Genomic DNA, 72,089 nt, shown 5'->3' with positions numbered 1-72,089 from the left:
CCCGTTACGGTTTCTGTCATGTCTGTATATGTCATAGTCAGGGATGGAGGTACGGGATGCCTCGCTGAGGTAGGTCTCCTGGACAGCCATAACGTCTATGTTTAGACGGTTCAAGATGTCCACGAGTTCCGTTTTTTTGGCCCGGAACCCGTCAAGGTTCCAGGACGAAATTCTCAGCGAGGAGGGTTGGGAGGGCCGACGAGCCATTAGAAGTCGAATAATTTTTGCATATTCGACACCATGGTCGTCAGCTGGACGCAGAAGTCCTGAAGACGCTTTGTTGCGTCAATCAGGGCCGCCGCGCCCGGTTGGGAGGGTGTCGTGTCTGTGTGTGCGTGTGGTGAGGTGTTGTGTTTTTGTTTTTGTGTGTTTTGTGTTTTTCTGGTCATGTCAGCGTATGTGCGTCCTGGGGTTGTGTTTGGGGTGGGTAGGAGGGGCTGTCTGTGTGTTTGTGTAGTGTTTTGTGTCGTGTGTGTGTTTTGTGTTTTTGTGTTTTTAGCTTTGGGGTACTGAGGGCACCCCATATAGCTGGCGGGGTGTGGCCCGGCGCAATTTGCACACCTGGCGGGCGTGTCTTTGGCCTTTTTGCATACGTGCGTGCTGTGGTTTTCGCCACATTTTACGCACTTTGGCTCAGCTGTGCACCGGGTCTGGCCGTGGCCGAACCGCTGGCACCGGTGGCACTGTGTGGCAACCCGCTGCTTTCGCTGCAGCTCTACTCGAACCACGAGCGAGCAGCAGCGGGTTACCTTCAGGATGTCCTCCTGGTCCTGTGGGGCCTGAACTAGGACCAGGGGCATTTCCTGTTTATTTTGACGGCTCGCCATGCGGTGCACTATTGCGCCGGGGAACCCTTGTCTTGCGAGGTCGAGTTGGACCTCACTTGGCGAAACACCCGCAGGTATTCCGCGTATCACCACCCTCAGCGTTTTTTCTTCGCTGAGGGTGAAGGTGTGGTACTCCTCGCCTTTGTCTGTCAGTGTCTTTGTCAATAGTCTGTGGTCATTAGGTGTGTTTGGGTATATGGCTATACCGTCTTTAGTCAATTTGGCTTTTGTGTAGTTAATGTTAAGTGTCGTGAGTATTTTTTGTACTTGCGTCCACCGTTCTTGCTTTCGCAAGATTACCGGGGGGACTTGTTTGGTTTTGTCTGTCTGTTTTTGTGTGTTTTGTGGGGTATTTTGTAGGGCGCTTGTGGAGGGTTTAGGTGTCGGGGGGCGCGTGTTTGGTGTTTGTGGTCGTGTTTTGTTTGTTTTGTCTGATTTTTTATGTCTTGGGGCTTCGTCCTCGCTAGAGGATTCCGCCGTGTGTTTTTTGCGTTTCTCTGTGCGTGTGTGTGCGGGTGTGTGTGTGTGGGGGGTGTGTGTGTGTGCCTGTCTGGGGTATATTGTCTGTCATTTGTTTGTTAATGAGTAAATGTATTCTAAAGTAATGCAAATAACTGATAAATAAGTAAAAGTTGGACTTACCTGGGCATAACCCCGGCACAGGTACCTGTAACAAAGATGCCGACGGCCTCTCCGGGGATTAGGTCGGTAGGATATGATAGGTGATAAGATAGAGGAAATAATTCAAACGTTAAATGAGGAAATTAAGAATTTATTGGAATGGTTAAATAACAACTCTCTTAAACTCAATATAAGTAAAACAAAAATGATGATTATAAAGAACAAAAATAGTAAATTACCTGTTACAACAAATAATGTTAAAATTAATAATGAAATTATTGTAAAGGTAGTTCATTTTAAATACTTGGGATGTGTAATTGATGAAAATTTGTCCTTTTCAGAACATTACAAATTTATTACAAGTAAATTTGCCAATAAAGGTAATATATTAGGGCGTATGTCACGAGACCTAAGTTGCTGGGCTAAGTTCACTATTTACAAAACAATCATTGCTCCACACTTATATTTCTGTTCCACGATATTGTTTTTAATGAATAATACCCAATTAGACACTCTACAGAAAAAACAGAATAAAATACTACGTATGATTTTAGGATGTAATAATTATACCAGGATAAGTGATATGCTGAATGCAACCAATATTTTAAGTGTGAGGCAAACTATAACATTTATAAAATGCTGCATAAATTGGTACCTGAACATCTTCTTCAAAACTGTAAATTTGTCAGAGATGTACATGAGTATAATACGCGTACACGGAACAACTTTTATTTAAATAGGGTTTCTACTAATTTTAGTCAGAATAGCTTATTTTATAGAGGATTAAAACAATATAACGAACTACCCGAAAGTATTAGGGCTGCAAATAAGCTATCACAATTTAAAGAAGCATGCAGAATATATATATAAGGCAAAAAATTGATGTATAGTTTATAGGTGTATAGATATGTGTGCTAGTTGAAGAAGTAAATGTATTAAAGTTTGTGTTCTTTTGTGTATATTTGTATATGTGCTAGCCAATGGCTAATAATAAAGATTATTATTATTATTATTAAGAGGAAAGAAAGAGATTCTTTCCAGGTAGCCTTAATAAAGGCAGGTAGATTTTGCTCCTTTCACTACACTTTCACAAAACACGTGTGCTCTGCTCGGCTGCCCGCTCGGAACTGAGTAGGCAATCAGGAATACTTTTTTGTAGACTTATCTCATTGAATAATTAATATTGAGTAATCTTTGTTGCAGATCTATGAAGAGAGCTAGGGATGTTAGAGAACAATTGGTTGGTTTAATGCAAAGAGTTGAAATTGAAATGGTTTCCAATGTTACAGAAACAATTGACGTTAGAAAGGCAATAACTGCTGGTTATTTTTATCACGTGGCAAGACTTTCAAAAGGTGGTAATTACAAAACAGTGAAACATAACCAAACAGTTACGATTCATCCTAATAGTGCACTATTTGAGGAACTTCCACGATGGATTTTGTACCATGAACTAGTATTTACTACAAAAGAATTTATGAGACAAGTTGTTGAAATAGAAAGTAAATGGCTTTTAGAAGTTGCTCCACATTACTATAAACAAAGAGAACTAGAAGATTCTACAAATAAAAAGATGCCTAAAACTATTGGTAGAAGTACAAGAACTGAGTAAATTAGATTAATTTATATATATATATATATAAATTGCTTTATTTATTACTGTGTACCATAAAAATCAACACTATTATAAAATAAACCAATTTTAAATTTGTAAAAAGTCCATTTTCATTCTTAAATTATTTGATACTTACCGCAACCTGCTTTTGTTTCTCCATATTTTTCATTTCCTGCAACTTGAGGCAAATGAGGAAAATGTTGCTGTTTGTTCTTGAAGCATTAGCAACAAGAGTAATTTTCTACTTTTGACAAGTTTCCCGAAAAATTAAATTTAATATATCAAAGAAAGACAAACCAATTTTTTTATAAATGTTACGTGTATCCTTATACTTTTTTATCACTGTAGATTTACAGAACTGTAAGAAAATTACAAAATGGCACTATTGGTACGTTCGTGGTTGAATACCCTGTGTCCCGAAATTAATGCAACAAAATTTGGTCAGGAATCTTAAGAATTTAAGACAAATTTAGGGGACCCATATTTTTTATTTTTGCCCAGTGGCCCCCTCTTTCGGAATTACAGCTCCCTGCAAAAATGGCAAAATGTGATTGAATGCATATTCGCTATTTTTCTTGAAAACCTTGCATTTTACGAAAAAAATATCAAGTGACAAATAAGTTTCTAAATTCAATGGCTTTCCCCATCAAAAAGTGTAGCACTATTAGATTCCACATGTCATAATAAAACACTTGTACCAAATTTAGTGATTCTCGTACAACAGGTTTCTGAGATATAAAAAAAGACTATTCTTATAGGCAGATTGCAGGGGGCTGTAATTGCGAAAGAGGGGACCGCAAAAAACCTGCGATTTTCGCCTGTTTTTTCACAATTCGCAGAGAATTTAAAAATATACATAAAAATATGTTTTTGTAGTAAAAAATTGAAATCATAGCTTTTATTATTTTGAAAATTTTAAAAATCACCCCTACTTAGGGGTTGAAAAAATGTCAAAAATGAAGAATTTGAATATTACCATTCGATATAAAAACTATTAGCATGTGAATTATCTTAATATATTTTTTTTGGAATTTTTACAATTATTTCTGATATTCTCTATTTTTGGGGATGATTCCACCCCCTGAACGAGCTTAAGGGTGGATTTTCTACTTCAACATGCTTATTTCAGTCATGAGAATCAATCTTTCTTTGTATCAAGAATCATTCGATAGAAAAATTCATGCTAATAGTTTTTATATTTATTGGTAATATTAAATTCTTCATTTTGGGCGTCTTTTCAACCCCCAAATATGGGTGCTTTTTGAAAATTTTCTAAAAACTAAAAGCAGAAGATGAGCATCATCTTAATTTTTTACGACGAGTAATTTGAGACCAAAAACATTTTTATCTATTTTCTGTCTGTGACCAAATTTTGTTGCATTAATTTCGGGACACCATGTATAATACAGTGTGCCTACGCACGTATGCGAATAAGACTGACAAAACAATATGGCATATATTAATATATAATACTAATGCATGGAAATGCAACTTCCTGTCGGTTTTCTAATAATTCAGAGCTGTTGGAGTCTAAATAACTCCGAATCATTCATTTTATTATGCAAAACGGATGTTTCATGAAAATTGATCAAATATTTAAGTTTACGTTCACGTTAAAACTTTACAAACCTAAACTGACTTTAAATATGATTCATACCTACCATATGTAAATGTGGATTAGACATTTTACGTCTTATGTATCACTATTAATTTAAATTGTCTGTTTATATACAGGGTGATTCAGGTTTAATCTGGAAAACTTCAGGAATCGATAGAATAGGTTAAAATAATGTTCATTCATGATATAAATTTATTTCCTAAATCGCACTGTTTCAGAGATAGAGGGCGTTGAAGTAGGAATTTTTTTCCCGTTTTTCCCTCATAACATTGAACCACTCATCCTATTGAAGTGAAATTCGGAACACAAACACTCATGATCTTACATAAGTTCCTTAAGTTTGAACCATCTACCCCTCTTAGTAGTGTATTTTGTGTGTTACCCCCCTCTTACATTTCAAAACTTAAAAAAAAATTCAATAAAACAGCTGCACATAACCTTTAACTGCGTAAATTTCATTTAACGTTATAGCAACCCCTTGAAAAACAAAACTCAGTGATTTATATAAACTGATATTGTGAAAATCATCGTTAAAAGTATTAAGTTCAAAAGTTATAAGGAAAAAAAAAACAGAAAAAAATTTCTATTTTAACTTTATTATATCATGAATGAACATTATTTTAACCTATTCTATCGATTCCTGAAGTTATCCAGATTAAACCGGAATCACCCTGTATAATATAAAGCTATTATGTATGTCGCAATGAAAGTCTGTAGTTCCTTGCCGAAGTCATATGCAAACAAGACCAAATTGAGCCAGCCGACTAACAGCCATATTATATTCACACCAGAAGTATGTTCATCTATATCATCATTATTTGATTTAGGAAATAAAATGTATGGATTGTGCCACTTTTGCACCTGATTGCGGGAGGTAAACACTATTCCATTTATTATTATTTATTGTTTTGATTAGGTAAGTGGATAAAAATCGGAAACCATTTCCATTATGGCGCTAGTAGTCTGAATGTTTGATTGTTCGTTTTCAAGTCGTAATCGTTTTCTGGGATTTTGGCGACTGCTTTGGATGGCTGCTTATACTGTTCTAAAATATATAAGATTTGTTTGATATGTTTTCCACAAATTTCTGGTAATAGTAAATGTGACAGGTTCTGACATATCTACTTGTCCTAAAGTAGTGTTTTCTCCATCTTTTTTCCGTGTAAATGTCTCGTTTTGATTAACAACAAATTACAATCAATTTGGCACTGTTGGCAGACATCTGAGATCTGTGTGGTACACATTGTTGCGAACTTAGTGGAATTTCCACTAGATTTAACAGATTCAAGCTTAGCGGACACAACTAGTAATTACGGCCAGTAGAATTTTTAACGGATTATCCGATTTTTAAAGTGGATTTTCATATATTAATAAATTTAATATTTACAATAAATGAAAATGTTGGTTCTATAAATTAGTAAAGGAAGATGTAATTATTTTTTAATTTAATTTCTTTTAAAAGTATACTCAGTTGCAAATAAAGCAAGAGAAACTATCAAGTGTATTAGAAAATTTACACATCCTTGAAAACACAATAGCAGTTATCAAGCAACAATTTGGATAAGTGAGAAAATACTACCGATACAATTAAACTTCCGTCGGAAGTGTGACATAATTTCTTTACGCGGGGCATACAGGCTCCTAGGCCAGTCAAAGTACTATAGAAATCACCGGTCTAGCCTTCGGCCCAGCTCATTTTTTTTTGGGGCGTGTAATCAATAATAATTGCTGATAGTATCGATCTAGAGATGTCAGATTTTGTTTGTTTCTAAACAACTGCACATTTAAAATTCAGCGCATTAGCGTGCTCTACTATTGTAAATTCATAGAGCATTCAAAAAGATCACAAAGAGTAGTTGGTATTCACAGAGTATAATATGCATAATTAAGATTTGAGGCACAAATTTCATTCAATACGATAGAACATATAATTTTTAATTTGTTTATAGTTTATAGACTGATTACAAGACAGTATTGTGTTTGCGAATAATATTGACATTCTGAGAACTTTTTGAAGGACCTGTAAATAACACTTTGAGTTGATCTAGCACTGTAAGATTTGAAATTTCAGCTCGGTCAACTGTACAATATTCGTGGTTATAGATTCCATTTGTAAAGTAATCACTGCCTGGGACACCCGGTATACACCACTCAGGTGGTCTACGTGCGTCTCCGGCCAACCATTCAGCCCATCCCGTCGATATGACAGATTTGGGGTTGATGCGTTTGTTTATGTTAGTACCTACTAATTGTAAGATACATTAGAAACGGGGAGAGAGAATTCATTCTTCCTCGAGCTGTAGACTGGAATCTGGAATTGTCGGGAGGGTAGCAAAGCTACAGCACTTAGGCCCCATTGGGCCCCTTGTACATCCTCCCATTAAAGAGATCAATCCACCTGAGCCGCCAACCAGCTTATTACAGTGAAAAAGGTGGTGACGTTGCTTAGGGGGGTCTCTCTAATATAGGCCATTGAAGGCCAGCGTTCTCCCAACATGGANACCTCCCTGCGGACAGCCCCTTGCAACAATTCCTCTCGCGGAGGCATCCCCCACACTGATTTGTATAGCTCTTTTTGTGAGCATATTCGATATCCATCTGCAGATGGTGGAAGAAACCCCTCTCTCCATGAGAGCCGAGTTGATTGTGGGAAAGGACGTTTTGTCAAACGCCCCTTCTATGTCAATGAATACCCCCAGGGTGGACTCCTTGTTGTCCAAAGATTTCTCGATCCTGCCCACCACCTGATGGAGAGCAGTATCGGTAGATCGCCCTGAAGTGTATGCATGTTGATTAGGGTGTGGCTGTCTGTCCATCAGCTTTAGACTATAACAGTTTGTAATGTTTCCATCTAATAAAGCCAAATACCGAGTGTTCAGTTGTTTACTAGTCTCTCTTGGGTGTTTACAGTAAAGCAGCGGTGGGATTCGCCTATGTGCTTTTGAGGTGCTTCCGGCAAATTGTGTTTTGTGCGGCCTGAGAAAAACAACAGACTTGTGTGCGGTATTAGTGTAAAGTGGCATAAAAACAAATGGATCGTTTCCCAACGAGAAGAGCTTCGACATTTAGTTCTTGCTCAACTTCCGACGAAAGTCTAGAGAAAAGAAGACGAAAAACTTATAGAGAGTCAGGTGCACAAATCAGACAAACCTAGATTTGTTGCAAAGTCAGAATGTATTCCCGAGTTCTATCCCGGAAATCCTAATCTCTCTGTTAACAAGTGGATAGAGTAAATCGAACAACTCCAATCTATTAATGTTTGGGATGAACAAACTATGATTTTCCACATGCAGAATCAATTAACGGGACTTGCACGGAAATGGTATGATAATTTGCCTTCTTACAAATACAGCTGGATAGAATGGAAGACAATGTTATTAAAGTCATTTCCCGACATCAGGATTTTGCAGCAACGTTGTGGAAAATGTTGACCTGATCAAAGTTAACTAATGAGTCATGGGAGCAGTACTATTTTGACAAAACGGAACTTATGAGTGCCTGTGACATAAGAAATAGAAGAGCCGTCTCCTGTTTAATTGATGGGATACCAGATCCAACCATACAGGCTGGCGCCAGAGCTGGCAGATATGACACTCCTGATTCTCTGTACGCAGAGTATTTATCTACCTTAAAATTCGAAAGACAATTTGGAAGACCCAGGCAACGGAATACTGAAAGGGAAGCCCTGACTGAATGTTATAGTGCTGTAACACTAGTATTCCAAAGAAAGGAAAACTAAAGCAAGGAAAAGTTTCGAGGTGTTACAATTGCAGAAAACAAGGACATTTTTCCAACCAGTGTCCAAAGCCTAGGATCGAATGTACAAAATGCATGCGTCTGGGTCATTTAGAAAAAGACTGCCTACGACGACCTGTCCAAAATAACATTGGTCAAGGTGCATCGTTGCGATGTATACATCCAAGGGAAATTCCGGCCTATCCCTGGTAAGGATCATTATGTTCAGGACTGCGTAACAAACGCACAAGATGGGCACCTAACCATAACAAATATATCTCATAATCAAATCAAGGTAAGTGAGCAAGATATTTTGGCTAGATGCATTCCATGTCTGGAGGACATAACGCCGATTATGTCTGTATCTGTATTCGCTTCAAGTTGTATAGAATGAAAACATTTTACTGAAAATGATGTAAATGTCAATAAGAACCTAAAGTCGGAACAAATTCTAAACTTACTGACTTTAATAAATGAGTTTAGTAATTGTTTTGCTCAATCCACTAATCAATTAGGTAAAACTGATGTCCTAAAAATGCCCATTCGTCTTACGGATGATCAGCCTGTCGTTTATAGACCATATCGACTTTCTTTCGATGAGCGGAAAGTCGTCAGGAATATAGTAGATGATTTACTAAACAATGATATTATACGTAAATCTGACTCACCGTATGCGAGTCCAATCTTGTTAGTTAAAAAGAAAAATGGTGAGCAGCGTTTGTGCATAGATTATCGTGCTTTAAATAAGAAAACTGTAAAAGACAGATTCCCTCTTCCGCATGTAGAAGACATTTTAGAGAAATTGAAAAATTGCCACTACTTCACTAGCCTCGATCTCGCTAGTGGATATCACCAAATTCCCATGGAGGAATCGTCCATTCAAAAAACTACATTTATCATTCCTGATGAACATTACGAGTATTTACGATGTCCTTTCGGTCTTTCAAATGCTCCAGCAGTTTTCCAGAGAACAATAAACAAGGTATTGGGAAAACTGCGATATGGAAAAGCCCTGGCATATATGGATGATGTATTGATGCCAACTATAGATGTTGAAAGTGGCCTGAATACCCTACGAAAAGTATTACAATCATTCGATAGGGCGGGGCTTATGCTCCGACTACACAAGTGTCAGTTTTTTTATGGAAAAAGTAGAGTACCTGGGGCATGAGATTAGTCAGGCTGGTATACAACCAGGGAAAAGAAAAACCGATGCTGTGGAAAAGTTCCCGATACCAAGCGATATACGAGGTGTTCGCCAGTTCCTGGGATTAGCGAGTTACTTTCGAAAGTACGTAAAGAATTTTGTTACAGTAGCAAAACCGCTAACGTCTTTGGCGAAAAAAGATGTTAGTTTTGTATGCGGCGGAGAACAACAAAAAGCTTTCCAAACCCTAAAAAATCTGGTAACTCGTCCTTTACTGGCAAATTATGATCCGGAGTTAAGAACTGAGGTACATACTGACGCGCCCAAATTAGGAATAGGAGGTATATTGCTGCAAGAACAACGCGATGGCTCCATACGACCTGTCATGTACTATTCCAGACAAACCAACAAGGAAGAACAACGATATCATTCCTATGAATTAGAAACACTCGCTGTAGTTTACAGCTTAAAATCTTTTCAAATATATCTCATAGGAATCAGTTTTAAAGTTATCACTGATTGCAATGCAATTTGAACTACATTATCTAAACGAGACTTATTCTCACGGATCGGAAGATGGTGGTTAACTATTCAAGAATATACTTTCGAAGTTGAATATCGTCCTGGTCAGAAAATGGCACATGTAGACACATTGAGCCGTAATTCCATCGAGTGCCAAAATTCAGTCGACTTGATAGTAAATGTAGTCAACCTTGACCACGAAGACTGGGTTTTAAGTGCACAAATGGCTGATAATAGGTGCAAATACTTAAAAGAAGTATTGCAGAAAATAGCTGCTGATAAAGAGGAAAAATAAATCCACAGAATGTACTGTTTAGTCAAATATGTCTGATGGTAAGAAATAGGTGGTGCCGAAAGCAACAAGAAGACAAGTTGTTATGCACTTTCATGTTGGAAATGGTCATCTATCTTTTGATAAAACTGTCAGCAATATCCAAAAACTACTGGTTCTCAGGAATGCGACGCAATATAAAGAAATACATAGCAAGTTGCCTACCATGTCTTTACAATAAAGAACCCGGAGGAAAACGACCTGGATTCTTACACCCAATCGAAAAAGTTGCAGAACCATTTGACACAATCCATGTGGATCATTTGGGACCTTTCATAAAGTCCAAACAGAAAAACATGTATTTAATAGTCGTAGTCGCCGCCTTTACCAAGTATGTATCTATGAAGACTGTGCCATCGACAAAAGTGAAACCTCTCACGGTGTTTTTAACTAGTATTATAGAAAATTTTGGTGTACCACGAAGGATAATATCAGATAGGAGAAGTTGCTATACAAGTAAACAGTTTCAGCAATACGTTAGCAGTATGAATATTAAACATGTGTTAAACGCAACAGCTTCGCCAAGGGCAAATGGACAGGTTGAACAATACAACCGCACGATTCTCGGTCAACTTACCGCATCTACGGACGATGAGGAAAGGTGGGACGAGCAAATAGCAAAAATACGATGGGGTCTGAATTCTATGATGAATTCTACTGCAAGGAAATCCCCTTACGAGGTACTTTTTCGATGTGTTCCAAGAGGTATCGCGAACTCAGTTCTAGACAACGAAGTAGTTCTAGAGACAGACAAACGACGCAATCTCTATATGATTAGAGAAAATGCAAAAGTCCTGATTGACGCTAATCAGGCTAAGCGAAAGAAAACCTTTGACACCCACAGGTGCACCGCTCGAAAGTTTAAGGTGGGCGACCAAGTTCTAGTCCGAACGCAAGTGACTAGTAATTACGGGCAGAGCAAGAAGCTGCTGCCAAAATATAAGGGTCCATACGTAATCAAGCAAATCTTAGATCACGATTGTTATGTGATCGAAGATGTTCACGGATCCTTACGATCTCGAATAAAGTACAAGAGTATCGTATCTCTTGACAAATTAAAATCTCTAGAGTATCATGTCAATTCAGATTCTGACGAGGAATCTGACCACGAAATATAAACAGGATCCTGTATAGATGCGATTGAAACAAAAATTCGAAATTGACTGGAGAAAATAAAAGATCAGCGATGTCGGTCGATTGAGGATTTCTGTTTAGAACCTTCTTGTATCCTAACGTTTGATTCTGTTTAGGTGATGCCTCCAAAGGGACTTGGAAAACAGTAGCATGGCCAAATGTAAAGTAATCACTGCCTGGGACACCCGTTATACATCACTCAGGTGGTCTACGTGCGTCTCCGGCCAACCATTCAGCCCATCCCGTCAAGATGACAGATTTGGGGTCGATGCGTTTGTTTATGTTAGTACCTACTAATTGTAAGATATATTAGAAACGGGGAGAGAGAATTCATTCTTCCTTGAGCTGTAGACTATAACAGTTTGTAACGTTTCCATCTAATAAAGCCAAATACCGAGTGTTCAGTTGTTTACTAGTCTCTCTTGGGTGTTTACACATTTGTTAATTTTGTCTCTAGTAGTATCTGATATATACATTTAAACTATGTATCTAGTTGCAATAAGAGAAATAATAAAAATTGTATTAATATAATTCTTTTATTTCTGATATCTTTATTTTAGAGAAATATAAATTTAATAATTCCCCTAATATATTACTTTATGGTACAGCATTGTATTACGTAAGTATAAGCAAGGATTATTTAATAAAATTATTTTAAAAAATACATGAATGTATTTGGAAAAAAATATTGTAAAGTGTATATTTCTATAAAACAAGGTATATAGAAAATAATGGATTCAATTAAAAGATAATTTGTCTAATAAAATTGTATATTGAGATGTTAATGACAATCAAATTTGACTAAAAACTATGTATTCTGTTACAATTGACAGTACAAACCTACCTGGAAAATATTTTTTTAAAAGTTTTGATTTACACTGTTAGCCTTAAATATCACTATTTGTATATTATCTCTTTCTTTAAAAATGACTTCAGAATATCTTAAACTTAAATTAAAATACCAATTATTATGTATATGAATTTATTAGTACTTATTACATACACTTTTAATTATCAGTAAAAAAGTGATATTATTGTAAAAACAAACATTTTTAAATTGTTTTGTCTATTTAATGAAATTTATGCATTTGAAAAGTTTACAAATGGCCTCGATGGTAGGGATCATAATTTGCTAAATATTTATCCGCTAACAACCTAGAACTTTCGATAACTGCTAAATGTCGCGCATTTTCATTTGTTAACATCCTGGAATTATCCGTTAATAGTCTGTTGTTTTCATTCATATTTACATTGGTAATTAACCTATTGTCCTGTGTTAAAATACGATTATCGTTTGTAAGTAACCTTGTATTATCATTTACTAACAAACGGGGTGGCTCGCTAACATTTACTAATAATCTAGTTCCATCGTTTGCTAGTAACCTCGTATTATCAATAATACCTCTATTATCGGAAAGTAAATGCTGTGACGAATCTGTTAATATTCGGGACCCATCACTAGATAGCATTCGAGAATTGTCAGACTGGATCATTCTTTGAATAGGTTCGGTCTGAAGCATTCGATTATCATTCTGCATAAGACGATTCGAATGGTCTGCTGTCTGTTGTGGCTGCTGAGATGGATACTTTTGATCATTATCATTGTGAAATTTAGGCATACGTTGCTGCTCTTGAGAATTATATTTTAGAGATGGTGCATGAACTTTCATATGTGTATTCAATGTGCTAGACTGTGAAAATGCTTTTCCACACGTTACACAAACATAAGGCCTTTCTCCTGAATGCACTCGCATATGTCTGAGCAAAATTGTATTAACTGTAAAACCTCTTCCACAAACTGTACATACATATGGACGTTCACCTGTGTGATTTCGCATGTGGTATTTAAGTTTCATTACTGTTGTAAATCTAAAAATTAAATTTAAATTGCTCATTCTTCTTTTCTTAATGTAAAACTTAATGTAAAGTTCCATTTAGTTAGCAAATTTATCTTTATCATTTAAGTTTTTGTTTTATTTTTTAATTTAACAAGATAAAGTTATCATACATACACAGCCTTGAAAATATTATTTATGCAGAAAGTTAAAAATTATTTAGGGAATTGGAGCATTTAAAAATAGTCAGTGAACAATATAAATATCATAATCATGAGCATGCACATTTCTGGCTATTTTAAACAAATAAAAGATAAATTAAATTTTAACAAACACTTATAAAAATAAAAAAGCATAGGGTGAAAGGTTCGCTATTTTTACATACTTTTTTAATATAAAGCAAACGCTTAAAGATAAAGATACATTTGTTCACTGAACACACCTTAACAAACTACATAACTCTATATCTAGGTACAATAAAAAAGTTTATATGAACGAAAGTCCACAAACATTTATGTTTTGAAACGTGAAATACGAAAAATATGGTAAAATTTTATTTTACTTTTTTTAATTATTGTACTTATTTTAAGCATTTTATAAGATAATCCACTTACATTCAAGACACTAAAAACTTTTTTTTGAAGGACAATGAAATATATGATTGGACTACCTAAATTATCTTTGAAAACACAATTTGTGTGGATTATATTAATCAAAATGTGACAAAGCATGGTCACATTGTTTATGCAGTCTGTTCACCAGTTTTAAATAAGGTTATAATAATAGAGTTTCAAGTCTGTTAATATTGTAAAACGCATTAAGATTGTATATTAATATATTTTTTTCATTTTTAGTTAGAGAATATTTATGTTATACCAATTCAAATTAAAAAATTTTATTAAAAAAAAATCTTATCAAAAGAAGTCAAACAATTCTATTCTCCTATACCAGATTTCTGATATCGAAGAAGATTATTTGATTCCATTTGATACGATTTAAAAAAAAATACCTTTAAATTAAAATAAAAAAAAATGCGAGCTCATAATAAAATTATGTTTTTTTCAATAGAATCGCTTCTATAACTGTTTTGGTGGAATATCGCAATACCCTATATACCTATTTATTTATTTATTTAAACTTAAATATTAACAATTTTTTTCTTTTCAATAATATAATTTTAACAGGAGAAAGAAAAGAACAGTACCAAAAATTATATAAAAAGAGAAATCAATTCTTAGTAACAACAAATATATAGTTGTAATAAATTAATTATTAATAATAATAATAGAGGACAAATTGATAAATTATATGTACAAGCCTGATTTTTTTTTAATTATCCTATATCTCGTTTTTCTTTTTATATAATTTTTTTTTGTTTAATAACATATTCATCAAAATTCATATGGGATGTTTTAGAAAGAGGTACTACAGATTAAAAAATAAAAAAAAAATCATGGACCATGAGCCTATTACTTTTGTGTTTGAGATGTAGAGGATGTCAAAGATTATTTTTTTAAATCAATTTTTAGCTAATCTTTTCATAAAAAAAAACAATGTGGATTTGATACAGATATGAAGGTGCTACATATGCAGTTTTGTTAGTTTTTTACCAAATACTAAAGGTCACTAGCCTTTCCCAATTACATTTGATACTAAAAATTTTTAGAGTTTTCACAGTGTATGTCATATACCTACCTAAAATGTAAAATATCATTTTTTTTAAAAATAAGGCAACTGGCTGCCCGATATATATTTTAGACCAAGATACCTTTGTACAATTATGTTTTCTTCAAAAGTTATTGGCCTGTTTTCTGATGTATGTTGCCATTGTTTTGACTTTTAGCCTACATACTTGAACAACAATATGATAATATTATGATAGATGGTAATTTTTCTATTTCCAAGTCACCTATGAGGTAAATTTTAATTAAAAATATCGAATAATTGTTTGCGAGCATATATGAAATAAATGAAATTCTTTTTGCGCCTTTGATCTACTTATCCATTTTATGTAATGGTGAAAAAACTGAAATTTTTGTGAATATTTTGATTAATAGTGGAAGGATAAACAGCCATAATCTAACGAAAATGTATGTCGCAAAAAAATCCTTCAAATTTTACTACATACGACCTCAGACTAATAAATAAAGGGGACGCCTTTATTTACATTCGATAGTGAAGTGTTGACATATGTGTATTTACAAACATTGGTACTTGTGACGTCCTTGACGTTGATGCCAATGTTACATTTTTATCTTTATAGTTAGGTACAGCGGTCATTTTAATTGATTATCGTACAAGGATCTACCTCATTCTTGACCTCGACTTACAAATTAGTTACATTGTAATATGCATAAGACTACGACACTATTTTCTTGCTTTATAATTATAGATTTTGAATATCTGAAAAAAAATACATTATTGAAATTCCTAGCAATACAAACGCCGTAAGTGGCATCATTGCCTGGTATTAAACGGTTCTAAAGGGGACGCCATTATTACAGTCTATTGTTGTGAAATAGATATTAGCCGAGTTCAATGTTTTGTGTCTTTTTAAACTGAGTTTATCTATTTAATTTCAATAAAAATGTCAAAGCGGTGTATAATATGCCGACAATTACAGGAAAAGAGCCAAATATGTGCTACTTCTTTTCACAAGTAAGTTTGACATTGTTTCCATGGGCGTTCTTACAAGGGTGTAAGGTGTCCTAAGTATTTTATTTGTTAATTTATTATGTTTGTATTTTGATACTGACACTAGCTCTGTGTTTATTTGTAGAATACCATAAGAATCTGCGATACGAGCAGTGTGGCTAGAAAATTTCGCCATATCTGAATATGATTTTTCAAAGGATAATTATGTCTGTCGAAGCATTTCCGTGCTACAGATATTAAGGTAACAGTAACTGGAAAACGATGTCTCACACATGGAGCTGTCCCTATTAATACAACATTTAGAAGGTAATACGTTTTAGCACAGTGTTGATGAAATGGTTGTGCCGTCTCAAAGGTTCCCCCTTCGAGAAATTGCCAGTGAAGGAAATTTTATAGATGTTGCTATAAAACATCTTCAATCACATGTTGTCCCTGTTCCATAAGAGACGAGCTGTCAATGCTATGAGCTCAAAATTCAGTTTATTTTTGTTGCGTACATTTAAAACGTGCTTATTTTCCCATACGATTAAATGTTGTTCAATGTAAATTCATTTTTCCGTTACTTTTAGTACAAATATGTTTTGTTTTGTTTGCATTGTTTATATTCCAGCAGATTTTAATGAAATATATTTTTGCTCCTTTTCTTGTAGTTTTATTTAAATTATTTATTTTAATAAATGTACTTCTTCCAGTAATCGAGAACTACTATGAAATAATAGAACTAATAGCAGGTAATGACATTGCTATAGCTATAGTATAATGATAGTTTCAATCGAGGAGTTTTCTTTAGTCCTTCTTTTGTTCTGGAAATGTTTTTAAAATATTAATTAGATTTTGAAGAAACCATTAACTTTTTCCTATTTATTGTCTATTTATTACACATGAAAGCTTAAGTAATCGAGCACTTCTGATTTTATTCTATTAAAAAGTATAATTTTTATGGTTTCCTTGTATTATGATAGATTTTAAACCTAAACTCGGTACACCACTGTACCAGGGACCATTGTGTTTACTTATGTATCATTTGTTTATCAACATACAATATGTTGAGGTTACATGTTTACATTGTGTACTGAAATAGGGAATGCGGCCTCCCCTTTACTTATTACTCTGAGCATACGACATACACTGTAACCTCAAAAAGTTATGTCACAAAATGTAACTGAAGAAGGTCAAAATTAGCAACCTGTAGCAGATAGTCAAAAAGTAATAAAGTATTTAGTTTACTTGCCCCAAATTTTCATGCTAGAGATAATAGGACATGGCTAAAATTTGATTTTAAAAAATCATTTTTAACTCATATCTCAAAACAAAACTCTTTAAAGGTCATGTTTTCTAAAATATTTGCAGGTCAAATGGACACATATTTATGATATTGTTATAATTATTGATTTGTGTCATCTTTTAGTACCTACTTTTATTTATTTTACTACACTGCAAAGGAAATTATTTAAAAAATTTCAGTAAAAGTAAAAAAAGTAGATACACCACTAAAATATACAATTACTTAGCGAGCGTCCGGAAATTCCATTCCCATACTTACAAGGGACGATTTTACACATCTAAACAGGGGCACACTAGTAGTTCCTGGGGAGTGCAGAACTTCAGTTAGTACCTCCATATACCTTCCCCGATAAAAAATCACATTAAAAATATAATTCCACTTCACCTGCAATTGATGGTGCCTTTACTAACCTGGCATCTGTATGCCTCGCACACTGCACACTGCGTTGACTGCTGAGAATAAATTTTTCATTTTATATTTCTGAAACAGCTTTAGGTATCGATCAATAAATGTGACTTTTTTCATGTTGGTAATTATTTTCATTTTTAATTATAGAAGTGCTGCTAGAGACAGTCAGGATTGTTTACTATTTTTTTAATAGGCAAATTTTCTAAACTTTTCTGAAATTCCCGATTAAATTTCTGATTTGGTATTTATTACATAAAAAGGTGTCTATTTTTGTAAAAATTGACTAGACGAAACACCTTCAAATGATTATTATTATTATTATTATTATTATTATCCCCACTGTTACCTGCCAGTACTCTTTCCCATAATTAAAAGTAAAATGAAAAACCTACTTCAAAAAATTGCTTTTATCAATTCATATACCAAAATTCTTATCGAATTCTAAACTAGTGGTAAAAAAAAACTCATTCTCAGCAGTAATATTTCAATTGCCATAATTTCTTTAAGACATATTTTAGAAACTATGTTCAAACTTTTATCTTATGTAGAATTACACCTTCAAGCATGTGAATGGAATTCCAAAACGCCCTGAATATTACATTAAGGAAATTATTTTTAAATTTACTTTCATCTATGTGAAAACTGAATATCTGCAATTTCACAAAAAATATAATAACATTTTCTGCTTTATAATATACTAGACTATTACGTAGATAATTTAATATACCTTTTTTGACATACTGAGCATTCGATAGGTTTTTCAGTTCCATGAAGCCTTTTATGACTAGTTAAATCACCAGATTGTCTAAAAGCTTTTCCACAAAAGTCACATACAAATGGTCTCTCATTATTATGGGTTCGCATATGAATTTTCAAACTAGCTTTCGATACATAACCATTTTTACACACCTCACACTGAAAAGGTCTTTCACCTGAAATATAAAATGAAATTAATATTTTCTATCCACTTGTATCTCTCTTTCTTATCTCAGTAAAACTAATAGCAAATTGATATAAAATATTATTTTACTGCTTTACTGTTTTTTAGTAATGGAAAAAGCAGTAAACTGCAAATTAACCCAGTAAGTAGAAAATAATCTAGCCATAAATCTTAGTAAATGAATTCTAATCCTAGTAATTATGAAGGTTTGAGAGACGCCCTGCATTTCTTTGCAGCTAATACTTAAAAAATGTATGGCAGTTATATTTATTGCATTCAGTATTAATCTACTAAATAAAAAAATACTTTTATGGACTTCGTTTTCTTTATCTCTAAAGGTTATTTAAAATATGTACCACCAATGAAAAAAGTTTTTCAGATAGGGTGCCATAAATTCTAAGTAAACAGCATATTAAAAAAATAAGATTTTTCCACTGAACTATTTTATTAATAGCAAAAGCAGTAAAATACAAATTAAACTAGAGAGTAGAAAAGTATCTAGCCATAAATCTTAGTGAATGAATTCTAATCCTAGTAATTATGAAGGTTTGAAAGACACTCGTACCCATAACTTAAAATATATTTTATTAATATCTAACAAATATCAACTTTAGATATTATATCATATTAGATTTATTAAAAGTTAACTAAATTCCTTGGGAATTAAAAATGATACTCCTCAAAATTAGAATTTAATAAAGCAGCACTTTTAATCACAAATTGATAGTAATTTTTCATTTCTAAAAAACTGACGAGTGAATCGGCAATAACAAGATAGACTGATAGACTACAAGCCCATCGGAAATTTTCAAGGGGTCATTTGACCCAGCAGGAATTATTTATAAATCAATACTACCACATATAACAATAACTTTAGAAACTATGCCGTCAATTCTTGTTAGTACAGATGAGTTAAAAAAGCTAAACGTGTCCACCAAGGGGGGGTAGTTTTCGGCAAAACATTTTTTGTACGACATCTCTAAAGTATATAGGTTATACAAAAAAAAATGAACACCTAATGCCGTACAAAAATAGCAATACTGGAAGCCAGGAAAATTTTTGATGTTCTGAAAATTTTGGCCCGGTTTTTGGTGATTTACTACAGTACGGCATTTATACTGCAAGTTTCGGATTGATACATAGATAACTTTTTTAGTGACGCCGTACGCATCTGCTGATACAGGGGTTAGAAATGCAGGGTGCAACCCTCTATTTTAGCCCCCATTGTTTCAAGTAATTGAAAAATGTACGATTATTTAACTCTCCAAATAATTCTTAGCAACTATGCCATCTGAAAATTATGATTAATGCAAAAGTTTATAAACAATTACTTGTATTTTGGAATTGAGTTTTATTTTTTTTGATACAATCATTAATTCCTGTACAGCAACCACTTTTTGATAAAATATAACCAAAAACTATCGTACTAAATCATGGCCGGTACGAATTAAAAAACAAATAAATAAATTTCGTATATTTTTAACTGGTGGATTTTGCATAGCTGATAATATTTTTCATTAAATTTTTACTACATTTTTAGGTCATTAATAACTATACGGCATTTACAAATTTTCATCAGAAATATAACATAAAGAATGAAAATTGCAATGCCGTACATATTCGTCGGAACAATTCTCCGAAACTGTATAAGTTAAAAATGAGTTTTATCCTAATTTCAAGAGAAATTTAATTTATACCCTAGAAATTATGATGGCACTGTCTTTAAGATTAAAAAAAATTGTATATAGAGAATCGAGAAAATATTTTGAGAAATTTAGATATTTAATAACGTGCAAGAAAGTATTATTTTTAAATAAATATAATAATAAACAATTAATTTTAACTCAATATTCATGAGAATTCCTATATAAATACTTACATTTAAAACAGTGATATAACATATGTTTTGAAGTAACAGTACCCTCACATTTGCATATTTGCAACTTCTGTTGTTGAACAATTTATTTATGCAAAAATTGTGATGAAGCATACAATATATGTTTAAAATTAGTAAAAATAATTTAAAAGTGCCTTTGTTATAAAAACAACTTTAAGATTGTTGGTTATAAACATGAATAAAACCACATAAAAATTTACACGCCGAAAAGAAAAAAGGACAGAGAAAGATGTTTCGATTTTAATTTTAAAATAAAAATAATTCCAAATTTTTAAAAAAATATTAGAATGCAAACTTTTTTATTGATTTTTTAATAATTTTTTGGATTTTGAAAAAATTTTACCCATGTACTTGTGAAAAAATATATATATATTTATTATATATTAATATATAATATATATATTAATATATAATAAAATTGATAAATATCGACCTATGGTTTTTTAACGGTATATTACTTAAAAATTATTTTACATCTTAAATAATGTTTTAGCAACAATGCCGAACATTTTTTAATGATGGGAAACCATAAGGGTCAGAATAGGGGTTTGCATCCGGGGTTTCTCACTCCTATATCGACAAATATGTGTGGCATTACTGAAAAATATTTCTATATGATATTATGTCTTATTATAGAAAGGTCATACAGTAGTAAATAATTTGTATTAAGGAGAAAATAGTAGTAAAAATAATATCAGTTCTTGCAAGTACGTAATACGTATTTGCAAAAATATATTTCAAGCCATTTAGAACCATTTATTTTGTACAGCATTTTGTTTTTGTTGATTATTGTTGTCAGTATTAACAAAATATATTAATGCCATACAAAAATTTTTCACCGTGATATCCTACTTTTCAGAGGAAAATTAATTTTCCTATAGTAAGAACGTTTCATGAAAAATGTACAGCATAGCCAAAAATGTAATTATTTTATAAAATAGAATTAAAATTAGTGAATTTGATATTGGTTCAAATCACCCCCCATACGCTACTTACAAATAGAGGGTTGCACCCTGTATTCCTAACCCCTGTATCAGCAAGTACGTATAGCGTCGCTTAAAAAATTTATCTATGTGTCGATCTGAAACTTGCAGTATAAATGCCGTACTGTAATAAATCACCAAAACCCGGGCCAAAATTTTCGGAAAATAAAAAATTTTCCTATCTTCCGGTATTGCTATTTCCGATGGGCTTGTAGTCTAGATACAAATAGTATATTTCATTAGAAATAATTGTTGCATTCATTTAGTTTTGTATACTTAACTGGTAGCAAGATAATCCTGCCATGCCTAAAATATTTTATGAAATTAAATTTATTATATTAAGCACCTACACTTTCTTTTCAAAATAATTACAATTTTTTTATTAGTTTTAATTCAAAAATGCATAAAAATAAGTACCTAATGGATAATCCAGATCAATTATAACAGCAGCAATCGATTTTAAAAATATCGTGATTACTAAAACATCACTTTATAATGCATCTACAGGGTCATTTCCATATCATACCCCCTTATATTTTTTTATTGTTTTATATACAGGGTGTTTCAGTTCGAGTGAAACAAACTTTAACCACAAATAGAACTCTATAAATAATTCAGAATTGCCTTACAAAGCAAGGATCTAAGTCCCACCGTTTTCACTGTACAGGGTCGTATTGGTTGGTTGCTAATATCATATTATTTACGAAATCTTTGGTATGCTTATAACAAATTGATTCAAATTTGGTGTGGTGTTAACATTTGCACATGTGCATAATTTATTGTAAAATTAACAAATTTTTGTAGGTCAGTGGCGTAGGAATGGGTAGTAGAGCGGAATATTTCTACCCCAACTTCTATGCCAATGACCTAATAATCATTTGGGAATTACAGTAATTATCTTTAATTTTACCGCGAACAGTCACATTTCTGTAGAAAATAAGATGGTTGTTTTAAACCAGATTATGTGTTTGATGTTGTATATCGAATGTGCAGAATGCTAAAAATATGCACGTCGCATTTTGAAGGCGCAACGACGATATTCATCTATTGAAAATGATCTGAGACAATTACTAATGCAGGCAGTATGTGGTAACAGTTTAGTTATTAGGATAGATTTCTATCTGATAATAACTATTTTTTGGCACCAATTATACAAAAGCAGGAGTGCCCTATTTGCGCAACAAGCTTCATCTGATTGACTACATCTTAATTTACAGATTTTTATTTTGTAAGATGTAAAATTAAATGTTATTCATATTTCGATTATTTGGGCAGCTGTGTACAGTGTACATCAAGTCGGTAAAGTCCAGCAATTGGTATATAACTTGTCATAAAGATTGTATAATAAAATTGTGTTTAAAAATTTCGTGGATCATATATAATTTAGTTGTTGCAAATGAGGATGAAATTCAAACATTTTCTTCTGAAGAATTGTTATTACCCTATTACACCTCCCCCCCCCCTAAAATTTATAAATGTTGTTTCACTAACACTTAAAACGTTTTTTAATTTTTTAATGAAAATGGCTTGATTTAGAAAGGATTGTTTTTATTAAGTAATCAATGTTTAAAGCAACAAATCTGTGTATGCAAATTTTACACAAAAGATACAAAAGCAAACACAGTTACATTTAGATTCCCACTCTAAGAAAATTTATTTTATTTGTGTTTTACAGTGCCCGATTTACCTATAGGCTGCAGCCTACAGGCCCCCACCATGTTAACAAAAACTTTTTTTTATGAAAACCATGGGGAGATAAACAAGAAAGAAAAATTATTCTGAAAAATATAATTTTTTATTTTAGAATTTGAATTCTATCCATTAAGATACGATTCTAAGAGCTGCCACTAGAGGGAGAAAGCGTATACAATAAGAATATTTTTTTGGGGTGGAGGTCTACCAAAAAGGATATATTTTTTTTCTAGAATAGGCCCCCACCAATTTTTAGCCTACAGGCCCCCACCACTGTGCCAGGCAGGCACTAAATCAGGCAGTGTGTATAATAATACTCTCTATTTAATAAAACTAAAAATAAAGCTTTTCTTTTTCCTAAAAATATATTGAAATTTATGAATTAAAATATATTTACCTGTATGTGTACGTAGATGTAATTCAAGATTAAATCTCTGAGGAAAACATTTGCCACAGATGTTACACAAAAATGGTCTATCGCCTGTATGCTGCTTGATATGAATTGATAAACTCTGAGCATCCGGAAATTCAGTTTTGCAGTAATCACAAATATGTTTTAACAAAGCCGGATCACCCTCCTTTTTCTCGTGGATTTTCATATGCTTAAGAAGACTGTTTTCAGCATAGCATCCTTTATTACAAATTTTACAAACAAAAGGCTTTTCTCCGCTATGTTTCAACATGTGTTTGTCTAATAATGTAGTATGTATAAATCTCTTCTTACAAATTTTACATTCATGTGGTTTTTGATCCTCAGGAACATGAGTTCGCATATGATTATTCAAATAGTTCTCTTCAGTAAATCCCCTGGGGCATAATTTGCATTTATAAGGACGATCTTCAATGTGAGTTCTAAGATGTTTTCTGAATGACTTCATGTTTATGAATTGCTTTTTGCAAACATTGCATTGGTTTGTGTTCCGCTTCATTTTCTTTGCAGCTAATACTTAAAAAATATATGGCAGTTAAATTTATTGCAATCAGTATTAATCTATTAAATAAAAAAAAAATACTTTTAAGAACTTTATTTTCTTTATCTCTTTATAAAACATGCCTATTGCAAAAACCAAATACTCTGTAAGGAACAAAAAGTATACACATGAAGTAAATACAATGAAATACTCAAAAAATTACAATTGAACACTTTTAACCAACTTGAAAATTCAGTCAATTAAAAGGATACTATTTTTTTACGAAAAAAATATATATGAAGGTATTTGTAAAAATCAGTGCAGATACCACTAATTGAATAAAAATTTGTAACAGGTTACGTACCTAATTTTTGCAACTCTTTTATTAGGTGATGGTATTTTATATATATTTTTATAAAAAACTCGTCTACTTGAACAAAAAGTAAAATTAATCCTGGTGGGTTCACTTCCAATTTTAGTAATTTCTTTCGGAAGAGGTTTAGTGACTTCTGACAAACATTTTCTTGATGTAGAATTAAAAAGTGCATCAGCATGGGCATAGACGGAGGGGCAGGGGTGTACACGGCCCTCTCCAGAAAAAAAAGATCCAATAATATTATCTTTTTCATATCGGTAAGTTGCTGTGTGCCATTTTTTTTTAGAATGAAACGAAAATATTCCAAGAATACAGTTTAACAACTATCGTGTATAACTTATTTAGAAACTAATCAAGCCAGGCTATTTAGATCCCTCAGAACATGTGTAAATTTTGACATTTTATTTTAAATTTAAAGATAATTAAGAATAACCGTTTGGAAAGTAACAACTTTAACATACTGTATCACGAAAACAGGGTGTCTAAAAAATAAACATTACATGAACTATCCCCATTATTTTCCCATGAGGAACTTACATACAAGGTTTTTTGAAACATGAACGGGGCACCCTGTATATATGAATTATATGCTGCTAATTTTAATAACAGAAAAGTTTTGAGCATGTTACTAAAAATTACTAAAAAAAAATTCAGAATTATTAAATTATAAAAATGTAGGTTACTAAGATAATACTTGGCAAATATTTTAAGCAGATATGTCTATTATAAATCTTGAGATCGTATGCGTATATGCAAAAAAATTTTCTTACTAAATTTTTAAATAGGTACCTATCTTCTGCACCAAACAAATGCATTTTCATTTTATTTTTGACTAATTAATAATATAAGTCCAAATAACTGCTCTTATCTAATTATATGTAGTACCTGCAGCTTTTCCTCCTTTTGCTAACATTTTTTTTCTGGACATTTTGCTCTTTTGAGATTTTGCTGCCTTTAATAATTGTTTCTGTGCTATAATTTTTTCATCATTTGGATTATCTGTAACAGAAGTCTGAAATAAGGAGAAATGATCTTTGAAATCATCATCATCATCACTGTCACAAGATGACGTATCTAGTCCAAAATTATCCAGAAACAATCCAGTGGGAAAGTCGTTAGTTTGATGAGTGTCTTCTTCCTTACATTGTTTAAGAATAGATGGTTTACCCAAATATTGTCTAAGATTGATGTCAGACTGTTCACATAACTGTTTGAATGAGTAACATCTGCTTATCTGATGAACACATTGCAAGCATATGAGACCAGGCAAACCGTCGCCATTTTCAATCTAGAAAATATAATAACCATTATTATACAGGATGTAACTAAAATATTTGGCCAAAGTTTAATATATACAAGGTGTTTCAGTTGGAGTGATTCAAACATTAACCACAAATAGAACTCAATAAATAATTCAGAATTGTCTTATAAAGCAAGGGTCTAACAAGGAACACTCCGATTTCCAGATTTTTATATATGTTCTAAAACATAAAACATTAAGACACGTATTTTTTTTATCGATGGAAAACATATTTAGGAGCTGAAATCCACGCTCAAAGCTCGTCCCCCAAAACAGTTTTTTCTAAATATCTGGGGTTCTAATTAATATTACGGAATGAAACAAAATGGAAATTACTTCTTATAAAAAAAAAATGTTTCACGAGTGGTTCCGTGTTTCCAGAAAAACTATATTTTTCAAACATTTTTAAAAAACAGTGGGTCCCAGAAGTAACGCAAAAAAATCGTATTTTATTTTGTGTTGCGTTTTCACAAAAACGCTAAAACACGTCATTTAGTAAATAGGAATTGTCATTTTTCCACGTTGCTTAAACCTTTTTTGCGCTATGTTTCATAAACCCATGACGTCATCGATATTTTTTTTAAATAGCACTACCTAATTTTTTAAGCATAAATGGATAGCCCTTTTGCAGGGAAATGCGTCGATATAAGGTTTTGACCTTCTTTACTTTGACAGGTGCGAAAATAAGCCACCGATTGGAATGGACATGGTTTGAAATAACAACTAACAACAAAAGTAGGTATCACAAACTGATGCGGGAACAGTGACAGCAAAAAATGTGTTTTGGTTGATTGTAGGTACATGTTTTTATGTAGATTGGGTAGGTTCACCCGATCACAGTGGCTAGACATTGTTTTGAAGACGACAGTTAGCGAATGCAATAGTGCCTCATATCATTGTGACAGTTACAAATACCTTTACGTACGATGGTGTGTTTAAGTGAGAAACTAAGAATTGAAATCCTAAGTATGGTTGGATACGGAGATAGAATCCATAGTTATGATGAAGTATGTCAATTATTCAATGCCAAGTATCCAGAACCTCCATCCACAGTATGCAGATTAGTACGCAAATTTGAAGACGCTGGACATGTTAGAGATATCTCTAGATCTGGAAGGCCAACGACAGTTACAGAAAATGATAGGTAAAATGTTATGTTTAGCTGTCACTGAAAATCCACACACTGCCCAAAATGATAGGTAAAATATTATGTTTAGCTGTCACTGAAAATCCACACACTGCCGTTTGTCCTATCGCCGAAAACGCCAACATATCAATACATATATGTAGGTACCTACAATCAACCAAAACACAAAACATCTACAAATTCCCATTTTTTGCTGTGGCACTGTTCTCGCATCAGTTTATGATACCTACTTTTGTTATTTTAAACCATGTCCATTCCAATCGCTGGCTTTTTTTCGCACCTGTCAAAGTAAAGTAGGCCAAACCCTATATCGACACATTTCCCTTCAAAAAGGCTATCCATTTATGCTTAAAAAATTAGGTAGTGCTATTTAAAAAAATGTCAATGACATCATAGGTTTATGAAACATGGCGCAAAAAAGTTTTAAGCAATGTGACAAAATTACAATTCCTATTTACTAATTGACGTGTTTTATCGTTTTTGTGAAAACGCAACACCAAATAAAATACGAATTTTTTTTGTGTTACTTTCGAAATTCGAATTAGCAATAACATATTTATCTCTGCACGTGCGCGCACGTCTGTCTAAGGGCCACTGCATGATCTGCTTATTCTAAGAATATTTCGACAGAAGGCTGTCAATCTAAACATCAAAAAATGTGTTCAAAGAACTCTTGACAATTTTGTTAAAAAAAAACAATTAAGAATCTAGAAGGAAATCTTAATTCTTTTTGCTATTAGTTAAATGTTAATCGTATCTTTTGAAATTTCAGTATGTATGCAACATATGTAGGGGGTCCCTATTTCTTAGAAATTTGTTTTTATTTTCATTATGTTTGAAATGTATTACATACATATTTTATTTTGGAATAAAGATTTTTATAGCCAATGAATATATTTTTGGTGGAAGATTTCTGTAATCCGAAAGATTTGGTAAGCCGAACGGAGTCTGTCAACTTTCTGTTTGGATTATCCATACATTACTGTATATACAGGGTGTCCGGAAAGGTCATGTCAAAAATTAAGGGCATTTTTTCTTCATAGTTCGATTCCTCTCTCACTTTGCTTAGAAAAAAAAAAGGATATCTTGTACAGTTTTTGAGAAAATCAAATTTTATTAACAACATACATGTATCGTATCAAAAATGCGATATTAACATTTTTATAAAAATTGTGGTTTCTTTGGAAATTGCGATCAGAAAAACCGGACATAGTGCGCCGGTAGTGTATCAGAAAATTATCACAAAGAGTAAATAATGTGTCCATGTGTGGTACTTGAGAAATTTTAAAAGAGCATTAGTTATACCAACATCATTATACAAAAGTACAAGAGTTATTACCAAGACAATATGAAAATCCGAATTTTCTACAATCTATCTATTTTTACGGATGAAGTAACTTTCATTCGAACAGGAGTGGAATGAATCTCTTAATGGCCATCTGTGGACTGAAAAAAATCTTAGGGCCAAAAAGGAGTCCCATTTTCAATATTCATTTAATTCATTCAAGATGGTAGTTTAAATGGCACCAAGTATTTAGAATTTTTAAGAAATAGTCTGTTCGAAATTATTGAAGATGGTATTCCACTATTAGCAAGAAATAATTATTATTTCATGCATGACATTTTACTCGAATATGCAGAGAATGGTTTATTGAAAATTTTCCTGAGCGATGGATTGGTCGAGGTGCAAATGCTCCAATTCATTGGACTCCAAGGTCACCAGACCTTAATCCCCTTGATTATGTAGTTTGGAGCTATGACAAATAAAAAGTATATGAAACAGAAATAAATTCAGCAGAACATCTGAGACAAAAGATTGTTGATGTTTTCAACCATCTAAAAGACGATTTAGAACCTTTGAAAAATACATTGTTTTCATTACAAAAGAGAATTCGTTTTTGTATTCGTGAAAATGGAGGACATTTCGAACAATTATTCTGATTTTATTTTTCTTAAATTTTAATTTTCTGTTAGTAATAATTAGTTATTCTTGTTGTTTTTCTTTTTTTTCAATTGTATTCAGTATGTGTTAAACTTTTCCAAAAATAAACTATTACTTTTTATCATTACCATTAAAAGAATAAGTTTTATTAAGGAAACTAATAGTAATAGTAACCTCGATAGTAACTAGGTGCCAAAGCCTACTTGAAATAAAAAACAACAATTTGCGATATTAGCTGCTTGACTTTGGCGCACTATGCCTGGTTATTCTCGAAAACGGGCAAATTTTATCACTTCTTATAAGAGCACCTTTTTTGTTTAGAATAAAATTTGCCATAACAGTAAGTGACAAAAGGGGCAAAAAGATTAACCTCAAAAAGTTAGGACCTAAAATGTTCCTGCGGAGTACTGCACTGAACGCCCTGTATGATATAGACAAAAATTAATAACTCCAGAGCATTTTGCTTCCCCTGAAACCTGACATAACAAAATTTCAGTTCATTTGGTCGAATTTTGTGGAAGATAGGACTGAAACTAGATTCTAAAAAATTATTTTCAACGCCCTGTATCTTGAAAACGGAAAAAGATACGGCAATAGTTCATAGGAATAATTTGTAATATTTTTTGACATTTTACCAGGCCCTGAATTTATGGTGTTTTTCAGAACACCCTGTATACAGGATGTTAGTAAATAAGTGCGACAAATTTCAGGGGGTGATTCTACATGAGAAAATAATGGCAGTTTGCTTATAAATGTATGTCCGCAAATGATTTGTTTTCCGAGATATGGGGTGTCAAAGTTTTTCTTAAAAAATGACGATTTAATTTATTGTTCTGAAACCGGTCGAGATGTGCAAATGAAATTTGGTGGGTTTTAAGAGGTAGTTATTGCGTATTTTTTGACACACAATTAAGAATTTTATGTTCATCATTGGCGCGCGTACGGGTAATAATCTCAATTTTTTTTAAAGAAAAAAATGGTACGCCACTGAGATATTACAAATTAAAAAATCATTTTTGAATTCCTCGTTCAATTTGTGACAAAAAATCTCTCTTGCCTTTTCTTCGTATGGGGCGCCGTTTTNTTGATGAAGACGAGCAAATATTGTGTGATGAGGTACCCTACGTCCTGGATACAACTCAGCATACAATCGTCGAGCTTGCCGACCATTTCCATTACTTCGACCATAGACAAAATGCATGTCTGACAATTCCGCATTTGTAAAATTTTCCATTCTTTTCGATAAAAGAAAAATTAATTACTTATTAACACTAATGTTATAGCAAACTAAAAGCTTAATAAATTAATAATGACGAAACGCTAATTTGACATTTCTTAAAAATATTCGTATTTAACAGACAAATGTTGACAGTAGCCTACTAGGTAATGTATTAAAGAAATAAAAAATACGCGTTACAATGTTTTATTTTTTTGCATCAAAACGGCGCCTCATACGAAGATTTTTGTCACAAATTGAACGAAGAATTCAAAAACGATTTTTAATTTGTAATATCTCAGTGGCGTACCATTTTTTTCTTTAAAATAATTGAGATTATTACCCGTACGCGCGTAAATGATGAACATAAAATTCTTAATTGTGTCAAAAAAATGCGCAATAACTACCTCTTAAAACCCACCAAATTTCATTTGCACATCTCGACCGGTTTCAGAGCAATAAATTAAATCGTCAGTTTTTAAGAAAAACTTTGACACCCCGTATCTCGGAAAACGAATCATTTGCGGACATACGTTTATAAGCAAACTGCCATTATTTTCTCATGTAGAATCACCCCCTGAAATTTGTCACACTTATTTACTAACACCCTGTATATACATATACAGGGTGTTTCAGACAACCCGTCCACCTCTTCTTAAATGTAGGGCATCTAATAAAATGAAAAATTCAAAACCTCCTAACAGTGAAGTGACACAAAGAAATGAAGCGCAGTACTGTACTACCAGGTAACCTAAATATGTAGATTAACAAGGTTGCCTCCACTGTAAAAATTTATTAAATTAATGGCTTTTGACTTTTATCTGAAAGTGCAACTCCCGAAGTCGAAGTTGAGCAGTTAAACTACCAAGTATAAAATAAGTATAATATAAAGTAGAAAGCCATTAATTTAACAAATTTGTACAGTGGAGATAACCTGGTTAATGTACATATTTAGGTGGTAGTACAATAATACTGCGCTTCATTACTTTGTGTCACTTCTCATGGAAACACTTACATTTCGGAAGGCATTTTGGGGTGGAAAACAATGATTTAGAAAAAATTTTCTTTCACAAAAGTTTATTAGTTTTCGGCGTAGAATGGAGATCAATAAGAATGCCATTCCATTTAAAAAAAACTGACTCCAGTCTGAAAAGGCCACTTCCGGTGGGAGCCGAAATTCACTATTAGGAGGTATTGAATTTTCCATTTTATTAAATACCCTAGATTTCAGGAGGAGTGGACAGGTCGTCTGAAACACCCTGTACCTATTCCTATATTCAGGGTGTCCCGGTATTTGATACAAAAAAGTCGAGTACAAATAGATGAGGTCACAATAATATCAATTCTTCATATAAATTTTTTTCATACGGGCCTTCGTTAACAAGTTACGGGCCCTCAAAGGTGAAAATTAAAAAGTTATTTTTATTTACAGTCTCTAAACTATTAACTTCAGCATGTTGCAAATTTGGTGATCGATGACACATGCGTACAGTTTATTTTTGATGTTGTAATTCAAACTTCATTATGCCCAGAATGCCAGAGACGGACTGTGCCCAATGGTTAACAACCCAGAATTTTTGCATAGATGACGATCACAATCTGCCTGTATCAAAAATAAGTTCCCTGAAGAATTTGCCAACGATAATCCCCTCTTGATTCAACTCGGTAAAATTAACAGTTTAGGATATGTATTTGGGATTTTATGTCACAGTGTACATCGAGCGGCGCCTCCACCATTTTTTGTTTTTAATTTTTAATTGGATATAATTACTATGTTAGAACCATACATATTTTTTAAATAAAAGCCTAGAGAGTCTTACTGTCTGCTAATGTAATTTTCACTAACAAAATTTGAAATACACTTTACACATAACACAAAATAGAAAAACAAACCAATAAGTTCAAGTAACTTAAGAAAGAAACCTATTAAAATACATTTTCAATATGGGCACTTTTCACCTGCACACACTTCCTAAGTCTACGAATGTTATTTGTTTGAAAAAACATTTCTGGGGTATGTAATATTATCACAATGGAAATTAGGAAATTATTTGTAGCAATTCATCTCTTGTCTGTACTGGGGTTACGTACACTAAACTTATCCCAACAGAAGAAGTCCATCGGGTTAAAGTCTGGAGAACGTGGTGGCCATGAAATTGGACCTCCTCTCTCAAACCATTTATTATTAAAGACAATAAATAATGTCGTACATTAATGTTGAAATGAGGAGGAGCTTCATCGTGCATCGTTTCTTGGTGTGTCTAACGGAACATCATCTAATAGTGGCTGCAAATTATTTTGCAAAAACTCCGAATATAGATATCCACTTAGAGGTTCCTCAAAACATACAGACCTATTAAATTATTATCCCAGAAATGCTTTTTCATGTACAAACAAATAACATTCGTAGTCTTAGGAAGTGTGTGGAGGTGGAAGGTGCCCATATTTAAAATGTATTGATAGTTTTCTTTCTTCTAAATTATTTTTTTAACTTCAACTTATTCCTGTTTTGTTTTTCTACTTTGTGTTATGAGTAAAGCGTGTATGTTAAATTTTATTTGTGAAAATTACATTAGCAGACAGTAAGATTTTTTAGGTTCTTATTTTAAAAATATGCACGCTTCTAACATAGTAATTAAGTGCAATTAAAAATTAAAAACAAAAAATGGTTGAGGCGCCACTAAATTTGGTACACAGGGGTTTTATGACATGTGGAATTTAATAGTGCTATGCTTTTTGGCGGAAACCCTCTTAAGACACTTTTTTGTGGCCCCCTTGTCTTTGGAACCAAAAAAATTTCGTCGCAAATTTGAATTTCTTAAAAATTATTAATTAGCCAGAAAGCCATTGAATTTAGAAACTTTTTTGTCTTGATATTTTTTTCGTAAAACGCAATGTTTTTGAGGAAAATTGCGAATCGCCATAAATTCGATCACATTTTAACATTCTTCTCGAAAACATTGTGTTTTACGAAAAAAGTATCACGAAACAAAAAAGTTTCTAAAGAACCCCGCACAAAACATATGAAAATTGAACACCGGTCAATTTTTATGAAACTTCGTATTTTGATAGTCCTTGTCATGCTGATCAAAAGTCTCAATGAGCACGAAGCCCTACAACCCCTTCCAACCCCTCCAAAACCACCCCCAATAATCAGGGTAATGAACTTGACAGATTACAGGTCAATTGGCTTACCGTAATATCACTACTGTCATAGTCAAACCTACAGACATCTATACCATAACTAGGCTTAAGACTATCAATGCGCCGAGCCCTACAACCCCCACCAATCCACCAAAACCACCCCCAAAGATCAGGGGGATGCACTTGACAGATTATCGGGCAATAAAACTACCAAAATATTTTACTACTGCAGTCGAACCTATAGCCACCCAAACTATAAGTAGGCTTAACTTAACCCCCCATCAATCTCCCTCCCCACCAACTACAAAGCCTGTCATGTGACTTTTCCCTGCTTACTGGTTGTGCAACTGTTTAATCGTGAATTCCATCTTACAGCTACCTAAACAATCACTACTCTTTACTCTCCGACGCCGACTCCTGACAATTGAACCACCCACCCCCAACCCAAATCCCACGGTTGGGGTCGGACAAACCTCAATTCTTATCGAAGCCTGACATGACTTTTCCCTGCTTACGGCTTATGACACCGTTCAATCTTGAATTCCATCCTACACCCATCTTATTGTTTAATACCCTTTATCCCACAAAAAGTACCAAAACCTGCCATAAAATTGTTCTGTTATTTGTGGGATGTGAAACCCTATAATCATTATATCCATCCCAAAGTGTGCCCTAACCGATCACTACCGACACCCTTTGACCAATTAACAATTGAACTCATCACCCCCAATTCTAACCCCGAGGTTGGGAAGGTGGACTAACCCTTCTTCGTTCTCTCCTCGAACCAAAGCCTGCCGTATTAATCATATGTGATCATCATGGCCGACAGAGACCATGTGTTAGAGCAAACTGTCCAGAAAATTGCATACAAATGTTGTAAAAAAACTGAGTGCAAAACGATAACCTGCATAAAATGTGGTGCATGTTACCATAAAAGCTGTGCGGAAAGACTAAAGTTAGATCTTATAGACTCAACAAGAATAATCTGTTGTAATGAAAATATAACCTCAAATAATAAAAGTGATCAGCAAGAAGTGTTAAACACGCAAGTCTTAAGGAGTGAAAATAAACTTCTTAGACAAATAATTCAAGAAATGAAGGAAAAAATGGAGCTAATGCGAGATAAAATTGTGTTATTGGAAGAGAGATCAATGTGGAAAAAGAAACAAGACAAACAAAGTGAAAGTGCTCCGAAATACTTAGAACTTAATAGTGCAAGTGCACAGGATGACCAAAGGAGATCAACAAATGATATGACAGTACGGAAGAATAAAATATCTTCCAATTCCGAACAGGAAAGAACTAAACTAGAAAGTAAAGGAAAAGTACTTATAGAAAAACAAGCATCCCTTATGAATGATTTGATTTATATAAACAATGATAAACCAGAAGCAAATGAAAATGAAACTACAGATTGGAAAACGACTGAAAGTAGAAGAAAAAATAACAAGCCAAAAAAAGTTGGAAGCAATGATAATCAAGAGGATGGATTCTCCGGAGTAAAAAAATGGCTTGGTTGTATATAAATAGAATACCCAGATCAGTAAACTGCGAGACAATAAAAAACTATCTGAGCAAAAAACTGTCAATAGAAACAAATAAATTAATTGTAAAGGAGTTACCAACCAAAGAAATACAAAACAAATGTTTCATGATAGGTGCAGATTATGCACTAATTGATCAACTGTACAGTCCAAATCTATGGCCAAAAAATGTGGGATTCCGCCGATTTGATTTTAAAAAATACAATAGGTACCAGACTACAGGCCAAGGTGAGGATTTTGTATAAGCAGCAAAACTAGGACGACATCGATTACAAAATTATCAGAACACAACGATAAAAAAAAACCAAGGCTACAACAAATATATATCAATTTAAAACCTATTATCAAAACATTAGAAGTATCCAAAACAAAATAGACGAATTTGAACTTTTCATACAGGATCATCACCCGGACATATTATGTTTGTGCGAGACATGGTTTTCCGAGACTACTTCAAAATTTTGTAACATCCAGGGCTACAAATTATCAAGCAGTTATGTCAGAACACAACAACTACACGGCGGAGCTGCTATTTACACAAGGACCACACTCGAAACAAAAAATTTGAAAAATTTGGTGCGGCTATCACAGGAACCTCACTGTGAAATATCTGCATGTGAGATAAAAACTTTAAATTTAATAATTGCATGTTTGTACAGATCACCATCTAAAAACTCTAACCCTAATATTTTCATCAAAACATTCCATGAACTATTGAGTACTGTTAGTAAATCAAAAAAAGTCTTTTTTATATATGGGGATTTTAATCTCGATATATTAGACACTAATAATGGTAAATATGTTAAAGAGTTTTTAGATCTTATTGAATCATTTGGATTAAAACTTGTCATAAATTGTCCAACAAGAATTACTCTTACAAAAAAAAGCTGCTTGGATAACTGTGTAACAAACTTTAAGGGCGCATTGGATATAATTATGATGAATTGTTATTTATCGGATCACGAGGGTTTTCAAGTTTTGTATTCAGTACAAAACAATGAGGTTGGGAAAAATACTGAGATAATTAAATTTAGACCAATAACTGAGAAGAAAATTTCCCAATGTGTTTCAGATTTAAATAAGATTAACTGGTACGATATTTTGAATGAATATGAGGATGTAAATAAAATGTTTGATACCTTTTTAAATATATTGTTAGATATCATCAACAAGAATATGCCAATAAAGACAAAAACGAGACATAAAAAAAACTGGGGGAAAAAATGGTTTACTCAGGAACTTAAACTATTAAGAGATAACATATATGGCATTAGAGGACTTTCGCAAAAATTTATAAAATCATACCTCTCGGGAAGAAAACAAATCGTAGATTATAATGGTGTAAAATCAACATCACTAGAAATTAATTCCGGAATACCACAAGGGTCAATCCTAGGCCCAATCTTATTCATTATATATGTTAATGATCTATTCTCATGCGTCCAAGCAAACGTAATACAAGATGCAGATGATACTACACTATATATCTCAGGTAACGAATGCAATTCCTTAAGTATTTCAAATCTACAAAATAAAAACCTAGCAGAAAATTGGTTTCAAGCGAACAAGCTAGTATTAAATAAAAGTAAAACTCTAACTTTAAATTTTTCACTTAATGACTGCACTAACAATGTAGATTATATAAAATTCTTAGGTGTGTATCTTGATCCTCATCTCTCATTTAAAGTACATATAAAAAAAATCAATACCAAACTTGCAAATATAATCTACTTGTTGAGAAGAATATCAGAAACAGCCCAGACGGATGTCATGAGAATGGCTTATATGAGTTTGTTTCAGAGTCAGGTATTGTACTGCATATTGATATGGGGAAATTCGGTAAACTGGATAAGTGTATTTAAACTACAAAAAATGGCAATAAGAGTAATTGCTAAAATATCGACATTTACATCGTGCAGACAATATTTTAAAGAACTTGGATTATTAACCTTCCCTGCACTGTATATTAGGGAGTGCTTGTTATATATAAAGTCTAACAAGCATAAATTTCAAACACATAAATTATCATTCACATGACACTCGAAACAAAGAAAATCTAATTATACCTCAACATCGTCTACAATTGACACATAATTACTTTATAATACAAGCAGTGAAGATGTATAATATATTACCAGAAAATCTCAAAATAATTCCTCATAGTAAATTCAAATCAAAGATAAACAAAATCTTAATCGAATTATGTCCATACACCTTGCAGGAATATTATGAATACAATTGGAATAATATTAGCTAACCAAAATGCTTGTGATCAGATATAACATATTAAATTGGTTTTAATGTGTTTGTGTTAGTTTTGATAAGATTTTATAGACTGTTAAATTGTATTTTGAAAGTGGTTTTAATTCTTCACTAGGAAATAACAAGTATATTTGTTCATGACTATTTGTATAATTTAGCTAGTAGTAAAAATTTTATTTGACAATGCTTAAGACTTATACTAATGTACCATGGTCTGTTTAGCAAATAAAGCAATATTATTATTATTATTATTATTTCTGTTTACGGGTTCTGAAACTGTTTGATCATGAATTTCATTTACCAGCTACATTAACAATTACTACCCAATGCTCTTAACGCAAAGAGCAAAAAGTCATATGGAAGGTTTTGATACGGAGTGGAGGGGAGGGGGAGTTTCAATTTTCGGAGGTTGAAGAGTATCGAGTAGTGAACATTTCGATAGCTGTGGGATGAAATTCACAATCAAATGGTTTTTCCTGCAAGCAGGAAACGTCACATGTCAGGACTTGAAACGGAATGTGGTTGGTCTACCTCTCCCAACGGGGGAGGGTTGGGTTTGGTGGTGAGTGGATCAATTGTCCGGGGTCAGTGTCGGAGAGTATCGGGTAGTGATTGTTTAGGTGGCTGTGGGATGGAATTTACGATCAAATGTTTTCCCAACCAGTAAGCAGGGAAAAGTCACATGACAGGCTTTGGTAGTTGATGGGAAGAGATAGGGATGGAGGGTCGAGTGTTTCGGGGATTATAGTCTTAAGCCTAGTTATGGTGTAGGTGGCTATAGGTTCGGTTACAGTAGTAAAATATTTCGGTAAGCCAATTAACCTTTAATCTGTCAAGTGGATCCCCCTGACCTTTGGGGGTGGTTTTGGGGGGTTGGAAGGGGTTGTAGGGCTTCGTGCTCATTGAGACTTTTGATCAGCATGACGAGAACTATCAAAATAAGAAGTTTCATAAAAATTGACTGGTGTTCAATTTCCATACGTTTTGTGCAGGGTTCTTTAATGGCTTTCTAATGGACAAATAATTTTTAAGAAATTTAAATATGCGATCAAATTATTTTGACTCCAAAGACAAGTGGGCCCATGAAAAATTGTCTTAAGGGGGTTCCCCATCAAAAAGCGTAGCACCAACAGATTCCACATGTCATAAAACCCCTGTGTACCAAATTTAGTGATTCTCGTACAACAGGGTTCTTAAGAATCTGTGACCTAATTTTGTTGCATTAATTTCGTGACACCCTGTATATATAAATATTGTATAGTGTAAGATTATTCAAGACTTGATGAAAATCAGTGGCCTTGCATGTTAGCTTCTATAGTTAAAGTAATGCAGTAAACCCTATACAAAGTCCTATTTCATGACAAACTGTACATATTATAATGGTTTGAACTATTTATAAGAACTAATTTACTTTTGTTATACACCAACAGGCAGACTCTGAAGTCAAATTTGTAAAATATATTTTGTGGCAACAAATAAAGTGTGCCCTTTGTATTTTTTCATTTGTTAATATTTATTTATTTAATATTTCGTAGAGCATATTAAAAGTACATCAGTGACAAAATTAAGTACATATTTTATTTTTTGTCACTTTCTACAATGAAATTCTGGAAATGCGTTTTGTAATCAGCCTTTATATTATTTTGTTTATGTTAAAGTTATATCTTCGTATTTCCGCTTTGATTAATTAATAGAGCCATGACTTACTACTGCAATTCTATATGACAAAAAAATGTTTAGACTCTAATGGAAATATTTTTATTAACTTGTTATATTGGAAAAATCTCTCCACTACTAATGAGAAACTGTGTGTAGCAATTGGCTTAATATGAATTGTTTTACATAGTGTATGAGGACAAAACAATGTTTTACACTGTGCAGTATTCCAAATCAACAAAAAATATTACTATTAAAATGTCTATTTTTATTAATTAAATTACTATGTCACTAACGATATTATTCTGCCACAATAACTGCAGATTGGGGAATGATTCAGTTTAATTTCGTCACAGGTGCATTTTCAATTTGATATCGGCTAATGTTTTTGTTTCGGATTTCGAGACATTCCACACGTGCATAAAAATCTATAAAAAAATTTATTTAATAAATGCGGTGTTATGTCATAATACAATATAGGTATAATTTAATTTGATCACATTTTAAGTTCTTATTTAGTTCATTATGTTCAATGCTTACTCATATCTGTGATGAAAATGATGAAAATATAAAAAAATGTTTTAAAAAGGAGCAAGTTTTAAAAAGGAGCAAGTTTAGCAAAATGATAAAGTTTACTTAAACTAATGTCCCCAAAAAACCCAGTTATCTGTAATTGACAAAAGCCAAAGAATACTGAAATCCATTTTACTCTTTCACCTTTCCCTTTTTTACCTTTTCACAAAACGCAACAGGTAACTATACCTTTTTTATAGTAGACAAAGTGGGGTTTCATGAAGCACCTTTTGTAAAATTTCTACCAACAAGAAAAGGACTGACAAAAAAATTTATTTTTCAGATATTCTTAGTCTGTGTTCATTTTTAGCTACCCCAAAAACCTTCTATTCTATATAATAAATAAAACAAATAAAATCTTAACAAGTTGTAGTTATCTTTAAAAAAATAAATAAATACAAAATAAATTCTGAGTCTATGATCTGTTTAGGAAACCAAGATTGTACTAATATAGTTCGATTAATCGGTTTATTTTCACTCAGGGAAGCTATTCTTGAAATATGGCTAATTCATTTCCGGACATCCTGTATAACTATAAATTTGTGTCTTATTTGTTATTCGAAAAAACCGTAATCTTCACGAAAAATACTGTTTTTAGAAAAAAAATAATAAATAGTAGGTACTACACACTGCTAGTAGGTACCTATATTAAAAATTAAATAACAGAAAAATGGGTATTTGGCATGCAAGAAAAATTATAAATACTAGAAACCTGTACAGAAGAAAATCCCATTAACAATTCTGCAAGTATCATAGCTTGCCCTGTAGATTCATCCTGCATGAATATAGATCGCATTTCTCCTTTTTCCGTCAAGCAGGTCCGGCAAATTTTATTTATGTCGAAAATATTTGTATCCAATTTAACCTCCATCGTATAACTAAAATCAGAAACGTAAACATAACAAAAGATGCACAAACACGCAAAGGAAATGGCGAAAAAGAGATTCTTCCACTGGTCGATTGTGGAACCGCTTGCTAACTAATCAGCCTTCTGCTTACGCAGGTAAATGGCTGATGCCTTAGGCAGTAATGACTTCTGAAATAAGGCTTATTTTAGCATAACAATATACCTATTGAACGGTAGTGGAGGGATATTATTCAGAGATGGATTGGATAAATAATATAAATTCAAATGTGCAGTGCCATGTACAAAGCAAAAATATTATAGTACTTAGATAACTATATCTTACTTCATTTAATTTAATTGGATTTCTATACAGTTTGTACAGAAACGACAAATAAATATTAACTGGATTTTAAATTAATTTTCTTTATTTCCTTTGACACATCTTTTAACTAAGTACTGGTCCCTAAATCTTTTTGGATTTAAACACGTGCTTGACATGAATTCGCATTATCAACTTTTAACATCGAATATCTCGGAAACTGTCCATTAGCGAACTTTGGGCCCATGAAGACTTTTGTTCCTCATAACAAAAACAACCTATTCCCAAAATTTCATTAAAATTGACCGAACGGATTTTACCATAAGGTTTGTGCGGGGTCCTTTCATTTACGGAACGGCTTGATCATGGAATATTTGAAATATCTCGGATATCGTGAGGTAGATGATTATATAATTTGAGTGACATTTTTGCAGACGATTTGGAGACTTGGGTAGTTCTGCAGTACGGTATGTGTAGTATGATTGAATTTCTTAATTCGTATGGATTCAGATCACCTCTCTTCGGGAATTTTTCTAAATTTGTTTTTATATAATTTAAGATATACAAAGAATAAACAGTTAAAATTCCATTTTGTTTAAAATAAGATCTACAGGAACTCCGCGCCATTATTCTATGGCTAGAAGTTGGCCTCAATGATTTGGGATCGCGCCGCGCGCGCGCGCGCCATTATTCTATGGCTAGAAATTGGCCTCAATGATTTGGGATCGAGGGGGATTATCCCTCTTTATCCTGCCTCATCTCGTGTAGGCCTGNATGAATATGAGGATGTAAATAAAATGTTTGATACCTTTTAAATATATTGTTAGATATCATCAACAAGAATATGCCAATAAAGACAAAAACGAGACATAAAAAAAACTGGGGGAAAAAATGGTTTACTCAGGAACTTAAACTATTAAGAGATAACATATATTTTTTGAGAGAACTAGCAAAAAGTGGAAACATAAATTTAAATACAGAAATAAAAACGGCACGTAAAAAGTATAAAGAAAAGATAAAAGAAGAAAAAGAGAAACATACAAGAAACGTAATACTTTCAGCAGATAATAAAAATAAAAAAATATGGGAAATAATTTCTGACATAAAAACTAAAACTAATAAAAATTCTACACAAATATCGTCCGAACAATTTAATACATATTTTACAAATATTGCGACTAATATTCAAAGCACATTACCAACTAAAACGGACGATCCCATAAAAAATGTTTCTTTGATAGTAAATAATAAAGATAGTATGTTTCTAACTCCAGTAAACGAGAGTGAAGTACTACTAATGCTAAGTAATTTATCAAACAGCACAGCTCAAGATTTGTACGGATTAACTAACAAATTAATAAAAAATATGCGAAATGGAATTGCTAAACCAATAGTCATTATTATAAACAAATGTATGCAACTAGGAAAGTTTCCTGATAAATTGAAAATCTCTAGAGTGACCCCTATTTATAAAAACGGAAATGAAAATGAATGTACTAACTATCGTCCACTATCTATAATTCCGGTCCTAGCAAAACCAATTGAAATGGCCTTTTCTATAAGATTAACAGAATTCTTTAATAGTAACAACCTTTTCACTGAATCACAGTTCGGCTTTAGAAAGAAATTGTCCACTAAACACGCATTAGTTAAATTTATTAATTACCTAGTGGATACATATGAAAGACGAGAATGCACATCTGCGATATTTTGCGATTTATCGAAAGCGTTCGATTGTATCTGTCACACAGTATTAATAAACAAACTTCACATATATGGCATTAGAGGACTTTCGCAAAAATTTATAAAATCATACCTCTCGGGAAGAAAACAAATCGTAGATTATAATGGTGTAAAATCAACATCACTAGAAATTAATTCCGGAATACCACAAGGGTCAATCCTAGGCCCAATCTTATTCATTATATATGTTAATGATCTATTCTCATGCGTCCAAGCAAACGTAATACAAGATGCAGATGATACTACACTATATATCTCAGGTAACGAATGCAATTCCTTAAGTATTTCAAATCTACAAAATAAAAACCTAGCAGAAAATTGGTTTCAAGCGAACAAGCTAGTATTAAATAAAAGTAAAACTCTAACTTTAAATTTTTCACTTAATGACTGCACTAACAATGTAGATTATATAAAATTCTTAGGTGTGTATCTTGATCCTCATCTCTCATTTAAAGTACATATAAAAAAAATCAATACCAAACTTGCAAATATAATCTACTTGTTGAGAAGAATATCAGAAACAGCCCAGACGGATGTCATGAGAATGGCTTATATGAGTTTGTTTCAGAGTCAGGTATTGTACTGCATATTGATATGGGGAAATTCGGTAAACTGGATAAGTGTATTTAAACTACAAAAAATGGCAATAAGAGTAATTGCTAAAATATCGACATTTACATCGTGCAGACAATATTTTAAAGAACTTGGATTATTAACCTTCCCTGCACTGTATATTAGGGAGTGCTTGTTATATATAAAGTCTAACAAGCATAAATTTCAAACACATAAATTATCATTCACATGACACTCGAAACAAAGAAAATCTAATTATACCTCAACATCGTCTACAATTGACACATAATTACTTTATAATACAAGCAGTGAAGATGTATAATATATTACCAGAAAATCTCAAAATAATTCCTCATAGTAAATTCAAATCAAAGATAAACAAAATCTTAATCGAATTATGTCCATACACCTTGCAGGAATATTATGAATACAATTGGAATAATATTAGCTAACCAAAATGCTCGTGATCAGATATAACATATTAAATTGGTTTTAATGTGTTTGTGTTAGTTTTGATAAGATTTTATAGACTGTTAAATTGTATTTTGAAAGTGGTTTTAATTCTTCACTAGGAAATAACAAGTATATTTGTTCATGACTATTTGTATAATTTAGCTAGTAGTAAAAATTTTATTTGACAATGCTTAAGACTTATACTAATGTACCATGGTCTGTTTAGCAAATAAAGCAATATTATTATTATTATTATTATTACTCGCAGTGCGGAAAACCGCCCTTCCCATATTCTAAAAATTTTACAGCGTGGTAAACTCGTTAAAATGAAACGATCCAGACCGTTTTCATGACTTTTGTAATCAGTTCGAAAAAAGGTCGCCGGCTTGGGGACTATATAGAACCGATTTTGATAAAATTTGGTGTGATGATTCTAAATAACAAGAGCTTTTCTTGAGCCAAGTATGGAGGTCTATACCCAATTTAAAGACCCCAAAACAATTCCCTAAAAAGTAATGTTTTTTAACCCCATTTTTGGCGATTTTTTTCGATTTTTTCAATAATAATCATGATTCATTCGATTTGTAACTAGTCATATTTTGTAAAATTTTATTACAAACATTTTTCTCCTCTTCCATTTTCGCTTAAAATCAACTCTTGAAAAGATACATAATTAAATAGAAAGAAAAATATGACAAGTTTGGAATTTTTTAAATATATTGTGCCGCTAAAAGTTAAGGCCACGTTTTTTTTTATGCGTATAGAAAAATTTTCATTTCTACCCAAACCAAAATAGATACAGCCTAGTCTATTATGTTTTTTATACAGGTATTACCTGATACATATTTGTTTATCCGCGATATTATGACGAAACAATAATTATGGTATAAACATATTTTTAAAATGATGAAACCCAGATTATTGCAATAAATCCGATAAAAACAGTATACTGTTCTGGGTAAATTGTTAATCTCACGTTTGTATATAGAGTGTCACACATTTAATTCATTTGAAAGTTCATAAAAATGTAGCAGATATTTGCTGTCTAAAATCATTTAATAGAGGCCGATATAAAATTCCCCATTATATAGGTATCTTTATATCCAGTGTGATTACGTTGAGTATCTTATCAAATTTGAAGAAACTTATTACGAAAAAGGATCAAATATATCTAATAAATATAATAACTACCTAAATATCGTAGCTGTCTCTGTGAAACTGTGCTGGAAATGCTAAATTATGCGTATTTGTGGAAAGAAATCATCAGGTAATGTCACATTGCCGAAGTTGCCTGCTCCGCAGAGACGTTCTGCAATTGTGCCATTTCCAGTACCACATGATGATGGTAGCAATTCTGAGTTACCCATCAACTCCAAGGAAGAGAGGTAATTTATATTAATTTGTAAGAGAATCTTTAAATAACACTGACGATGACGAGTTAGACATAAATATCCTACACCTAATTAAAAATTCTACACACTATATAGATTTAAATTTTAGTTTATTAGTATTTACTTATACTATAATATAATACTTCTTCTTCAATGATATTCCGAACAATTATGTAAATGCTTACTGCCATGTAGTTACTTTGAAATCAAAAAAATATAACTAAATCATATTAAATTATGATCAAAGAAAACCGCAAATATAACTTCTTTCGCGACAAGTTAAATTTTATATACATGTATGTATTGTCCATATTACATGACGTAATATAAAATTTCTGTGATAGCTCACTTATCTACAACATCTATGTTAGGATTAAATGTTTCATTGTTCTTTATTTTTAAACATTTAATTTGATTACTGTGTAAATAGCAAAAAAATCACGTTACTATAACTCACATGTGGTATCGATTTATCCATTGTACTTAAGAGCTCAAAGGCACACCCACTATTATTAATAACAAAATCAATAAAACGATTAATTTTTTATTAATCAACAAAGTATCAATAGATATATCTCAAATATATTCAGTAAATTGTATCTCCAAACTATTATTTTACATATCATAAGATAATTTTGACATATTTTTGTAGTAGCAAATAGTTGAATTAAAGCAGCCAACATATACCAGTTATATAAAATGACTACCTACAGTAATTTGTCAAATAAGCATTGATAATGATGATAATGGTGAAGATGGTGAGAACAATGATGATAGTGATGTTAAATACACTGCCCTGTTGATAACGAATTTGATTGATCGCGAAAACAGGCTAATCTAAGTAAAATAAGTGCAGTATATTTTCCAGGGATTAAAAATTAATATACCAAAATGTAACGTTACAATATTTTCAAGAAAACATAATTTAATTATTTCTATTGTTGCCGTTAATGTCATTTTCGACAATTTATTGTTCTTTGAAACATTTCGCATGATTTTATAACTAATCTCTACAACCTAAATTGAAACAATACCTTTATGGCGCGATTAAAAATGTTTGTATGGTTATTTATCTTATCGTCAAGAAATATATCAGATATTATGTGTTTCTAAAGATAGACTATCCACTTATGTGTTTCAATTAAGCAAGGTGCTAGTTTTATACAGGTGCTTTTCATACTATCCATTATTCTATACCTTTTGACAAAGGCACCATTAAAAATTTGTTAATTAAGTGCGCCGTGGTGTTGTGAAAGTGTAACCATCATTGACAAGTGTTAGTGAATTTTCTAGGAACAGTCGTTCTTAAGTCCTTATCTTATCTGGTCAATATGTCTAAATAACAACTAGATGTGGAATATTACCGTGGACCTTAATAAGTAAATTAATATATCGCACAAGGAGGAACATATTGTCGGAAGTAAAAAATAAAATAAAAATGTTAAGTTGTATTTTCGGTAAATGTTCTAGTGAGACATACGTAGTAAATAAGATATCCAGAACAGGCAGCCAGTCACAGTATTCAAATCCCAAACCATCAGTTATTGGTACACATATCAAACAAAATGAAAATGAATATCCGGCATTTGAAACGAGAGGTAACAATCAAAATCAGCCAACTAATGTTCAAGAACAAATTACACATTCCCAAATAAAACAAAACGGTCAAATAAACTCAAACAAAACAAATAACGCACAGCTTTCGCAGATAGAAGAGAAAAATCACACGCAGGATTCCCAAGTAACACAAAATGCCCAAACTTCAACAGGTACTGAAAAAGCAAACCACACACATGTGTCTCAAACAACACAGAAGGTACAAACAAGTCCTGAAAAAACAATCCACACACCAATAACACAAAATGTCAAAACAAATAACGCACAACTTTCTCAGACAGAAGAGAAAAAACACACGCAGCGGTCCCAAGTAACACAAAATGCCCAAACTGCAACAGGTACTGAGAAAACAAAACCTGAAAAATCAATCCATGCACAAGTAACACAAAATGTCAAAACTTCGACAGTCATCGAAGAAACAAACAATACACAGGTGTCTCAAACAACACAAAATGTCCATATTCCAGCAGCTGTGGAGGAAACAAATAATACTCAAAATATTGGTTCAACTTCCACAGCTGTTGAAATAATAGGACACACACAAGTGTCTCAACCAACTCAAAATGGTCAAGCTGCAGAAAAAATAAATCACATACAGGTGTCTCAAACTAATAAATCCAACGATGAAAGTAAAGGTAAAGAAACACAAGGCAAGAAATCGCAAGCACCACCACCACCTGGACAGAAAGTTGACGGAAATAAAACCTCTAAGCTAAATATTCAAAATGGATCATCGTCAGCAGAGGGTACGGCTGTAGCAAACGATGACACAGAAACCGATATCAATCAAACTGAGAACCAAAATGAAAAACCGAAATCCAAATCGGAAGACAATATAGACGAAGTTGCGTCGCCCACAAAGAGACGTTCTGGATTAGTACCAACACCTGTGAATTATGATGAGGATGCACAGTCGAAGTTGCCAGTTTATCCAAAAACTCAAGAGTAAGTTTTTTTAAATCAAAATATATGGTCAATATTTTAATATTATACTATTTTAGTAATATGTTGTTGGCAGTAATTTATTAACGCATTTTATTAGACAAACAAAAGATTTTTGCATACCTACAGGTTAAAAACTAGTTTTGTAATTTTTAATTAGAAAAGCACTTTATTAATTCCGTTATTAAATCAAAAACTGGTAAAACATATAAAATAGATTTTATACAACCAAAATATGATATACAAGTAGATAATTCCAACAAAAAGAAGCCGATTGAATAGTTCATTATAAATTTGTTTTTACCTTTTCGAAATCAACTGGTTATTATTTTATCATACGAAAGGCATGAATCAAAAGAAAGGCATAATAAAATTTCATTTTACAAATATACTGATATGAGGTTTGATGGACTTAATAACAACATAACAAACAAAGCATGATAAAAAAACTTTTCTGTAACTTTCTTTTACAGTGCTGTAAATTTATAGTGATAAGAAAAATTTCACACGATGTAAGCGCGCTCTTCTATGACATTTTAAGTAGGTAAATCTGACTAATACTTTTTGCAATTATTGATTACATTTAGGTACATACTAAAAAAAAATGTTAAAGTTGAAGGTCTTCGCTTACAGTCTCTGTAACATGTTACAAATAAAATAAGAAGTGGATCTTATTTGTGGAAGGGCGAAATGGGCGTTGACTATTAGACGCCTTCATTATAGCCATCCTTGTCTATCACATGTATTTCTATGGCTTACTTTATCGCTCTCACGTAACTTCTGATAGACCATCAGTACTTTCCTACACTGTACTTACTAGTATTGGAGAATAGTGTAAGTTTCGCATCGCTGTAAAACCCTAATAAATAAATAAAATTTGAAAAAAGTTTGTAATGGAAATTATTCCTCGAAAACCCCTCTATCAAAATGCTCTGATGTAATTTTTTTGTAAAATCAGGAAAAAGTTGTAACGACCAAAAGAAAATTTGTTCCCAAATTTTTATCTATATTTGTAGAGAATTTAATTTGCAACAAAAAATGTATTTACAAATTTTCTGTGCGACGAACAGTTTGCCCGATATAGTAAGTAGTAGTATAAAAACCATTCGCAGCCCTTTTTACAAGATGGCGGCCGAAGCACAAGGGTTGCGACCCCACAATCATGGATTTAACTTTACACTAACCCCCTCTTGACATCCAAAAAATAAAATTGCGTGCTCTGACTTTTGCACGCTAAGCCCAAAAAAATGTATCATTTCAATGGACTAAAGCTGCTGTCAATTAGTTGACATATAATAACTTTATCAAGATTTCACTAATCTCAGATCTCAGTAGTGCCTGCAGCTGTCAAAGATGAATATTTTAAAAATTAAAGTAGAGATAATTTGATAATTTAGTCATCAACTGCGATTTCTTACATTATATTTTCCCAATCTGAATCGTATCGGAAGATTTTGGGCACATTTTATCTAAATCTTAGATTCGTACCGACTGATATATCCACCAACCAGAGACAAATCTCTGATTGATTTTAGAACTTGTCTATAAAAACAGTTATGTCACATGGATTCATAGAATTTTGCATTACTGCTTTCATTTTAGGAAATAGATAAAACATTTACAGTAACAAAGAAGTTCATATACAACTAAAAGCTGACCCAAAATTGACGCAACAAATAATTTTGATAGAATTTGATTTAGCTCAAAATTGTCAATTTTTTATTGTTTCATAAAGTATTTAGTATGGGGTTATGTATGAAATAGCATATCCGGTAAATGGACTCCATTCTTTTGTCGAAATTTTCCATTACCGTTTTGTTAATACAGGCGCTCAACTTCCTCCTTCAAGAAGTGGTCGTGGGTTTGTTGGTATAAACCTTTGACTTCAAAAAAATTCCAAACAAAAAAGTACAACGATGTTAAATCGGATGATCTGGGCGATCAATTCTGATCATCAAAATGGCAAATTATACCATCCGGAAATGACTCATGCAGTAATTGAACAGTTTCTCGCATTATATGGCATATGGCACCGTCTTGTTGAAACTACATGTCGTCTACGTCTATATCTTGCAATTTAGGCACAAAAAACTGGATTATCATGTCGTCATAGTGAGCTCCATTAACTGTTATTGCCTGTTATTGAGTAGCGTTTTTGAAGAAGATTGGACTCGTGAATTTTCTGAACCCCAAATGCGACAATTTTGTCGATTTAAAAAGCCATCAAGATGAAAATGAGCCTCATCGCTAAAGATGACTTTGTTTGAAAAATCAGTATCCACTTATTGTTCCATAATCCATTTAATCTTTTCGTTCTGTGTGGTCAGTAGGTTTCAATTTTTGTCAGTAGGTTTCAATTTTTGAGTTAATTGAACTTTGTAAACACGAAATGTCTTGACTACGGTGCTGAATTGAAGTTCCTTGGGTCTCAGCAACACTCTCACGAACTGCTTCGATGTTTTGTGTTGAACGACTTGAGTGTTTAAGATTACTATTTGAACCAATCTTTCTGAATTTTTCAATTATTAATCTCTTCCCAGCTGATGAAGTTAAATCACTATTCCGACCATATTTTGTACGAAAATTGCGAATTGTAGCTGCCAAACCTTCATTATTTTAAAACCATTGCTCGACAATGAAAACACGTTGTTCTTTCGTATAGTGATCCATTTTTAATAATCCTGAACCGTCTGCTGTCACGCTGTTTTTCTTACGTTGGGTGCAACACTTTACCGCATAATTGGCGCAAAAATTCAAACCTTGCGTGAATTTTGGGACACCCGATATAAACGCTATTTTAAAGATTTAGAGTTAATTTAGTGTTGGTACAATAATTAGGGATATTAATTTAATAAAAGAATATATGTATATAGGATTATATTTATTGCAGATATAATTTAAAGAAGTTTTACGTGAGTGATAATAGCTTATAATTATTTATCCGCTGATTTCATTGTTATAAATACAATAATTTTATAAAGAGATAAGGATTTAAAGCTATATATTACTTTTACATATATATTTCAAGTTTGTGAAATCCCTATGCCATATAATTGGTTGATCCCAAATAAAATACAAACATGAAGGGAGCAGTTCTAGTACTAAAAATACCTTTTCTAAAACTCAATATTAACAGACAATATCAAAGTTAATTTTTTAAACATCATAACATAATTTTTAAAATTCGCATTTCCATAAATTAATTGTGAAAATCGGGAAGACTTTAGTGCTTATATTTAACCATTTTTAAGGATATTCCAAAACTTGGAACTAGGAAAACGTTTCATAAGTATATTTAAAGATATTAAAAGGTTTGATTTTTTGAAAAATTGCAAACAAAAGAGTTCTGACTTTAAAAGTCACTCAAGAATATAGTTTGTCACCATGATTAGCGTACGAAATTTAAGAATTTCAAAAGAAATCACGAAAAGACAAAATTTCTAATTAAAGAAAAATCATTCAGGTTATGTAACTCTGTTACTATCTAGTTTTTGAAAAGGTGTCATAAATAACTAAATGTTGTTGTTGTTCCTATATATTTCTACAACAATATTATTTAAATCGAATCATTGACAGGAAAAGCTAGAACTACATAGTTGTAAATAATTGAATTTTTATTTTTCGTTATTGTAATGAATAAAACTTATGGCAAACATTTTTATGCAATCATTCTGATACTCTAAGGGCTGTCCTCGTTCCTAGTTGTCTTAAATGTCACTTAAGTCTTTATCTGAGTTATAAGTGCCCTTAGCAGAACATAACAAAAAAAGTTACATTTCATCTTATACAGTATATATTTCTTAGCGGGTGAAATATAACTCTATAATTATTTTTCCATCTAGAAATATTTGAATTATTATCTGTTTTAGCACACAATCGTAAATTTATATAAATATTGAACAGATAAAGGTACTTCATTGTTTCCGTGACGTGATTAGGTAATTCTAAGTAAAACTATACAGAAATCTGATATTGATTACCAGCAATTATGATAATATTATAATCAATGGGTACTTTGTTAAAAATAATTTGCTAACCATAAGTAGCAATCGGGTATTAGTAATACGGTGAATGTGTTCAATACAAGTGTAGTAGATATTTACTTGAAAACAACTTCACAGTTTCCGCTGACGTTATTTATAATTTTTTTCCCAATTAATTATGATTAAACCTATAGATTCTTTAAGTGTATTTTATTTAAGTCGTGGAACTGATAACAGATAAGCATCACAGAAATGAATCACTTATGAAAATATAAATTATGTCTAAAAATATAAGTTTGTAAATGACAAATCCCAAAAAATTAATATCTTCAAAAATACGTGCAGGAATATTCATCATCAATAAATCTTCTATCCTTCCTTATTTTAATATTGTATTTATATCTAGAAAAAGAAAGCCGCAGACCAAAGTTTTTGAAATGTTATAGAATCTTTTTTAAACGTATATTGGTCCCATTGCAATCCTTGACTTTATCTATTGTGCTGGATTAGCAAATAAAATAAAATATTGTGCAAATTTTCCATGCAAATATGAGACATATTTATGTCGTCATAATCAGAAAAAAAATAAAGAATTTTAAATAACGACACATTTATAGAGTGCTTCATTTAAAAAAAGGATACGTTTGGTTTTTATTACCAAAATTTTAAGATCATAAGAATGTTTCTTCAAACTTTTGACCCTAGGTTCCATTTTCTTCCGGGCAAAAAGGCAAAAACGATAAGGAGGATATAATTTTATGTGAATTTCTCTAATTACATATGTAATATAACTTGTCTGGTAAAAATCTAATGTCGATAACAAAAACTGTTAAGTAAAAAATTATTAAAATTTTGTACTTATGCACAATTTCTTGTTGTATATATAGGGTATCTTAAATGCGTAAAAATATTTTAGGAAAATATTTTAAAAAGAGAAGTTCTTATGAACCTACTTGTGTTTTATCCGGCTTACTTTTGTAGACTGTGATTTAACTCGCCTTATCTTGATACGGCTGCACACAGGGTTCTCCTATTTTGTAACATCATCTGACCTTCAAAGAACCTTCAAGCGTGGCCTCTAGGTCCTGGTCAAGGTCATCATCGTATGATCTCATCAAACCATAAAACTCTCAGCCAGAATCCGTCGTCGTAAGTGCTTTTCCGAAATATATCGCAAAATCATATTCAGAACTTTATTTGACCGTAAAATAACCCTTTATGGTCACTTTGACCCATAACATAAAGACATATCTGAACGTAGAATGTTCACTCTATTCCTTTCCGGTGTCAGAAATATATCTAGCATATCTAAAAATGTTGACATTCAAATCACCTCTACGGTTGACCTTTGTGTCAAGATCGCCATCGAAACCCTACAACTTTTGTCTAAAAAGTATTTTCTGAAAGTGCCTCTCTAAGAATATATTGCAATGCATTATTTAAAATGAGACACCGTGTATATGTATAGTTTTCATTGGGAAAGTGCTTTTAGAGAATGCCGGTTAAAACTACGAGTATTAGGATAAAACTGGTCAAATACAATACAATCACTGAATTCCAAAAAAATTATTGACCCAAACATTTTTCGTTGTATTTCTTGACGGTATGTTAAAGTGGTTTTGCACCTTCATACATCTGACACTGGGTTGAGCGACGGTATCAAGGTCCGCGATTTTCGCCTGCGATTTTGGGAGGTTAGTCGTCTGCTCGCTTGCGGGATGATCGGACGTATACCCTTTCGCGCCCGCTGCAACGGACCTTGTGTTATATACGTTGTGACTGTCGTCGTTCTTCCTCCATTGATGACAAGTTGTTCTTCGTCCATTGATGACAAGTTGCTTGATGTTGGGATAATAGTCCACGTCATTAATGCTTGTACTTAAAACGCACTTACACAATTCTAAATTCTATTGTTTTTTGCATTTGTGTGTTTATTAGCACTGTCGAGTTAAATACTCTGGTGTCTTTTTATCACTGTCTTTTGGTTCGACTGGTGTACATATTTTTTGTTAATTGTCAGTGTTGCTAGAAACAACTACTCCGAGGGTTGTATGCCCCTACCGGCATTGAATTATACTCGCAACATCTAGTGCAACAGCTAGGACCGTTCGTCAGTTTAATCAACCAGGCACAGACCGGTTTCGGACTTATTAGTCCTCATCAGTGTGTCATAGGTGCGACAACCGACGAACGATTTAGTTGTTGCACTAGGTGTTGCGAGTATAATTCAATGCCGACATTGTCTTCGCCCTCTTTGGGTTTCGCCTGTAATATAGCAGGTCGCTTCCTACTGTAGCCATTTGAATGGCACAGTTGGTTGTCAGCACGACAGATGGAGCCATTTTCGCTCCCGCGTACAATGGTGTACATATTGTTTATGAGTTCTTTTGAGGGTACCTCATTTAGAAGGTTTAAGAGCTTGTAGTTGAGGCTTGAGATCTATTTACAGCGCAAAAGCAAAAATTTAGAAAGTATTAGTGTACTGGCTAGGTATTCGTCCTGGTTAATAAGCTATAGGGTACTTGGGTTGGCGTTCGAACACAGACTGGGTCCGCTTGTGTTCGGGTTAAATGGAAAAATTTAGCCTCCTTGGAAAATGCCCATCTTAGGATTGTGGCCGTCTCTGAAGGGTTATTGATCTGAAATGTTCGACCCTAAGGCTTTGCTTTGGTCCGGATTTCGTAAAATTTGGAATTATTTTATCTTCCAAAAACTATGGAGAAACTTTCATGCCTTTATATGCTGTCGGCATGGCTTACAATCAGCGATCGATAACATGCTCTGTTCGTCAGCGTCATCTACAACTGATAGTGCTTGGCAACAATCGGGGCTTCGTAGGGGATCTTCGGGAAAATTTCGAAAACTGTGTGAAATTTCGTTTTCCCTCTCGCACCTTCCAATGTGCGCCGTAGACGTCTGAGGTTTCTTGTCCATAGTCTCCTACTTTTGGCGCGGTTTTTTGAAGGTTCATTGAATTATTTTGAGAACATGGGTGAAAATCCTTTCTCTTGTCTTCACAATATCAATAGGAGCAATCGAAATTTCAGAATACTCAGTACAGTTTTTGAAGTCCTTAGTCTTACTAGTTAACAATTACTTACATTACTTACATAATTAGCTCCAGCGCCTTCAAAGATATTTTGCAGTATGTTCTATATGAGTAATAAATTATTTTTTAACGTTTATGTTGTATCCATTAAAACGATACAAAAATATATCGGCTTAAAAATTATAGTACCTATATTTCTTGACCAGATTACCTAGTTTTCGAGATATCCTAACCTAAAAGTGACAAAATCGCGATTTTTTTTACATACATGGAAAGGTAAATTTTTTTGCTGAAAGCATTAACCTTAAAGTGCTAAACTTACTCTTAAAAACGCACTTTCGTTTTTGAGAAATAACATGTTGAAATTTAGTAGTTTGACTTATTTCTCGATTTTTGAATATGTCCATTAAATTTCGCTTAAAATATGACTATTTTATTTTTGGCATTATTACAAATTTCTTGAAATGAAAAAAAAAATCATTCATGTTGCAATTACAATTTTTAGTGATGAGGATCTGATACGAGAGGCTATAGAACGAAATGACTTTCTGAACAAGATTATTTCCGGCAAAAGGCTAGACGATGTCATCAACGCAATGTACAATAAAGAAATATCAGCCAAGGACACCGTTATCAAGCAAGGAGAAAAAGGCTCCCACATGTACATTTCCGCAAAAGGCACATACCAAATTCTGATCAAGAATAAAGTGGTTAATGAGTTCAGCGATGTGAGGGTCTTTGGTGAACTGGCTCTGTTGTACAACGCCAAGAGATTGGCGACGATCAAGGCACTCACCCCGGGCAGGGTGTGGGTGTTGGATCGAAATGTATACCAACAGATTACCGTGGGGTACAACATCAAAAAGCAAGACGAGATCATGCAGTTCTTGATGAACAATGAAAGACTGAAGGTGGTCGGAAAGGAAGCCTTGCAGGAAGTTTCTGGTTTACTCAAATCGGAGTTTTTTAAGGCTGGGACTCAAATAGTGAGGCAAGGAGACAAAGGTAATTACAATCTTTAGTAGTTATTACACTTATACCGATTTACTCATTTGCTAGTCGTTACGGATTTCGCTCCAGATTCTTCAGATTTTTCCAATTCAGCGATTTTTAAGACATAGTCCCTGAATTGAACTCCTAAAAATTAATTATCTCAATTTATTGGTCACTGGATTGTGATTTCATGGAGGTTGACCAGCTTATTAGTTCATCATTTCCCCTTTTAAAGAATAGACAGACATTGAAATACATACTCTCCTCAAAGATTCCTTGAAATTAAATCTGGATGATGTGATGATGAACTGATTAAGGTTTTACGAAATCCTTCCCTACACGACCCTAAGCTTTTACTAGTAAATCTAGATATAAATGTGTTTTATGTAAGATATGGGCTACTAAAAACGAAATATTTATACCAAATACCTATTTTTTTAGTGTTTTAGAATTTATAAATTCAGAAGAAATAATTCGAGGATATAGTACTCATATACATTCTTGTTTTTGCTAGGAAGCAATGAGTTTGAATACCACATTTATCAAAAACAAATATACACTTTATTCACCTTTTTCTTTAATGGCGTGTCAAAAAAATAAATCACTCTGAAGGGGAAAACGCAGTACTTTGACACTACATGTAAACAGTCAGTACATAACAATTATTACAATGCAATTGATTAAAATTTCAAAGGCATTATTGGTTATTTTCAACGATCAATAAGAGACTAATAATATAAATAACGTCAAACAAAAGGTAGACCAGGAAATATAGGGGTATGCATGCATAATTCTTCGCATTCGGACAGACTGATTTTTTGTGAGCAAATAGTAAAAATAGTGTAAAATAATATGTACCGTATCCGCACTCTGAAAAAGTTGATCAAACATTAGAAATTTGCGTTTTTCGACTGTAACTTTTTTTCTGACGGTTCTATAGAGAAATGGTCGTCAAAAAATATCAATCCGATCAAAAGTTACTTGCAAAAAACCTCCAATTATGCTATTTTAAATAAACAATAATAAACAGCGATGTTGATTGATATTTTTTGACACTCGACATCGTTGTTTTTTAGATCTTTTAAAGACGAACAAAAAAGTATTTTATTACCATTTCTCTGTAGAACCGTCAGAAAAAAAAAAGTTACAGTGGAAAAACGCGAATTTCTAATGTTTGATCAACTTTTAAACAATGCGACCGCCTTAATAACGCCATTAACAAATTATTTAAATGAAGAATATTTGTTTCCGAAAATTAGAAATATTTATTTCGGTTACTAAGTTTTTTAATAAATACCTTACAGATAACACGGAAACAGAAATTTTTATAAAAATACTGAGCATCGCTGATCTTAATTTCTAACTAGCAACTATTAGAAAAGTTTAGAAGAAAAAACACACTCTTTTCCAATTTGTAAAAGGATATTTGTTCGGTAGTGTAAAGTACATAGGTGATATTAACTTTCCAAGATGTACCAGCGATATTGTTGCAATCTTTCCGAGCTCGTCAAAACAAAAAAAAAGTATCAACGATTTTTCCTAAAAAGATTGCCAAGGGCTTCAACGTAAAACACATTTTGTTGCGATCAGTAATCAATTGATTAAGTAGGTACTACTGGATTCCAATAGTTAAGCAATTGATTACAAACTGTGTGCCATTTTTATATTTAAAGCATCGTAGAAGCTTTATTGGAGATATAGGTAGATTTAAAAAGTACCTACATGCTTTTGTTAAAATCTCCACTAACTTTCATATAGCACAAGTCAAAAAAATAAATGTTCACTTATTAACGTTGAATATTACTGTTAGACGAAGGATTATGGGAAATGTATTTTAAGCAATTTTTTTTTTATTTTAGACTTATTATTATTTCATCTAACTAATAGACAGATTTTAAAAAACCTAAAAGCGTAAGTGGTGAATGAGGATTTTTCATATTAGTGTAATTTGATCCAAATTCGCATCGAAAATTTTCGTTATAATCAAATAAATCTGCATTCTACTCAATCTGAAATTAGCCTGAGTTGACAATTTTTTAAAAACTTCCCTGGAACAAAATTATAAATGGAAGTTAAATTTTCGTTAGAACTCACTAAGTTATTGCCAGTACTAAATATTATATTTATTTGCAATACATATTTTTAGTTTTTCAGTTGTTATACTTATAAAACTTGATTGGTTTACATAAACAAAAATTAGTAAAAGAGGAAAAACATTACAAATCAGATCACAGAACTTTTAAAAATCGCTTAGGGAGATAATATAGATTAGAGACTATTCGCAAAGAAAATGTATAACTAATAAAGTACATAATGCTTTATCTAAAATAAAGGTTGTTTGTGAAACTATATACCATTGCATATTATCATTTTATCGCTGATTAAATACCGATATGAAATGTTGTAGCTGTAGATTCCCTTTATAATTTCGAATAGAAAGAATATATAATATATTGCGCAAAAGAATACAAAAACATTTCAAAACGCTTCTGTCCCCATGTTTTTTATTATATTTTGATATATTAATCGTTTATTTTTAGAAAATCATACCAACAAGAGAAGTCGTTATTTTTACAGAGTTCAGCAAAATGTATAGATCATTTTATTTCATTAATTTAAATCGAATCAACTATTTACGATTTCTTAAATAAAAATATAAAGAAATATCAAAACGTAGCACTGTGTTTTTGTGTTGAGAAATAATATTAAATTAAATTCAACTAGTTACTGATATATATATATATATATATTTAATTACAAAGCCACACAAAAAATATCGACTTTCGGGCCCAGAGGTCATACTATGTTTATTACACATTTTTTGGGTCGCTGAATTCGGGGCCCATTTAGCCCCATCACCTCAGGATTTTTCATATCCTCGAAAAACCGATATTTTGAACAATTAAACCATATAACCTTAAGACTCAAGCTTCCAACGCTTTAACCCAATGATATCCCAACCTAATAAGCCCATGAACTCAAACCCCAATAACCCTATAACCCCATAACCCCATAACCCCATAACCAAGGGAATAAATAATAGGGAATTTGTATTATTGCAAAGCATCACATAGCTGAGGACTTCTGGAAAACCCAAGTACGTACTAAACCAAAAAAAAAATCCCATAACTCTATAACCCCATACTTTCCAATGCACAAGAAAATTAGTGTATATCGGTAGGTATCACTGTTTTTTATTGTTTGACCATAAATTAAAATAGTTTACAATTTACAAATATTTTGTGACATGTACCATAATTTTTTAATAAATTAGTCCCCTAAATGGTGCAACCTATTGAAATAATCAATACTTTTTAATCAAACAGTGAAAAGATACACATACAATAAAGTTCAAGCAAATTGCAAATTCGATTTAAAATTTCTTCCTTTTATCTCAAACAGTTTTTTAAATATCCGAAAAAGAGTATTTTCAGAAGCTTTTACGATGATGTAGAATATTTTTCCCTTATTTTTCGTCGTAGGATGCGCAGGTAAAATATTGTTGTGTAGCATGTAAGAGTAATTTTGAAAATAAGGATTTTTCATATGGACATATTTAGTGTTAATATTCAAATTATATTTTGTCTATTCTTATATTGTTTATGGATTACCATAATTTGTGGTAATATCAAACCCGCGAAACAACTAGTTACTAATGTACTTAATTTAATAAAATAGTGGTACCAGATTTTACGATTTTAAATAAAAATGTTTCATTGTCAAAGTTTAAGAGCAAATACGATTTTTTTTTTATTTGTATTGCAAACACGAAACAATTTTGGTGGAATATGTTTATATCATTTTCACAAAATATCTCATTTCAGGTAACAAATTTTATATAATCAGTGCTGGAACGGTAACAATAACGAAAGATGGAGAGGGAGTAGTTGGGGTGTACAAGAAAGGAGACTGCTTCGGAGAACTGGCTCTGTTGAAGGAGGATTGCAGGCAAGCCACTGTTACTGCGGACGCCCCAGGAGTCGAATGTCTGACCTTGACAAGAAAGCAGTTCGTGGATCACTTCGGCGATATAAAGGAATGGGAATACATCAACGTTCGACCACAAGACTCCTTTAAGGATGGTGTAACGGAACATGAAGACATAGATCTAAGAGATCTTAAGATAATAAAAACACTTGGCGTAGGAGGCTTTGGAAGGGTGGAGTTGGTGCAACATAAGAAGAAGAGCGACTTGGTATTTGCTCTAAAGTACCTAAAGAAGATTGATATCGTTATGCAGCACCAGCAGGAGCACGTGTACAACGAAAAGAATATTCAGATGGCTTGCAAGTCGCCATTTATTGTGAGACTGTACAGGACCTACAAGGATAATAAATATATCTACCTATTGATGGAATCATGTCTAGGTGAGTAAAAAGGATTATTTTTAGTAATGCTGAACAAATCCAAGTTATTACGCGGTTACAGAGAAAGAATCAAATAACTTAAATTGAAAAAGTTCTGCACTACCACTATCCATTTAAAAATATCAACCTTTTTTTGATTTTAGAAAGGTAGAAATTTGTTTTAAATTTCACCACGAAACGTTTGTGTTCATTTCTCCATAGGATTTTTTTATTTTACCATTCAGTTCAAATTCTAAGTTCAACACTAAAACACCTTTTATTAAAATACAAGCTAAAAGCATCGTTCAAGGGCGCTTATTCTTGTTCTACTTTTTTGTAATTTAAGAAGCTGTGTACCTCTTGCGTAGAGATGTACTGAAAAATCAAGCATAAGTAAATATTTTGTTCGTGATGCCGCTTACTTGTGTTTATGAGTCTTGGTGTAGCATCTTCATTTTTTTTTATTCAATCATTCAGAAACGAACAGAATTTTTTTTCAACCATTTCTTCCTCAAAATGATTGTGGGGATATTCCTCACATTGACTTTTTGTTGGAGTTAGATAAATTCGCCCCCTCCCCCCAAATGGTCAGAATTTTTTTTTAATACAAATAAAGCAACAAATAACCAACCATGAAAATAAAACCCAGGAGCTCCATACCCCACAATATTATAAAGCCGTCTACAATTTGCTCTTTGAAGCGACTAAATCAAAGATTAAATAGAATAAATTAATAAAGATTCAAATTTTTAAAAACATCTCACAATCAGTTTTCTTGACTGCATAACTTTTTTTACTGTACAAACGCACCCTTCAAAGTCCATTTCTGGATACGTCCCTGTTTGTACATGCATGACTGTAAAAATAGACAGATAGTATACGATTGAAGCTGAAAATCAGCTGTAACCTCCGAATTCTTTGAAACTGCATGGATTTGCATGAAAATTTAGAATAAGGCTCATCTTAGGCTCAAGTTCAAAAGTGACATAAGCCCGATTGACGCTTTTTGTTTTTTAGGGGTAAAAACTACCCCTAAGTGAAAAAAATTGAAAAAATTAAGTTTTAAGCATTTTATTGATAAAAATCTTGTTCAAGCACAAAGATTAAATAATGTTCCATGTTCTCGAACATGTTTTATGATATATTTGATCTTTTCGACCCTTTATTTAACCCTTAAAAACTACCCCTATGCAAAAAATAATGATAAAAAATTACTTTTTAAAGATTTGGAATGATTAAATCGTGCAATTATTTAAAATAAAAGTTACCTTATAGCTAATAAAAGAATTTTTCCCTTTCAACCCCTAAAAACCACCCCTGTATTGACAAAAATGATAAAAAATTACTTTTTAAAAGCTTGGAATGCTTTAACGGTGCAATTATTTAAAATAAAAATTCCCTCATTGCTTATGAAAGAATTTGTATCTCATAACACTTTTCAACCCTTATAAATCACCCCTGTGCTAAAAAAATGATAAAAAATTACGTTTTAAATCTTGGAATGCTATAATTGTGCAATAATTTAAAATAAAAATTCCCTTATATTGTTTATGAAAGAATATTTTACTTTTGCCATTTTCAACTCTTATAAACTACCCTTTTACCAATATTAATGTAAAATATTTTTATTATAATCGATTTTTAAATATAATCAATCATAAAAAAAATTGCTACGCTGCATATAAATAATCACACTAAATTTTTTTACTTATTTTATTTGTATAATATAATATATAATATATAAAAATGAGAAAGCCTATTTTGCTCCGAAAAAATGTCATTGGTTTTTTTACCATAACTCGGTTAATTTTGAAGCTATAGTATCCTACAAAAAAGCATTTTAAAGATAATTTCAAGAGCTGTAAGATCGTTTGCATATAAAACCTTTTAAGTCTTTCGTTTTTTAAAGGGAAAGGATCGAATGGCTCGAGACAGGTCGTTTTTTCACTAAAATGGATACTTCAAGCGGCTTTATTTTTTATGCTATAGGAATAAAAAAAGCTACATTTTTGTTGTCTATCATTTTTTACGTATCTTTTAGTTTCAGAGTTTTTACCTATATAAATAAGGCAATTTTTTTTTAATAATGAAAAATACGTTTTCAAAAAATACGCATTCTAAACCGGTCTAACTTCAAGATCGTATGAAAAACACTAAAACAAAACTAATTGTAAAGGGTCTACAATTAATTTTAATTCTGATGGAAATGGTACAACGTGGACTGCTCATTTTTCCTTAAAAAAATATGAGCAACCCATCTGTTTTTGACGATAACTCCTTCAATTTTGCTCTAATTAACTTTTATAAGTGCTCATTTTGAAGATCTTTTTGAGTACTACAAAAAACTCCTTGAGCGTTATACACATAAAATTAATCCTTTTTCCGTTATTTGACGTTGAATGCATCGATTCGAGTATTCCCTCCAAAACAAGTCCCCTTCCAGTAACCATAGTTCGTTTTGTATAGGACGTACAACATTTTTAAAAAACGATTTTCTTTGCTTATTTATAAGCTACATTTTTGTTCATTACACTTTTTTAATAAAATGCGTAGTTTTTTAGTTATTCGCGAAAAATACGTTGAAAAAGTGTTTTTTTTTTTCACTCAAAATTCCAAGTTTTCAATCGTGAATAACTAAAAAACTATTGATTTTTCGAAAAAATTCTTCGAATATTTTTTTCTTAAAATTTGATTCTCTAACGATTTGCAGCGAAAAAAATTCCACCCCCGAGAAGGGGTGTCAACCTCCAACAGGGTGGAAGCGTCAATCGGCGCTATGTCACTAATGTTCATTGACCTTTTCTCTATCTGCCAAATTTCAAGTCGATCGGTTCAGTTTCAATGAATTCGGAGGTGAAAAGCTTCAATGACTGTACTAAGATACCAACCTAACCTAATTAAAAAGAAACGTCACTATAATTCTAGTAATGAAAAGAGATGAATGATTTTTCGAAATGTTAACTATAACTGTAGATCCTGGTGTGAGAAGGGAATGAGCTTCAATATGTATATATGTAACTTGTTTAGGAGAGGAAAAATAAATTTGTTGTTATATCACTTGGCTAAGTATAACCATTGTATAAATAAATATGGTAATATAATCCCCATATAAATTTTGTTAACCAGTAAAATGATACGAAAGATAGTGTGGACATCTATCGGCTGTCTCCTTATTAATATTTCTGAAATTTGTGCTAAATAACNAAATTAATCCTTTTTCCGTTATTTGACGTTGAATGCATCGATTCGAGTATTCCCTCCAAAACAAGTCCCCTTCCAGTAACCATAGTTCGTTTTGTATAGGACGTACAACATTTTTAAAAAACGATTTTCTTTGCTTATTTATAAGCTACATTTTTGTTCATTACACTTTTTTAATAAAATGCGTAGTTTTTTAGTTATTCGCGAAAAATACGTTGAAAAATGTTTTTTTTCCACTCAAAATTCCAAGTTTACAATCGTGAATAACTAAAAAACTATTGATTTTTCGAAAAAATTCTTCGAATATTTTTTGCTCAAAATTTGATTCTCTAACGATTTGCAGCGAAAAAATTCCACCCCCGAGAAGGGTTGTCAACCTCCAACAGGGTGGAAGCGTCAATCGGCGCTATCTCACTAATGTTCATTGACCATTTCTCTATCAGCCAAATTTCAAGTCGATCGGTTCAGTTTCAAAGAATTCGGAGGTGAAAAGCTCCAATGACTGTACTAAGATGCCAACCTAACCTAATTAAAAAGAAACGTCACTATAATTCTAGTAATGAAAAAAGGATGAATGATTTTTCGAAATATAACTAAACTATAACTGTAGATCCTAGTGTGAGAAGGGAATGAGCTTCAATATGTATATATGTAACTTGTTTAGGAGAGGAAAAATAAATTTGTTGTTATATCACTTGGCTAAGTATAACTAACATTCGCATATAATTTAAAGTGACAATAATGATATGGTCAAAAAAAATCATTTATTATTTTTTATAGTCTATTATATGGCCATATCCAAATATTTGTGATAACGTATACATAATACCTGTATGAAGTAAATTAAAATTTTTCAAGAAATATAAATTATATAACTAATATATTTACTTAAAATTAAAAAACAAAATACTTTGCGCTGTACCTACAAAAAGGAATAAAAAATGGTATCAACTTTACCTGTCAGTTGCTTATCTATCTTTTAATTTGGGATTAACTAAAAATCACCTCAATTGTCTGGTCACTATTTTCACATACACAAGAATATTAATAATCTTAACATTTGCAGGTGGAGATCTTTGGAGCTTGCTTCAAAAGCAGAAACTGCGACGGTTCGATGAGAAAGAAGCGAGGTTCATAGCTGCTTGTGTATTAGAATCTTTTGATTACCTTCATTCTAGAGGAATAATATACAGAGACCTTAAACCGGAAAACTTACTGATTGCCGCGAATGGTTACATAAAACTGACAGACTTTGGTTTTGCAAAGAAAATTAGTTCCAGAGGAAAGACATTCACTTTTGCTGGAACGCCGGAGTACGTCGCCCCAGAAATAGTATTAAATAGGGGCCACGACAGATCGGTAGACTACTGGGCCTTTGGAGCGTTTATTTTTGAGCTGTTAACTGGGCGGACACCCTTCAGAACTGACGATAGCAGCCACATGAAGACTTACAACAAAATATTGAGTGGCATCGACAACGTGCCGTTTCCAAGTTATGTTAACTTGAAGGCCAGGCATATAGTGGAGAAGTTGTGTCGTCCTGTTCCTTCAGAAAGGTTGGGGATGCAAAAACCAGGGATAAAGTCTATCAAGGATCATAAGTGGTTCCTGGGCTTCGATTGGCTGAAGTTTGCGAAATGTGAAATGCCTTCTCCGTTCAAACCCAAATTGAAAAGCCCGATTGACACACAATATTTCGACCCATTCAAGAAGGATAATGACATCCCTCCAGATGAACTATCTGGATGGGATACCCAGTTTTAATTTTTGTTACTACTATCATAGGATTATATTATTTATTTTTTTAAAACAAGAATATAGCCATGGCGATTACCCTTCAAGTGAATAGAATAATTCTGAATGACCTAAAAATCAGAAAAAAAAATCACAGAAATTAGCTAATAATTGTCAATAAGCTAATACATGTAAATAAAGGTTGAAAACTAAAAAATTAAATATTTGTAAATGAATTACATGCAAGGTTTGTCATAAATGCATCTCATTACTGGTTGATCTCTGAGAGATAGATTGTACCTTGTGAACTCCAATGGGGAATGGGATATACAACGGGTGGGGGATAGAAAGAGCCTGTACTTTTTTTTTCTTCGTAAAACGTGAAGTTTATTTTAATTGATTTTGGTTAAAGCCTAATACAATTTTAATTCTAGAGTAAAGCCTTACACTTTTTTGGGTTTATATATGCCACTATTTACCTCTATACAGGGCGTCCCAAATGTTAACCACGTATTTACTTTATCAAAAGCAATTAGGTAAGTTACCTAATCATCTTTTTCCAAAACTCACATAGTTGTCCGGTATTTATTAAAATGTCAATAAAGAGCTGTCTATGAATTAAAAAAAATGTTTAATACGAATGTTTTGTGGAATGATTTACTATCTCATATTTTTACTAGCCTAAATATTAAATATATACATGCACTAATTTGTTTCCATGTTCATGCTTTTTGTTTATTATTAACTCAACTAAGCTTCTCGAGATATGATTAGGGATTGGGTAGAAAAAATTTAAAATTTAAAAATATTGCTATAACCTAAAAAACCAAAAAGATTTTGAAAAACATTATTAGGCAAATGTTTATTGCTTTTGATGAATTAAATGCGTGGTCAAAGTTTTGCACTTACATTTAGGACACCCTATTTATTCACAGATTTTAGTACATAATGTCAATAAATTTCCGAGACAGTACGCCTACCTAAAAAATCATTGGTAAAGCATGCATGAACAAAAAATTGATTAAAAAATTACTTAGAATGATATTAAGGATATAAAAAATGACCATGTTAAGCTTTGTGATATATCTATACTGTTTTTATTTTATATTACTACCAATTTGAAATTACCTATACCTTCACATTAACAAAAGTTTCCTGCCATAATTTTTTAACTAGTTAGTATTATACATATGTGTATAAGTTTAAAACATTTTTTAGAAGTTTACTCAAAATAAAATCACTATAACCCCACGTGTAAATCTTTGTATGTATAATATTATTTTTAATATTTCAATTCACCAATTATTGATGTTTGCATAAAAATGATGTATAGCGTTTTGTCACTGACTATTATTCTACAGTGAAAGTTAATACGAATTTCTCTAATAAGTCATTATATAAATTTTTATTTCATATTAAAAATTGTTATTCGGAATATACGGCATTGTTATTAACCATGTGATACACAAAATCATTATACAGGGTGATTCCAAAATATGTAGCCAACCTTATAGGTAAGAAACTAGAGGTCAAAATTGGCCGTTTGAACTAATTTACCTTGAAACAAAAAAAAAGGAAAAATACAAATTTCTCCTAAACATCTGAAGATATTTTTTACAAATTTGGCACACGACCAATGCTAATAAATAGCGACATTTTGAAGTGAATATCAATAAAATGCATTGACGGCATGGGGTCATGTAGTCGCTCTTTGTTTCACCATGTATTTTTTATACTCTATATTTTAATGGCTTATGCACTGTGCAGAATCATTTGATAGATAATTTAATTTTAAAAGATTATTTTCCCTTGAAATTTTTTGATACGACTAATATTCAACGAGATAATTCGATACGAGTGTGAATACAGCAACGGTTTTCCAGCAACGGTTTTTCAGATTATGATTTTCGTTCATGTGGCAAAGCCTGTTAAAATTTTCAATGTTTATAGATTCAAGTGACTCGAAAATCGGATTAATATACGGTGTATATATTTCCAGTTCTCATACCTAAGGTGGTTATATATTATTTCATTATGTCTGTTAAATTTTCCTACGTGGATAGCTTAAAATATCCCCTTCTATAAAGTCCTGTATGTTTTTACAAATGCCCGGGCCGTATTTAGGGTGGCAGCACTGGCAGCCCCCTTACGTATAAAAATGCTTATAAAAATTATTTGTTGATGTCTGTTAAATTTGTATACGTGAATCCCTTAAATTATCTCTTCCAACAAAGTCCTGTATGTTTTTATATATACCCGGGCCGTGTTGGGTGGCAGTCAACCTTATGTATAAAAAATGCTTATAAAAATCACGTATAAAAATTTAACAGACATCAACAAATAATTTTTATAAGCATTTTTTAGACATAAGGTTGGCTGCCACCCTTAACACGGCCCGGGTATGTACAAAAACATACAGGACTTTGTTGGAAGGGATAATTTAAGGGATTCACGTATAAAAATTTAACAGACATCAACAAATAATTTTTATAAGCATTTTTTAGACCCTTAATACGGCCCGGGCATTTATAAAAACATACAGGACTTTGTAGAAGGGGATAATTTAAGCTATTCACGTAGAGAAATTTAACAGATCATGAAATAATATATAAATTTAAGATATTCACGTAAGGGCGGCATCCACCCTTAGGTATGAGAACTGGAAATATATACACCGTATATTAATCCGATTTTCGAGTCACTTAAATGTTGAAAATTTTAACAGGCCTTACCACATGAACGAAAATCATAGTCTGAAAAACCGTGTATTCACACCCGTCAATTCGATTGCATGACTATTTTAAAGTAAAAAAAAAATAATGGCAAATAAGGTACTATTAAATACATTAATGCTTGCTATTAGTAATTAATTAAATTAATAATATTAAATGGCAATTTCAACAAAATTTATTACTAAAAGAAATACTAATTACTTAAATATTATTCTCAAAATCCTCCTTCCTGAAGGCAAGTACGAAGTCTTCGTCTAAAATTGTAGTTCACTCGATTCAAAATTTCAATGTTATTGCGAAGTTCATTTCTGCATTTTGTAGACGAACCTCGAGGTTTTCCAATTATGTACTGGTTCAGAATAAACTAGGCCTTTAAGGTGACTCCAAAGGTAAAAATCACACAGATTAAGATCAGGAGAACGCGGTGGCCAAGCAATTGGTACATTTTGGCATAACCTATTATTTTTCTGTGCAACCACTGGCGTACAGTCGAACAGTCAAAAAGTAGTATGCTGGGGCACCATTGTGCATGAACCATATATTTTGCCTTGCCTGCAGTGGAACTTCATCAAGACGGTCGTTTATATTGTTTTCTAAAGAATTGATATAGTTTTCTCCTCCTAGGCGACGCGGCATCCATACATTCAGACTGAATGTGTGCTGCTGGTGCAACTCGCACGTATCGTGACGTGAGGATTTTCACTCCAGAAATGCGTAATGCGTATTTTGGGTATTAAAAGTACCACGTCTTGTAAAAGTTGCTTTGTCAGTAAATATTAAATAATACAAAATTAGAGAAATTAAGATTTCTGTTTAACATTTGCAACATTCTTCTGCAAAAAGTAACTCTTCTAGGAACGTCTTCAGGCAACAACTCTTGTAGGTACTTTTTGAATATGATACTACTTTCACTGTTGCTCTCGTAACACTCGCCACACTATTAAATACAATATTTAAAATCGTTTCTTCAGTACCATTTGCTCGAACATATCGAGCTCGACCAGCATCTGGATTTAAATGAATTATTTTCCCGTAATCGACGTTCAATATTCCTAAAAGTTTGTCTGTGTGGCACACGACGAATTGGAAATTTGTTCACGCGCCGATCAGCAGCCCTCGAATTACTGTGACATTCGTTTAAACTGAACAACATATTAGTCTGTAAAATTAGCCATTTTTTAAATAAATTAAATTAAAACTTTTAAACAATAATGTTATTTTAAGTGAACTAACAAACTTAATTATCAACGCTACTTTCAATATGACATTTCAATATAATGCAGAAGAAAAAAACTTTTTAAAATTACTTATATTATCTTTCCAATGATGCTGCTGTACACAAACCATCAAAATATGGAGTTTAAAAAAATTCAAAGTAAAACCAAGAGCGACTATCCCTACATTACCCCAATGCCGTCAATGCATTTTATTGATAGTCACTTCAAAACAAGGCTATTTATTAGCATTGGTCGTGCGCTAAATTTTAAAAAAATATCTTAAGACATTTAGGAGATATTATTTGTAGTTTTACTTTTTTTGTTTCAACTTTAAGGGGCTCTATAACTCGTTAGGCGTGCATTTTGATGTGTAGGTAAATTTAGTTCTAACAGTCTATTTTAACCTCTAGTTCCTGCCCTATAAGGTTGGCTACATATTTTAGAATCACCCTATATAGCTTAGCTTACAAAATCAGTGACTGATGATGGGCATGTTATTGCACAAAACTTATTCAAGTGACTCCTTTTTGCCTCTCAGTTGCAAAATAAATGGAGAAAGATGGTGGCATCTTCTTTTTATTAATAGAGCAATTGAAATAGCTAAAGCTAAGGCTCTAGCTAAAGTCCCTAGATATTATTAATAAAGTACGGCAATCAACTGCCATCTTGAGTCTTGTAGCAAAATCATATTGCCAAAATTAAAATGTGAGTTTGAATTTTAATAGATTCCTACGCAAATATTTAATTTTCTAATCTAGGGACTTTATTATTGACTTTAAGTTTTCCACGTCACTACTGTGCGCTAAATTCGTTTCACTATATTTCACTTATATTTTTTTTTTAAATTACCAGTTAAATAATAACTTCATACAACATTAACAAAAAATTATTATATATGTTTATGTCACATTATATTATTTTATGGTAATATATTTGTTAATGTGACAAACACGCCATTGAGGCCTTAACTTTTTGGGTATTATACACGCCAGTGAATGTAAATTTACGTTACGCTACTGTGCTGATACCTGCGACATTTTGCCTACGATACTTTTTAACTACTTTATATCCAGTAATTCCAGTATGCCTCAGCTGAGCTGATATGTCACATCAATTCGTTTTGATTGTCAAAAAACAAAAAATCGAATAAATGACGTGATGCCGCTGGCTAGTGTTATGCTAGAGAAGAACGTATAAGTAATTTTATAGTCCAATATATGTGTAATTAAAAATGCCTAGTTCTCTATTATTTGGGATTAATAATGAGGGCCGAGTCCACACATTATCTACCACTGGTTCTATGTGGAGAGAATTGCCTTACGCAGGACAAGAATTTAAAAAATTATCTGCTGTGCCCCATTTTTTATGGGCATTAGGTGGAGATCATCAAATTTACGTCTATGTCCATGGATTAGATATACCTATTCGGGTCAGAGAAGAAGCTTATGAAAATGAGGTAAATTTAAATGTTACTCACTTGTGTTACTGCCTGTATTTAATGAAATACATTTTTTTCTCTTAAAACGTTTAATTTTCAATCCTCAATTTTTTTTGATAAATATTGTGGATTAAAATATAACTAGCTTTATGAATAATTTAGAGTAATTTAAAATCATACAGTTTTAATTCATTACAAAGGGGATAATTGAATTATCACAAATAAAATGTAAATTTTTAGTATGAAAATATTAATTTAAATAAAATTAGAAAATAGGTCAATGTACATGTCAGTAAAATTAAAATCTGACGAGGTAAGATAAAATAAAAAAATAATAGTATCTCAAAGTGTTTTCTTTTAGCGGTGGCTACCAATTGAAGGTTTCTCTTCACGATTATTACCCACTGATCGATTTCACTTCTCCAGTGCAGATGGAACGGTTGATCGTTCCATTGATAAAATTAGACTACCCTCAATGGCTTGGCAATGGGAGGGTGACTGGCAAATGGAGTTAACTATGGATGGTCAGCCCTTAGATCACAATGGCTGGACCTATGCAGTAGACTTTCCAGCAACTTTTTACCCTAAGAAACAATGGAAGAGTTGCGTACGCAGAAGGCTTTGGGTCAGATCGAGAAGATATAGTGCAATGAATTCGTGGTGTGCTATAGCACCACTACATAAAGATGCAACTAATGTAAAAATCATTAACAAAACCACGAAATTTTATTCTGACATGTTGGAGTTTCAGGAACCGTTTATAGATATTGCAATAGGAGGACAACAAATTACTGGAGCTAATCCGGGTACTATGTTAGTGTGGGCTATAACGTCTCATAATCGGGTAAACAATTCAAAAATTATTCTTAATTAATTTATTTGATAAAGTAACATAAAAACAAAATTTGACTTCATTTGTGAAAAGCTTGCAGAAGATAGGTATTCACACCTCCATTTGAATTAAGATTTAATTAAATATGTTTAATTTGTTCCTAGGTTATGTTTAGAACAGGAGTAAGCACAAAGTCTCCCGAAGGAGCCCGATGGAACCATGTTCAAGTCCCAAACGGATGTGAGGTTTGTCAAATTAGTGTAGGTCCTACTGGTTTGGTGTGGGCAGCGTTAATTGATGGACGAGCTCTTGTAAGAATTGGTTTAACTCGTGATAATTTACAAGGCGAGTCTTGGGTAGAAGTACAAAGTCCTAGCGATAATTTAAGAATTTGCCAGGTTTCAGTAGGAACATGTGCAGTGTGGGCCGTAACCCAGGATAAACAAGTCTGGTTTAGGTAAGGCAGTTCACATTCGTCATTTATAGAGTGATCCAATGTCTTGGGAAATGCATTCTTCTTGAAAGAAAAACTGCAAATAATTAAACTCTGAAAGTGATACTTTGTCAGTGACTGTCATACAAATATAGAATAAAAAAATTGTTAATTATTATTGCCTGGTTGCACACTGATAATTTTTTATTTTTTTTTTTCTCAGAAACGAGCCTTGTTTTGATGCTACTAGATGCTGTTCTGGCTAGCATTTTCTTCATATATTTAATTATTTTGAACATTATCTTTCCTGAAATTCCCTGTAATACAAAAAATGAATGGAGTTAGAGAAATATATATTCACACTTTTGTTTTGACAATTCACAGGATGGATGTCCCCCTCTCAGTACAATCAAACCAGAAATAATTTTTACTTGCCTCGAAAAAATTTACTATGAACCCTAACAACTAAATGTGCAGGTGGCACATTATTTGTTAAAAAATGTGATACAATATTTGAATAAAATTTCATTCTTCACTTGTACAAGAACCTTTGGAATTAGCTTTCAACATTATTAATTATTGCTGCTAAAGGTATAGTCTTTCCGAAGTCAGTTGAACTTGTAAAAAAACGCATGGCAATAAAATGAGTTTCATAGGCATCCCTAAAAAAGTTTTCTAATAAAGGTAAAAAATCATAATAATTTGTATATAATGTGCGGAAAATTTCTATTATATGTTCATTTGGCCAACAATATATTTTATTTATTTATGTCCTCAAACAATTTTATTATATTGATGGTAAATTTCGTTTTGTTCCGTTTCAAAAGGTCTCCAAAAGGCCATGTAATATTATTATTTCTCCCTTTCGCAATTGTAATATCAATGATTAATAAAAGGTGCCTATAATAAATTAAAATGACCTAAATCACA

General features: G+C 32.3%; 3 protein-coding genes across 6 annotated transcripts in view; 2 read left to right on the top strand and 1 right to left on the bottom strand.

Annotated features, from left to right (window-relative positions):
* Positions 1–12,515: 12,515 nt before the first annotated feature.
* Positions 12,516–40,299, bottom strand: LOC108909710 (zinc finger protein 583). Its single transcript, XM_018714118.1, has 5 exons — positions 40,029–40,299; positions 25,418–25,820; positions 23,643–24,191; positions 18,461–18,665; positions 12,516–13,419 (listed from the first exon to the last, which is right to left on the bottom strand). Exons 1-5 carry the CDS (start codon positions 40,185–40,187, stop codon positions 12,648–12,650), a joined length of 2,088 nt encoding a protein of 695 aa, XP_018569634.1. The 5' UTR covers positions 40,188–40,299; the 3' UTR covers positions 12,516–12,647.
* A 4,125-nt stretch (positions 40,300–44,424) lies between these two features.
* On the top strand, positions 44,425–64,959 carry LOC108909709 (cGMP-dependent protein kinase, isozyme 1). Of its 3 annotated transcripts, XM_018714116.2 has the most exons (5): positions 45,792–46,240; positions 46,778–47,204; positions 54,739–55,238; positions 59,051–59,593; positions 63,840–64,959. In XM_018714116.2, exons 1-5 carry the CDS (start codon positions 46,081–46,083, stop codon positions 64,535–64,537), a joined length of 2,328 nt encoding a protein of 775 aa, XP_018569632.1. In that variant the 5' UTR covers positions 45,792–46,080; the 3' UTR covers positions 64,538–64,959. The 3 variants fall into 3 exon arrangements, with proteins under 3 accessions (XP_018569633.1, XP_018569632.1, XP_018569631.1); XM_018714117.2 differs by lacking the exons at positions 45,792–46,240; positions 46,778–47,204 and adding an exon at positions 44,425–44,636; XM_018714115.2 differs by having other exon boundaries at positions 45,792–47,204.
* A 4,728-nt stretch (positions 64,960–69,687) lies between these two features.
* LOC108909702 (tectonin beta-propeller repeat-containing protein) overlaps positions 69,688–72,089 on the top strand; it is a 34,791-nt gene continuing 32,389 nt past the window's right edge. The window contains exons 1-4 of one of the 2 annotated variants that reach the window (XM_018714107.2): positions 69,688–69,912; positions 70,256–70,591; positions 70,646–70,738; positions 70,891–71,183. In XM_018714107.2, coding sequence (XP_018569623.1) covers positions 69,688–69,912; positions 70,256–70,591; positions 70,646–70,738; positions 70,891–71,183 — 947 coding nt within the window. The remainder of the gene's footprint in view (positions 69,913–70,255; positions 70,592–70,645; positions 70,739–70,890; positions 71,184–72,089) is intronic. The other variant, XM_018714108.2, reaches the window with a different exon arrangement.

Source organism: Anoplophora glabripennis, unplaced genomic scaffold (genome assembly GCF_000390285.2).
Source record: "Anoplophora glabripennis isolate ALB-LARVAE unplaced genomic scaffold, Agla_2.0 scaffold465, whole genome shotgun sequence".
In the NCBI taxonomy this organism is placed as follows: domain Eukaryota; kingdom Metazoa; phylum Arthropoda; class Insecta; order Coleoptera; family Cerambycidae; genus Anoplophora; species Anoplophora glabripennis.
Note: the sequence above shows the minus strand (reverse complement) of the source record. Positions and strands in the feature narration are given on the sequence as shown.

Excerpts from the sequence above, each read along its gene's own strand:
- LOC108909710 (XM_018714118.1), bottom strand. The coding sequence starts at position 40,187 with ATGGAGGTTAAATTGGATACAAATATTTTCGACATAAATAAAATTTGC. Across the intron at positions 24,192-25,417 it reads AAAAGGAGGAAAAGCTGCAG|TATTAGCTGCAAAGAAAATG; the intron begins GTACTACATATA and ends ATATTTTTTAAG. Across the intron at positions 18,666-23,642 it reads ACATCTACGTACACATACAG|GTGAAAGACCTTTTCAGTGT; the intron begins GTAAATATATTT and ends TTTATATTTCAG.
- LOC108909709 (XM_018714115.2), top strand. The coding sequence starts at position 46,081 with ATGTTAAGTTGTATTTTCGGTAAATGTTCTAGTGAGACATACGTAGTA. Across the intron at positions 47,205-54,738 it reads GTTTATCCAAAAACTCAAGA|TGATGAGGATCTGATACGAG; the intron begins GTAAGTTTTTTT and ends TACAATTTTTAG. Across the intron at positions 55,239-59,050 it reads AGTGAGGCAAGGAGACAAAG|GTAACAAATTTTATATAATC; the intron begins GTAATTACAATC and ends ATCTCATTTCAG.